The sequence below is a fragment of the Triticum aestivum genome, chromosome 4B (genome assembly GCF_018294505.1).
Source record: "Triticum aestivum cultivar Chinese Spring chromosome 4B, IWGSC CS RefSeq v2.1, whole genome shotgun sequence".
Classification (NCBI taxonomy): Eukaryota; Viridiplantae; Streptophyta; class Magnoliopsida; order Poales; family Poaceae; genus Triticum; species Triticum aestivum.
The window spans coordinates 509014465-509086553 of NC_057804.1; the positions used below are offsets into that span (position 1 = coordinate 509014465).

Below are 72089 nucleotides of genomic sequence, written 5' to 3' on the forward strand. Positions count from 1 at the left end.
AGTCATGGCCGGACTTCTGACATCCCACTCCTTCATCACTTGGTTCACCACCAAATCTGAGTCGCCATAGACCATGAGGCGACGGACGCCGAGTAAAATGGCCATACGCAACCCATACAAAAGTCCTTCGTATTCTGCTTCATTATTGGAGGAATCAAAGTGAATTTGGAGCACATATATGAGCTTATCTCCTTGGGGGGACACCAACACTACCCCAGCACCGGAACCATTCAGCATCTTAGATCCATCAAAGAACATGGTCTAGTGCTTCGAGTGAACTTGAGTCGGAAATTGCTGTTCCATCCACTCGGCGATGAAATCTGCTATTGCTTGGGAATTGATGGCTTTCTTTGCCTCAAACTTGATATCTAGGGGAAGGAGTTCAATCGCCCATTTTGCCACTCGACCAGTTGCATCTATGTTGTGCATAATCTCTTACAATGGAGTGCCGCTGACGACTGTAATGGAATGGTCAAAGAAGTAATGAGCAACCTTCTTCGTGGTCATATAAATCCCATATACAAGTTTCTGATAATGAGGGTATCTTTGCTTTGATGGGGTCAAAACTTCAGAAATATAATATGCTGGGCGCTGAACTTTAAAGGCTTTTCCTTCTTCTTCCCGCTCGACTGTAAGTACTATACTGACGACTTGTCCCGTGGCTGCAATGTAAAGCAGCAAAGGCTCTTTGCTGATCGGGGTAGCAAGCATCAGCTGGGTGGAGAGCAGGTGACGGTGTCCTGGACTAGGGGGTACTCACCACGTCGTCTCCCGATCAGTTGGATTGGGCCGAGGACCCCCATGGCCGTATACTCATGGGCCAGTCTGGACAGCTGCCGCATACAAGGAAGAATCAACAAGACTTGGCAATCAAGACAAGGACTCCTCCCCCACCAGCGTATTCGGCTAGGACTCTTGTTATCCTAGGCCTCTGGTGCATTATATAAACAGGGGGCCAGGCTAGTTGATAGACATATACAACAACTATCATACCATAGGCTAGCTTCTAGGGTTTAGCCTCTACGATTTCGTGGTAGATCTACTCTTGTACTACCCATATCATCAATATTAATCAAGTAGGACGTAGGGTTTTACCTCCATCGAGAGGGCCTGAACCTGGGTAAAACATCGTGTCCCTTGCCTCTTGTTACCATTGATCCTAAGAAGCACTGCTTGGGACCCCCTACCCGAGATCCGCCGGTTTTGACACCGACATTGGTGCTTTCATTGAGAGTTCCGCTGTGTGATCGGCGAAAGGATCAATGGCTCGACTGCAGGTCAACTGCAACGTCGGCTTCTTCGTCACCAGTTCGACTGGTCACCTTGGCTTGACCAAGGACTGCACCCTACCTCCGATCGTCATGTTCGGATGAGGGCATTCGTCAACACCAACTCCGATCCCTATCAAGATCATGGAGGAGTCATCCATGGAGCCCGGGGGCTCAACGTCAACATTGCCCTCAGGCGACCGTACTGTTTTCTGGACAGCAAACTTGCATCCGCCGTCACCGCCTCCTCGAGCGTCGCTTTGACGATTGCTTCAGTGGAATTGTACGGAATTAAGTTTACAACAACCCTGCAAAAATTTCGTCGAGTTCCGATGGAGGAATCTCCGGCGATCTCCGCTATACCGGAGCCCTGTTGAATCTGGACGAGAATCCGGACGAGTTTAGGGCGTGGTATCCAGCGTCTAGCTCGGATGTCCTTTGTAGGATCCAACCGTTGATTTGCTGCGGAATTCCCTTATCTACCACCTGCCAAAAATTCAGCTCGATCCGACCGTCCAAACTCCGGGAAACTTCCGATTAGTGCATCAATTTTTGGATCTGTTTTCTGCGCGAAAACGAATCCGACCCGAGTTTGTCTTTTTTATGAACGGGATTTCGGACATCCTTTTTGAAGGAAGTTTTGTATGGGGTATTGTGTTTGGTTCCCGAACACATCCCACTAACTTTAAGATCTTTTGAACATGATCTTCAACATCATGCCGGTATCAAACCAGTCCCGCAATATTGCTCCACGGCTGCCGACCTGCGCTAGACACGTCGTCACTTTGTTGAGCCAAACTCAACTTCTTCGGATCATCATCTTGGCAAGCCGAACAAGAGTCCGGCATCGCGAAGGATAAATCATCACCAACATCACCGCCCCACGGATTACACGGAGCAGGCATACCTGCATAGCCACGCGGTCGCTTCATCAAGCCGGCATCAACCGCGTCACGACCTGCATCGGCAGCGCCGCACTATTGCTTCTTCAAGCTGGTGTCCATCACGCCGACCTACTTCGACATCTCGGCTGGACCGGGGGCTTCGCCATCTCTTCATCAACCTACTCCGGACACTTCGGCGTCACTAGCCGACCAGGCAATGGGTGCGCGGATCGAGTCCCAATTTTGGGAATCACCTTCCTTCGGATTGCTACAACAAATAAACCAGGTACTACTAATCCTAGTATTTCTTTTTGCTTGTTTGGGTTAATTTTTCCCAAGGAATTATTACTCTGGGTTGTTCATCATATATACACAGGTCTATCAGATTGTGGCTGCATTATCGATGGTCGCATGATGGTTCGGCCAGTTTCCATACATAGTCCGGCGAACGCCGCATCCGGAACTCGAACCGACCTGTGAATCCAGGCTTTGCCATGCCTTTATTGCATTACGCCGACGACCTGCATCGACATCGACTTCGGCGCCAGGCCATATTTCTTTTATTACTCACTTTGCATAAATTATTTATTATGCAACGATTTTTTTTATTATCTCTGGTTTGCACAATTTTTTGTGCATAGGAGAATGATCCAGCCAGACTATATCCTTTGACCTCACCTCGGCTGGACGGGGGGCTTCGTCAACACTTCATTATCCCATGCCAGGGACTTCGGCATCACTCTGTTGTCCTGCATTGACCGTGCTATGTCACCACTTCGGAGTGCCGAGCTCTTTGCTCCGCCACCTCGGGACCGGCTTGGGGGATGTAAACTTGTCCCGCATCAAGCTCGGACCGCGTCGTCAATACCGAACACATTAACCAGCTAAGTTGCCTTCATGCTCAAAGTTTTAAATTTCTAACTTGTGTTCGGTTCGACCAAGCATTATACTTTTTTGGAAAAAAAAGTTGCTTGTAAAAATTTTCCTTGTCCAAACTTTGTTTGCACATACTTGGCGCGCTACCCGCGCTCATTATACCTGGGGGCTTCTTTAACAGAAGCTTATTAATTCGGGCGTTATGCCGAACACATGTGTCAAACTTCCGCATGTACCTTTTATTCACAATTATATGCATCGATATGACTTAAGTTTTGGCCAAGCTGGGTTGCCTGGCTCCTGTGCTTACCCCTACGTTCCCGATTGTTCGGCTAGGTGGTAAAGGGAGCACCTCTGCGATTGTTACTGCCGGGTCAACCGGATGTGTACCTCAGACTAGGTGAAGCCGAAAGCTAGCGTTCTTAAGGGAATACTCGGTCGGTGAACTAAAAGATGATTTCTTACCTATTTATTTACCTGCCCCCAGATGTTTTTCTGCTCTTTTCGCAGTCCGGACATGCTCTTTAGGGCATGCCTCCCAGGGAAAGGAACCCCTAACGGAACTATTCTCCCTGGAAGATGTTTCTTACTAACCATGTAATATAACATAACTAGTTGGGCACTTGTCTGATAAAGCACTAATGACCCCTACGCCTGGTCTCCACGCATGCCCCGGTTTATATAATCGCGAGGGAATTCGGACACACTCCGGACTATTGGGTCCAGAGGTTGAAGCGAAAAGGTCCGCTACGACAAACGATCTACAATCCGGCTAGAAGGCATTCTACATGTCACCTTACATTTTATAGTCAACTTTTACCCAAGTCGCTTGGGGGCTCTTATGTTTATTTGAGCCGTTTCATACTAAGTGTTTTTCTTCTTAGTCGTTGCAAAGTTAAAGCACATCAGAAGCACGTTTTTTTCTAAAGTACAATTTTCGGATTGGCACGAACACTTGATCTTGTTCGGACGTCATGTTTTTACTAACGTTTTTTGGTTTTCAAAGCTAATGGCACTTTTAACTATTTGTGTGTTTTCAGCACAAGTCTCACAGTGCAACGCCTGACACCTTTAGAGATTCGGCAAAAACATTCTCGTATATTCCTCTATATGCATCAGCTTCGAATTGTGTCTTCGGACAATAGTTGGGTTGCCCGGCTCCCGCGCTTGCCTCCTACGTTCCGCTTTGTTCGGCTAGGTGTGCAAAGGGAGAACCACTGCGATTGTGCTTCCAGCTCGCATGGTCAAGCACCTCAGTGGAGAAAGCCGAAAACTGACTGTCACAATAGGTGTAAACTGGTCAGTGATCTGATGACTATATTAAATGACGGGCCATTCATTGGCCGAAGTGTTTTCGGCCTGACCTCGACTGTCGCCGAACACTATCGGGGGCTATTAACTGGCCTCCCAAACTAAATCCTCGATATTTTTCTCTTACATTGGAGCAGAGGTTTCATGATCATGCTTAGCATGACAACCCAAAGAAAGGAACCGATAGCGGAACTATTTTCTCTGGAAGACATTTCTTCTGTTAAACAGTAATATAACATGTCTCTCCGCGTACCTTTGTTTATAAAACCATATGGCCAGATTGCTGTGTTTGTTGTAAATCTTTGCCCTCATAAAGGCTTTATAAAGTAGGACAAACACTCCTCGGCTATTGGCCGAGGTGGTGGAAGCCGATGGTCGGTCAACAAAGTTTTGTACAATGCGGATCCGAGCATTAATGACGTAAAGTACTTGGATACATAGAGTCATTACACATAATTTGTGATTTTACTATGGTTATCGATCCTTAATTCGGCCTCCCGTGCCCGCATTAAGGCTCGGGGGCTACTGGGCTTCGGGCTTATTATTTACAAATATTAAAGGGGCACATTGATCCCCTGATCTGGTGTTGCCACCCGACCAGTGTCTCGGGGGCTACTGCATTGCTTGTTCTATGCAGAAAATCTTAAGTGCAATACAGTTTCCGAGGAGATTTTGATCCTCAGGTTGGTCGGCCGCACCCAACCTGAGTCTCGAGGACTGAGCACGCCGCTTTTTGTGTCCCGAAGTATTCTGCCGAGCTAGGACTTGATGCTTAGACTGATTTTGCAAATCAACCTGAGTCTCAGCGGCTACGGGGATCAGCGGTCTTATGTCATCCTTCAGGTGCATCTCGGGTTTTAGACCGATACATACCTTGAGGGCTACTGGCTATATATCTCGTCAGAGAATAAATTACATCAATAAAAAACATTGACCAAAAATCAGCCCATGACCGAGGTACTTAACCACCTCGGAAGCAGTTCGGCATAAAGCTCGGGCGCTAGTGGCTGGCTCCATAGAGGGCATTTCCGGCATTAAGCTCGGCTAAACTCCTTCAAACTTCTTTGAACCAAGGTGATCTACGACACCTCGGATACAGTCCGGCATTGGAGCTCGGATACATAGTCCGGCGTTAGAGCTGGGAGGCAGTCCGGCATTGGTGCTCGGCTGCAAAAGATACCTCGAATGCAGTCCGGTGTTGGAGCTCGGACACAAGAGGATGTTGCCACCCGGGAACAACTTCAAACCCGAGGCATGGCATAAAAATAACAAGGCATTGATAATGGCCGTAAACTTAAAGGGGCTCCTCAGATACCCAACGTGTAAACTCGTCAAATGCATTTCGGCGATCCTCAAGATAGAAGATGAGAAGATTTGTTGAACCAGTTTTCAAGACCGGCGATCGAAGATGAAGAACAGTTCGGAAGAATCGAGGAGCGTCCCCAACTTGAAGACCGGTTCAGGGGGCTACTGACAGTGTCCTGGACTAGGGGGTACTCACCACGTCGTCTCCCGATCAGTTGGATTGGGCCGAGGACCCCCATGGCCGTATACTCATGGGCCAGTCCGGACAGCTGCCGCATACAAGGAAGAATCAACAAGACTTGGCGATCAAGACAAGGACTCCTCCCCCACCGGCGTATTCGGCTAGGACTCTTGTTATCCTAGGCCTCTAGTGCATTACATAAACAGGGGGCCAGGCTAGTCGATAGACATATACAACAACAATCATACCATAGGCTAGCTTCTAGGGTTTAGCCTCTACGATCTCGTGGTAGATCTACTCTTGTACTACCCATATCATCAATATTAATCAAGCAGGACGTAGGGTTTTACCTCCATCGAGAGGGCCCGAACCTGGGTAAAACATCGTGTCCCTTGCCTCCTGTTACCATTGATCCTAAGACGCACTGCTTGGGACCCCCTACCTGAGATCCGCCTGTTTTGACACCGACAGCAGGGCTTTTAGCTCTGCAAACGCTGCATCAGCTTCAGGAGTCCACTCGAACTTGTCTGACTTCTTCATCAGTCAGTAAAGAGGCAATGCCTTTTCACCGAGACGAGAGATGAATCGAATTAAATAGGCCATGCAACCAGTAAGCTTCTGGACATCATGCACACGCACATGACGTTTCATTCGGAGTATAGTACCAACCTTTTCTGGATTGGCGTCGATTCCTCGTTCGGAAACTAGAAAACCGAGTAACTTTCCGCCAGGAATTCTGAATGTGCACTTTGATGGATTAAGCTGGATATCATACCTCCTGGGGTTGGCAAATGTCTCTGCAAGATCAGTCAGCAGGTCGGAACCTTTCCGTGACTTGACCACAATATCATCCATCCATGCTTCCACATTCCGACTGATTTGAGTGAGCAAGCACTTCTGAATCATCCTCATGAACGTGGCTCTGGCATTCTTGATGCTGAATGGCATGGTGACATAACAGAAGCACCCGAATGGAGTGATGAAAGTTGTTTTGATTTCATCGGGTCCATACAGACGGATCTGATGGTAACCAGAATAGGCGTCTAAAAAAGACAGGCGCTCACATCCCGCGGTCGAGTCGACTATTTGGTCGATGCGGGGGAGAGGAAAATGATCTTTCGGGCAAGCCCGATTGATATGTTTGAAGTCGATGCACATACGAAGTGACTTGTCCTTCTTGGGGACCATGACAACATTGGTGAGCCACTCGGAGTGGTAAATCTCTTGGATAAACTCCGCTGCTAAGAGCCAAGCCACCTCCTCGCCAATGGCCTTTCTTTTCTGGACGGCGGACCGTCGAAGATGTTCTTTGACAGGTTTCACTTTTGAGTCGACTCATAGACAGTGCTCAGCCAGCCCCCTGGGAACACTTGGCATGTCTAAAGGCTTCCATGCGAAGATGTCCCAGTTCTCACTGAGGAACTGGATGAGCGCTTCTTCCTATTTGGAGTCGAGTGTTGTAGAGATATGATTTGGAGCAGCACTAGGGTCGGTCGGGTGAATGTGAATTGGTTTCGTCTCACCGAATGACTGAAACACTAATTTCGTAGCGGGCTTCTTGGCTCGCAACAAATCACTCGGGTCTGTAGTTTTCTGGTATTCCTGCAGCTCTACCACTACCATTTGAGCATCGGCGATCTTTGAGCCTTTCTGAAAGCACTCTTCCGCCTTCTTCCAATTGCCAGTAATAGTGATCACACCTTTGGGACCGGGCATCTTCAATTTGAGGTACACATAACATGGTCAAGCCATGAAACGTGCATAAGCCGGCCTACCCAAAATAGCGTGATAAGCACTCTGGAAATCCACAACTTCAAACGCCAACTTTTCTTTGCAGTAATTCTTGGAATCGCCGAAAACCACATCAAGAGCGATTTGTCTGAGTGACTCAGCCTTCTTTCCAGGAATGACTTCATGGAAACTCATGTTGCTGGTACTGAGTTTGGACATCGGAATACCCATCCCTTTCAACATCTCTGGATATACTATATTCAGGCCACTGTCACCATCCATCAAAACTTTAGTCAGTCGAGTGCCTTCGATGACTGGGTCGACCACAAAAGCTTGCCTCCCTGGGGTGGCTATGTGTGTCGGATGATCGGATTGGTCGAATGTGATGGCAGTCTGAGACCATTTCAGATAACTGGGTGTCGCCAGAGCAACCATATTCACTTCTCAGTTGATAAGTTTCAATCGACTTTTTCTTTCAACGTCAACAAAAATCATCAGGGTGGAATTGATCTAGGGATATCCATCATCACTATCTTCTTTGTCCTCAACTTTGTCCGACTCCTTTTCGTTATCTTTGGGTTGTTTCCCCTGGAATTGCTGGATCAAGAGCCGGCACTGTCGAGTGGTATGTTTCGGGTAAATGAGCTTACCCTCCTCATCTTTATTTGTGTGGATGTGGCATGGCAAATCCAACACGTCATTCCCCTCCTTTTCCTTCACCTTCTTAGGGTTCCAAGGCCCTTTGGGCTTCCCTTCAAACTTTCCTTGAGTCACGGCCAAGGCTTCTCCAGGAGCAGCTGGCTCGGCTTTCCGCTTCTGCTTCCGACCGGAGTTCCCTCCTCCGGTTTCGTGGGCGACTGACTTGTGCTTGCCACTCCGGAGCCAATCCTCTTCTTCACCTTTGGCATACTTGGTGGCAATCTCCATCATTCGACTCAGAGACATGTCACCGGTTCGACCGAATTTCAGGTTTAGCTCTCTGTACTTAACGCCTTCCTTGAAGGCATAGACTTCCTGGTGATCAGATACATTCTCTATCGTGTGATGCATCATGATCCATCTCTGGAAGTAATCCATCAAAGTTTCATTCGACTTCTGCACACAAGACTGCAGCTCTGTCAACCCTGCTGGTCGCTTGCAAGTTCCTTCAAATGTTCTGACAAACACTCGAGCCAGATCTTCCCAAGTGTAAATGCTGCTGGGTGCTAACTGATTCAACCATGCTCTGGCCGAGCCCTCCAACATAAGAGGCAGGTGTTTCATGGCTACTTCATCGTTGCCGCCGCCAATCTGAACAGCCACTTGGTAGTCTTCAAGCCAAGTATCAGGCTTAGACTCACTAGTGAACTTACTGACTTCAGTCGCCAACCTGAAGTTGGGAGGAATGACCGCAGCCCTGATGGCTCTGCTGAAACACTCTGGTCCTAAGACGTGTACTCTGCTGCTGGTGAGTACATCTCTGTCATGACCTTCTCGGTGAGCTCTGTTCCTGTCGACCAAACCTTGAACGATAATGGATCTCGCATCAAAGCCTGGTTCCCTGGGGTCGACTGGAATCCTTCGCCCAACACCGTGATGGCGTCTGTCATCTTGCTGTCGAGGCGCGTACGATCCACTCCTTGGGGGATGGGTGGGCACTCGATGTTGATCATCGCGATCGAGTCAGTGATCGTACTGCGCACGGTTCTGGTACTGATCACGCCGGTCTCCACGTCCCTCATGCCTCGGGGGCGATCTTAGGCTATGGTCCGACTGGATTGTATTTGCAGCGATGGATCTGCTGTGAATCCTAGTCCGTGATTGCGATATAGCTGAATTTTGATCTCCTGCTGCCCAGAGTAATGCTTTGATCTATAACAAGCCTCTACCAGCCTCTGATTGGGAAGGCTGAATCGACTCTGCTATACGGGCTGCAGCTGCTAAGTTTTGAATCGGAGTTCGATATACCTGAGTCGGTGGTAGAAAGAGTTGACGTCGACTGGATTCTAGAACCCGTTGCCGCGCACGCTAGTCGAGTGCTCGCTGCAGGTTCTCCAGTCGAGTGCGCTAAGCCAAGTTGGCCAAGCGCGCATCCTCTAACGCACAAGCCTCAGGGGTTTCTCCAACAATAGGAGTGTGCAGTGCATCCATGTTCCGGCGGTGAAGTTCTTCCCTCTGCAGCGAAGTGAGGGGCTCGGGGAGATACTCTTCATGGGCATGCGACGGATCGCCTCCACCATCACCTCCGTTGGTGCGGGGAAAACCGGGAGGACTGCGTGGTCCATCGACCATCAGAACCTCCGCCGCTGTATCACTAGTGTCGCACTCGGATGCAGTCTCTGCGGAGCCAGTCGACGGGTCGAACAGGCCGTAGAGAGATTCGTCGGGCTCGATCCCCGCGACTTGTGGGTGGCCGACTGGCAAGCCACCATGTGTCTCACCCACCATTGAAGCCTCGACCGACCGGAGCGCTTGCGCCGGCGGGAAACGGGGAGGGAAGACGACACAGGAGCCGACCGATACTGGGTCGACGGTTGCCGCAGGAGGACGCCACAGACGCACGCGCGAAAGTGCGTCTCCCCGTGGATAGGGAGCACGTCGATGTCGAGTGGAGCCTCCTGAAGCCAAGCGGAGTCATCGGCGATGAACGTGAGTGCGCCGAGATGGATCTCGCGGCCCTCAACCAGAGCTCCACCTGAAACCATGATGAAGGAGGTCAGAAAAATCCCAACTTCTCCAATAAGTCGCTAAGACACCGGCCCCACGGTGGGCGCCAACTATCGTGGTTCTATGTCTGACAGTTGTGTAGAGGGGTAGGAATGGAGAGGCAAGATCCTAGCTATGGAGTAGTTGTATACGCAAGGGATTTACGAGTTCAGGCCCTTCTCGGAGGAAGTAACAGCCCTACGTCTCGGAGCCCGGAGGCGGTCGACTGGATTATGTGTGTATGAGTTACTAGGGTGCAAACCCTTTACACTGAGGGGGGGGTGGCTTATATAGAGTTCGCCACACCCCTCCGGCCCTCAGTTATGTAGGGTTTAAGGTACATTAAGATCAGGCATTACTGATAACACCACAAATAAAGTGCTATGATGACCATAAAAGCTACTTAACGACCAACTGTTTGCATACAGAGTGACTTTAGATCTTCTGGATGTCGAGTGGTTGGCTTCATGGTTGAGTGTCTTCGAGTCCGTCGAGTGGAACACTTCTGAGTCGATTGACAGGTGGTTTCTTCTAGAGATGTCCTCAGGGAGGGTAGTTTGGACAGGTCCATGACCCTACCCTAGATACATGGCTTCATCAACTGCTATAGGTTTCTAGCAAGAACGTTTCTTACCTATGCCAAAACCAAAACTTGATATGCCAATTGCTATTTACCCTTCATAAGGACACTTTTCATCAAATCCGATCCGACTAAAGTGGGAGAGACTGGCACCCACTAGCCACCTTATGCAACAAGTGCATGTCAGTCGGTGGAACCTGTCTCATGTAAGTGTACGTGTAAGGTCGGTCCGGGCTGCTTCATCCCACAATACCATCAAAACAAGATAGGACTAGTAACGGTAAGCATATTGAAAAAAATCAACACCCACAACAACTTGTGTTCTACTCGTGCATAGAATCTACGCAATAGACCTAGCTCATGATGCCACTGTTGGGGAACGTAGCAGAAATTCAAAATTTTCTATGCATAACCAAGATCAATCTATGGAGATACTAGCAACGTGAGAGAGAGGGAGTGCATCTTCATACCCTTGAAGATCGCTAAGCGGAAGCGTTGCAAGAACGCGGTCGGTGGAGTCGTACATGAAGCAATTCAGATCGCGACCGAATCGGATCTAAGCACCGAACAACGGTGCCTCCATGTTCAACACATGTACAGCTCGGGGACGTCTCCTCCTTCTTGATCCAGCACGACGGCATGGTGGTGATGGAGCTCGTGGTTCTCCGGCAGGGCTTCGCCAAGCACTACGGAGGAGGAGGAGGTGTTGGAGGAGGGAGAGGGCGGCGCCAGGGGAAGGGTGCGGCTTCCCTCTCTCTCCCTCACTATATATAGGGGGAAGGGAGGAGGGGGAGGCGTCCTAGGGTTCCCTAGGGGAGGGGCAGCGGCCATAGGGGAAACCCTAGATGGGTTTTGGCGCCCCCACCCCCTAGGAAACTTGCCCCCCAAGCCGGGAGGGGCGGCTGCCCTAGGGGTGGCGCCCCCACATCTCCTAGTTATGTGAGATGGGGTGGGAGGGGAGCTCAGCCCCTTAGTGGGCTGATGTGCCCTCTCCCCTTGGCCCATAAGGCCCCCCAACGCTTGCCGGGGCCTCTGAAACCCCTTTCGGACACGCTAGTCATCACCTGGTACCCCCGAAACAATTCCGGACTCCAATACCCTTCGTCCAATATACCGATCTTCACCTCCGGACCATTCCGGAGCTCGTCATCATGTCCGGGATCTCATCTGGGACTCTGAACAACCTTTGTTAACCACATACTCTTTCCCATAACAACTCTAGCGTCACCGAACCTTAAGTGTGTGGACCCTACGGGTTCGGGAACCATGCAGACATGACCGAGACGTTCTCCGGTCAATAACCAACAGCGGGATCTGGATACCCATGTTGGCTCCCACGACGATCTCATCGAATGAACCACGATGTCAAGGATTCAAGCAATCCCGTATGCAATTCCCTTTGTCAATCGGTATGTTACTTGCCCGAGATTCGATTGTCGGTATCCCAATACCTCGTTCAATCTTGTTACCGGCAAGTCACTTTACTCGTTCCATAATGCATGATCCCGTGACTAACTACTTAGTCACATTGAGCTCATAATGATGATGCATTACCGAGTGGGCCCAGAGATACCTCTCCGTCTCACGGAGTGACAAATCCCAGTCTCGATTCGTGCCAACCCAATAGACACTTTCGGAGATACTCGTAGTGCACCTTTATAGCCACACAGTTACGTTGTGATGTTTGGCACACCCAAAGAATTTCTATGGTATCCGGGAGTTGCACAATCTCATGGTCTAAGGAAATGATACTTGACATTAGAAAAACTTTTAGCAAACGAACTACACGATCTTGTGCTATGCTTAGGATTGGGTCTTGTCCATCACATCATTCTCCTAATGATGTGATCCCGTTATCAATGACATCCAATGTCCATGGTCAGGAAACCATGACCATCTGTTGATCAACGAGCTAGTCAACTAGAGGCTCACTAGGAACATGTTGTGGTCTATGTATTCACACATGTATTGCGGTTTCCGGTCAATACAATTATAGCATGAATAATAGACAATTATCATGAACAAGGAATGCAATAATAACCATTTTATTATTGCCTCTAGGGCATATTTCCAACAGGCTAGGCCCAAAGCAATGCGCGGGGATGCGTGGCAGAAACTTAACTTCCATGATCTCTTCGCCAGTTGCGCTTCCAAATGATCCGCGTTGAGGGCGTGACATGGGGGTCGTGCATGGGATGGCCGCAGCATGCTTGCCTCATGTCGCAATGGATAGTAAAGAGGTGGCCCGTGTTTCCCTCAGAAAAAAGAGGAATTCGCAGGGGCGCTACTCATTTACTAAGTGGACTGGGGTCATGGCCTGCATGGCACCGCCCCCCCCCCCCCAACCATGGGGTGGAAAATGGTCGCCCCACTTGTCTTCCTGCCCCTGGCTTATTTGCCACGTGTCCTCCAGGCCTTAGAGAGGTCTGGCGGTTTATGCGGAGGGCATGGGTATTAATACCAAGGCGGGACACCAGGCGTCGTTGGTTGGGGCAGCGGGTCTGTCCTGATTCCCTGCGCCTCAGGAGGCCGCATTGGTCGAGCGGGGCGGGGAAGCCAGGCTCCAGTCCTGCCCTTCTATAAGAATGGGGAGGAACGGTGCCTCTCAGCATTCACCTTCTTCTTCTTCCTCTGCTTAGTTTCTTTCTAACATTCGCCATGGCAAGAGGGCGTGTTGGTGCTTCGTTGGCGGCGACGAGGGCTTCTGCTTGACAGCATGTTCCTCCTCCTCCAGAACTCCAAGCAGCAGAGCCCGCCACAAGGGCAAGAGGAAGGGGACGAGGCCGAGGTCACCGTGGTTCCCGGGGAAGAGGAGGACGTGGCGGCGCATCGGCCGCGCTTTCACTGGCAGCCCCTCCTCCAATGGACGGCCATGTCGGAGATGAGCCCCGCAAATTCTTCATCAGGCTATACAAGCGCATTCGCGGCCATCTCCGCCTCCCTACCCCGTTCGCTCGGGTGATGGAGCAGGACCCGCCTCAGGCCTTGAGGCTGCACATGAGGGGCTGCGGGAATGGCAGCATGTGGGTCGACTTTGACTTCCCCGCCCCTCACATCATGTATCTTCGCTGTGGGTGGAAAACTTTCGCACACGCTGATAGCTTGTCGGAGGGGCACGTTCTCCAGTTCAAGTTAATGGAGAACGGTCTTCTCTCTGTCAAGGTCTTCGGGAGATCAGGAATCTGCTTAGGGTGTTGCACGGAGAGTTCCACTGACGGCGAAAGCTCCTTCTCGAGCGAAAGTGACGAGGAGGACAGTGCCAGCAATGACGACGGCAGCAGGTGGGAGGACGATGACTCCGAGTCTAGCTGACCATCAGTGGCAGCACCATCATCTGCTCCTCCTCCTCCCCCGGCAACATGCCTTGCCGGGGGTTACGTCCTGTTGGCTCTGGCAACGGTGGTCGACGAGCTTCCCCGTCAAGCTCTCCATCAACGCATTCCCCATGCCCATCCCTGTCTTCACCTGCTTTGCTTGGGAGGAAAGGAGCAAGGATGGGGATTACAGGGCACTTCTATTTTTTCCAATTTGTAGGCACTTGCCAAGTCTTAATTTTAAATAATGTAATCTCTTGAGTCCATGCTTATGTTCGATAATATTTGTACTGGTATCAGCATGTCAATGAAAAAGATGAACTTTGCCGGTATCCCATGCACGTATGCATCCGCGTAGAGGCGAAATGCCTCTTTAATAAAATTAAATGAGTTTTCCAGGCAAGCTACCTTTCCGGTGCCCTCTATGCCTGCCGGAGAGTCACATCTGCTACGTTGCAGACACAGGGTCTAGCCCCCTGCCAATGTCTTTTTACCAAAGGTTACTGAGACCATTTCGACCGCAGCAGCGTTCGGGTAGGGGAGCACCTAAGTCCAAAAAGAGTGGCGAGGTTTTCTAACGCACAAGTCACAAATTATGAACATGGATGGACAAGAGGTGAACTTTATCTGTTTGATTCGCCGGGGATCGCCATGCCAGGTAGTCTTCTCGACCTCTTGCCGGAGCGTCGTCACTGTGGCTGAAAGGAGGAGAAGGACGGAGCATAGAACCTTGGTGGTTCGTCAGTACCTGCTAGGATCTAAGATGGCCCAATATCCTGGACAAGCATGCATGCATATATGCTTATACATAAACATGGAAACTAGCAGGAAACTATACATACTAAAAGTTATTTAGACTGCGCACAGGGTCTACGCCTGGCTCTGTACATAGGTTTACATGCCTTGCCGGCAAAGCTAGTACAAAAGGGGGTTGTCGGGGCTCCCGACAACCGCGCCTTACGGGTAAACCTTGCGAATATGTTCGATATTCCACGAATTGCTCACTAGAATGCCATCTTTGGTCTCCAGGCGGACTGCGCCAGGACTGGTGACTCGTATTACCCGATAAGGGCATTCCCACTTTGGCGTCAACTTGTTTGAATTCTTGGCATACTGAACACGCCGAAGAATAAGGTCACCTTCCTCAAGGCTTCGGGCATGAACCTTGCGGCTATGGTAGCGGCGGAAGGCTTGCTGGTAGCGAGCGGCTTGCACAGCAGCCCGAAGACGATCTTCCTCAAGGAGTGTTGCATCATCTTGGCGCAACTGCTCTTGATGAAGCTCATCATAAGAGAGCACTGGAGGTGACCCGTATATGAGTTTCATGGGGAGAACTGCTTCTGCCCCGTATACTAGGGCAAAGGGTGTCTGGCTAGTGGCTCGATTTGGAGTCGTTCTGATTGACCAAAGAACTGTTGGCAATTCATCAATCCAGCGCCTTCCACACTTGTGTAGCCTATCGAAAGTCTTTGTTTTGAGGCCTCGCAACACTTCAACATTTGCCCTGTCTGCCTGGCCGTTGCTTCTTGGGTGAGCAACAGAACCAAAGCAAACTTTGCTGCCAAGATCTTGGATATACTTCATGAAGGTGCGGCTCGTGAACTATGTGCTGTTGTCGGTGATGACTCTGTTCGGCACATCAAAATGGCAAATGAGTCCTTTGAAGAACTTGGCGGCCGATTGCACTGTCACCTTTCTCACTGGCTCCACTTCTGGCCACTTTGTGAACTTGTCAATTGCAACGTACAAGTACTCAAAGCCCCGACGGCATGGGGAAAGGGGCCCAGTATGTCGAGCCCCCAGACTGAGAATGGCCAGGAAAGAGGAATTCTTTGAAGAGCCTGGGCTGGTTGGTGAAGCTTTTTTGAATGGAACTGGCACACTTCACACTTGGTTATTAGTGCAGTTGCATCCTGGAGGGCGGTGGGCCAGAAGAAACCTTGTCAGAATGCTTTGTCGGCAAGGGCTCTTGACCCTATGTGGGAGTCACATATGCCTCCGTGTATCTCTGCCAACAGCTCCAGTCCGTCCTCCTGAGGAAGACACTTTAATTTCACGCCGTTCGGTCTCCTTCTGTATAGGACATCATCCACAAACTGGCACATGTTGGACCGATGGGCTACTTTTTTTGCTTCTTCCTGCTCCTCGGGAAGCTCCCCTGTTTGGAGGAAACGAACATTATGATATGCCCATGCTGGAGCCTGAGGCTCGACGACAAGGACTAAAGGCATGTCTTCTGCCGCAGGGGCAGTTGTTTCTATGGTAAGGGCTTGGGGCCATGCTGGAGGCTGCTGCTCCCCGGCGAGCTTGGGGTACCCAGCAACTTCCTTGCCGACGGCTCCTAGGAGCTCAGCGGGAAAGTACTTGTCAGGGCCTGCTTTCGTTTTCTTGCTCTCTCCTGATGATGGTTCCACGGATGGATGGGTTAATTGAAGCACAAAGTACCTGGTTCCACAAGCAACTTGAGAGCAGCGCGTTTCGACAAGTCATCTGCAATGCTATTCTCTGCTCGAGGGACATGCTCTACTCGCAGACCATCAAAGCGTTCGTCCAAGTTCCTCACTTCATCCACGTAGGCCTCCATCAGCAGGCTCTGATAATCTTTGTTCACTTGTTTGATGACAAGCTGTGAATCACCTATGATGATGAGCTTTCTGATTCTGAGGTCTGCCGCGATCCTGAGACCGGCAAGCAGCCCCTCATACTCTGTGATATTGTTTGTTGACCTTTCCTGGGGGAAATGCATCTGGACCACATAATTGAGGTTCCCTCCGGTGGGAGCGACGAGTAGCATGCCGGCACCAGAACCTTGCAGCGAGAAGGCCCCATCAAAGTACATAATCCAATTACTACTTGCCTCTTTGCCGGGGAGAGTGGTCTGTTGACTTCTTCATCGGGTGTGGAGGTCCATTCGTCTATGAACTCTGCCAAGGCTCTGCTCTTGATCGTCGAAGTACTTTCAAACTTGAGGCCAAAGCTTGACAGTTCCAAGTCCCACTCCACAATCCTCCCAGTTGCATCCGGATTGTGCAAGATTCGTTGCAACGGGAGGCGAGTGGCGACGGTAATCTCATGTGCTTGAAAATAGTGACACAACTTTCTCGAGGCCATAAGGAGGCCGAAAAGCAGCTTCTGCATACCAGAATACTTCGATCTAGCCCCCTGCAAGAGGGAGCTAACAAATAGACTGGGTGCTGCATCACCTTCTTCTTCTGTCTTACTTCGCTCACTTGTGCAGATTCTGTCTTGCCGTGACCCGACTCCGACGGGGGCTCTGCCTTGCCGGCATCGATCCCTGGCGGCTCTAGCTCCTCATCTAACGGCCTCGCTGCGGCTATTGCCTCTTCATCAACTTCTCTCTGCACCACTAGCGCAGCACTGACCACTTGAATCGTTGCTGCTAAATATAACATCAATGGCTCTTGCGGTTTGGGCGCGACTAGTATTGGCATAGAGGAGAGGTACCTCTTCAAATCTTGCAGCGCTGCCTCTGCCTTCGGGGTCCATTTTCATTGAACCCGCCTTTTTCAAAATCTTGAAAAAGGTGAGGGCGCGCTTAGCAGATTTAGAGATGAACCTACTCAGGATGGCATCGCAGCTGGCAAGCCTAGGGACATCCTTGACTCGTCTGGGTGCCTCAACCTGCTCAATTGCTTTGATCTTGTCGGGATTCGCTTTGATCCCGCGTTGAGACACAAAGAACCCAAGAAGTTTGCCGGATGGGACGCCGAACGCACACTTCTATGGGTTGAGCTTGAGGTTGATCTTGCACAAATTTTCAAAGGTTTCCTCCAGATCCTGCAGGAGTGTGGCCTTGTCCTTGGTTTTGATCACTATGTCATCCATCTAGGCTTCCATATTTCTATGGAGCTGGGGCTCAAAACCAATTTGGACTGCTTGGGAAAACGTTGAACCAGCGCTTTTTCAACCCAAAAGGCATTCATACAAAACAGTACGTACCACATGGGGTGATGAATGCGGTCTTTTGTTTATCTTCCTTCTTCATGAAGATCTGATGGTATCCTAAGTAGGCGTCGAGGAACGACAGCAGGTCGCACCCGGCAGTGGAGTCCACTATCTGGTCGATGCATGGCAAAGGGAAAGGATCCTTTGGACATGCTTTATTAATATCAGTATAGTCAATACACAGCCTCCATTTCCCATTCGCCTTACGCACTACCACTAGGTTGGCCAACCACGTCGGCTGGAGTACTCCCTTGACCAAGCCTGCCGATTATAACTTCCTGATCTCTTCAATGAACTCTTGTCGCTCCAAAGCTTGCTTTCTGACCTTCTGCTTGACGGGCCGTGCATGGGGACAGACAGCAGGAGGTGCACAACCACCTCCTTGGGAACGCTGGGGATGTCGGATGCTTGCCATGCAAACACATCAACATTCACCCACAGGAAGGCAACGAGCGCGCTTTCCTATTTGCTGTCAAGGGTGGAGCATATGGTTAAAGCTCCTCCCGTGCCATCCTCCTTGACGGGTACCTTCTTTGTTTCTGGTGGGGCCACCTTGGACTTCTTGCTCTTGCCGGTAGAGCTTTGTGGAACGTCCTCAGCGGGAACGTAGCACTCCGAAGCGGCACATTTCCGGGGTGAGTGCAGGAGCCCTTGCCGGAGCCAAGAGCCTTGTCGGTGGCCGAAGCCTTGCCTGTCTTCTTCTCGGTGGCCGGAGCAAGTACCTTGGCAGCGGACGCTACAACTGCCTCTCGATAGAGTTGATCGGCACAAATGAGCGCATCCCTCTTGTCGCAACTGACGGTGATGATGCTCGTTGGGCCGGGCATCTTCAGCTTGTTATATGCATAGTGCAACGCCGCCATGAACTTGGCTAGTGCCAGATGGCCAAGGATCCCATTATATGGCAGCGGGATCTCAGTGATAACGAAAACGATCCTCTATGTCCTGTAGTTTAGGCTGCCACCAAATATAACTGGCGGCATGACCTTTCCCTTGGGTTGGCTTCTCCCTGGATTGATCCCTTAGAACGTACCTGTCCCCTCGAGATCTTCATCGGGGATCTGCAGCCTCTTGATCAAGTTGGGCGAGATCAAGTTCAGACCGGCCCCACCGTCAACTAACATTTTTGTCACCTTGAGGTTGCGTATCGTTGGTGACACCAACAAGAGCAAACACCCGACCGCAGTTGTGCGATCAGGGTGATCCTCGGTGTCGAAAATGATAGGCGTGTGGGACCACTTTAGTGGCTTCTAGGCGTCGACCATCGGTTCTGTCGCATTAATTTCACGCGCCCACTGCTTAAGTTGGCGGTGGGGGGAATGCAATGAGGCACCTCCATCAACGCACATTTCCTCTGTCGCCTTCTGAAACTCATGCTCGGTGGACTCGTCATCATCATCACGATCGTCATCCTCATCCTTGTCGCGGCCTCGGGCTGGCCTCTCTTGTTGCTTCTCCTTGTCGACGCGACCTCCTCGGCCACCGTGCTTCTTGCCAGATCCCTCAGCGCTACCTTGGCCCTTCTCTTTGTCTCGTCTCTCGTACTCAGCCCTCTGCTTCTCCATCAGCTGCTTGACTTGGTGGCAGTTTTGGAGGTCATGGCCCTTGGTACGGTGTATTTTGCAATACTGCTTGTCGGAGCCCTTTGACTTGCCGGCAGCCGCTAAGGCCCGGAAGGCATTGCACCCGGCAATCTCCTTGCCGGGGTCGTCAACCTTAGCCTTCTTAGTGGTGCCGGGGTTGCCGGATTCCTTGACGGCAAGCACAGTCTTGCCTTGCGCTTCCTGTTGCATCGTCAACCCTTCTTTGTCGGGGCGATGATGTCTTCATCTTCAGAGTCACTTCCAGCATCCGCATCTTCGCCAGGGTACTTTCTTCCTTCCTCAGCTCGGGTACATCTGTTAGCCAGAACATATAGTTCGGCAACGTCTGCAACCTTTTTCATCACCAGCTCTTCATGCATCTTACGATTGCGCACATTCTGATGGAACACGCTAATGACAGTGGCAGGATGAACATCGGGGATGTTTTACTGCACATGGCTGAATCTCTATATGTACTTGCGCAAGCATTTGTTCTCCCTCTGAGGGATCATATGCAAATCGCTTGCCTGGCCAGGAGCTACGTGGCCGCCCGTGAAGGCACCAACAAACTCGTGGCACAAACCGGACCAAGAGGAGATGGAATCTATCGGCAATTGCATCAACCATGACCTGGTATTGGGCTTGAGCACCAACAGGAAATAGTTGGTGAGTACCTTGTCCTCTCGTGCTCCGGCAGGTTGCATCGTGATGGTGTAAACGCTCAGGAACTCAGACGAATGGGTCTTGCCGTCATACTTCTCTGGGACCTCCGGTTTGAACGTGCGGGTGGTGGGCCACTAGAACTACCATAGCTCACGGGTGAACGCTGAACAAGTTATTGCATAGGGCAAGTCGCCAGTATCCCCCGGCGCGGGCCTGTAAGCAGTAGGCCCAGCACGCCTATCACATTGGTGACGCGCCTCTCGTCGCCACTCGATAGTGGTTCGGGCGTCTTCATTGAGCCACTCCCTAAGAACTTGACATTGGTTGCAATGCGCTCATGGGTGAGACGACACCGTGGGCACATTATCATGGGCGTCAACCTGACAGGCGGACTCTGGTGGAGGGGAGTACACCATGGTTGCGGCGCCTCCGACCCTTCCATTGTCAATGCACACCAGCTCGTTGTTCCGGCGCCAGGAGGGACATGCTTCCCAGTGGCCATCCATGTTGGTGTGGCCAATGAGGCTTTGGATGGCAGCCCTCCACTCTTATTGCTTCTCCATAGCAGGAGGAAAGTCGAGGAGTAGCTGCACTCGCGCCAATGCTTCTGCTCGTGTCGGTCGCAGTGATAGGCACGAGGAATGGGAGGAACTCGGACTTCTAACTATGTTAGAAGGGGTTACATCACGTTTCCGTGGCCGCGCACCTTTTTCACCAGCATCATGGCGTGCAAGTCGGCCCTACGCGTCTTGAGAGTGACGATGAGGGCTCTTGCCATGGCGACGCCCAGGGTCCTCAACATCACGGCGCTGTTCGTCGTGCACGAGCTGATAGGACCACGACGCGTGTGCTGGCGGGGTTGTCTTTCTGCCCTTCGAGGTCCCTGTGCCACCCGTAGGTAGCACAGCTCCTTCCTTGGGCACGGCGGCATGCTGACCGTCGTCGCTGTTGTGGACGATGCCGCTTGCCTGGCTTCTCGTATCAGGGTGGCATGGAGGATCTTGATCTCCTCCTCCACTGGCACCTGCCATGTTGCCCATCTCTGCTGGCATGAGGGGAGCGGCTCCAGACGAACCGACCGCTGCGATTGTCTTCTTCTTTGGAGCCATGGCGATGAAGAAATTGTTGCACTAACTAATAGACCGGATTCTCACAACTAACTCCCCCCTACATAGAGCACCAAAGATGTGAGGGAAACGAACACCTATGGGATCACACGAATCCCTTCTACGGTTGGCGGGGAGAGGAGATGCATGAAGAGCAGGTCTAGCAGTTAGCACAAGGGGATTTTACCCAGGATCGGGCCTCAAAGATGCGTAATAACCTAGTCCTGCATGTCTGTACATTCGTGTTCTGGGTTTCTTGAACTAGTTGCGGTGCATGGCTAGCTCAAAAAGTCTGAATCCTCTCTCAGCATGCCTCGGGTCTCCTTTTATACGTAAAAGGGGTCGCCACAATGGCACACAGGAGGTGGAAAGCAAGGTACAGTGTATGAGCTTATAGCTTGGCAACGTAGGACAAACACATTTATTGCTCTGCCTACGTGCCCTCTTACTTTATCGGGGAAGGCAATGGAAGCCATCCCATCCATTGTCGCCCCTCCTTGCTTTGACACGCGTCTAGGATGACGAGGCATGCAGTGCCACGCTGGCTAGCTAACTGCTGTGTTGGCGCTGTGGTAGAGCCTCTACGAAGATCTGCATGCCACCATGCAGGCGCTTGCTTAGTTGGCACGCTGGTCATCGCACTGGAGTCGTGGTGATGTGGCAAATCCTTTTCGGGCGCGGGCCTGGCCGCGGCCCAACAATCGTCCCCGGCAAGGCTTGCCGGGGGCCTCGCAATCATCCCCGACAAGGGTCTTGTCGGGGGTCTTCGCCTTCTGGTCCCACGTGGACCCACAGGCTATCAATCTTCACAGAGATCTGCATGCTACTTTGCCCGCACCCCTTGAGCCTTGGTCTTGATGTTGTTGAAGGTGTCAAAGCTCCTAGTCTTCAATGGTGATGGCCTTGCTGATGTTTTGCATGTCATCCCGGCAAGGAGCTTGCCGGGGCTACGCAAGCCATCCAGGCAAGGATGTTTCCGGGGGAGGTCTAGCTTTTCTCTTGCTCCTTGTCTATTATATTGAATATCTGTCGTGGTAGTCTTGTGTTTTGCCTTATGCTATCCTGCCAGGCCCGGCCACAGGCATCGCTACAACTACCTGTGCACAAGTAAGGGGTACACAAGAGCCCATAATTTTGTACACCGACAAGAGAAGAACCAAATAATATTCATAGATAATCTGATCATAAATCCACAATTCATCAGATCTCAGCAAACACACCGCAAAAGAATATTACATCGAATAGATCTACAAGAACATCAAGGAGAACATATTATTGATAATCAAAGAGAGAGAAGAAGCCATATAGCTACTATCTATGGACCTGAAGGTCTATGGTAAACTACTCACGCTTCATCGGAGAGGCAATGGTGTTGATGAAGAAGCCCTCCGGCAGGAAGCCGGAAAAGGCCCCTGGATGGGATCTCATGGGTATAGAAGGTTGTGGCGGTGGAAAAGTGGTTTGGTGGCTCTCCTAGATGTCTTTAGTGTATAACAGTATATATAGGCGAAGGAACTAGGCCAGGGGAGCTACGAGGGGCCCATGAGGTAGGGGGAGCACCCTCCTGCCTCGTGGCCGCCTCGTCGCATCTTCGACTTCATCTCCATGTCTTCTGGTTTCCTTGCGGTCCAAGAAAGATCGTCGCAAAAGTTTCATCCCGTTTGGACTCCATTTGGTATTCCTTTTCCGCGAAACTCTAAAATAGGCAAAAAAACAGAAACTGGCACTGGGCTCTTGATTAATAGGTTAGTCCCAAAAATAATATAAAATAACATATAAATGCCTATTAAACATCCTAAACAGATAATATAATAGCATGGAACAATCAAAAATTATAGATACATTGAAGACGTATCAAGCATCCCCAAGCTTAATTGTTTCTCGTCCTCGAGTAGGTAAATGATAAAAACAGAATTTATGATATGGAATGCTACCTAATATATTTCTCAATGTAATTTTCTTTATTGTGTAATGAATGTTCAAATCCTAAAGATTCAAAACAAAAGTTTAATATTGACATAAAAACAATAATACTTCAAGCATACTAACAAAGCAATCATGTCCTCTCAAAATAACATGGCCAAAGAAAGATATCCCTATAAATCATATACTCAAGCTATGCTCTATCTTCATCACACAAAATATGTAAATCATGCACAACCCCGGTTTCAAGCAAGCAATTGTTTCATACTTTAGTATTCTCAAACTTTTTCAACTTTCACGCAATACATGAGCGTGAGCCATGGACATATCACTATAGATGGAATAGAATGGTGGTTGTGGAGAAGACAAAAGGGGGAAGATAGTCTCACATCAACTAGGCGTATCAACAGGCTATGGAGATGCCATCAATAGATATCAATGTGAGTGAGTAGGGATTGCCATGCAATGGATGCACTAGAGCTACAAGTGTATGAAAGCTCAAAAAGAAACTAAGTGGGTGTGCATCCAACTCCTTGCTCACGAACACCTAGGGCACTTTGATGGAGCCCATCATTGGAATATACAAGCCAAGTTCTATAATGAAAAATTCCCACTAGTAAATGAAAGTGACAAAGTAGGAGACTCTCCATCATGAAGATCATGGTGCTACTTTGAAGCACAAGTGTGGAAAAGGATAGTAACATTGTCCCTTTTCTCTTTTTCTCTCATTGTTATAATTTTTATTTGGGCCTTCTCTTTTTTTATGCCCTCTTTTTTTCTTTTCTTTTTTTTCCGTCCAGAGTCTCATCCCGACTTCTGGGGGAATCATAGTCGCCATCATCCTTTCCTCACATGGGACAATGCTCTAATAATAAAGATCCTCACAGTTTATTTACTTACAACTCAAGAATTACAACTCAATACTTAGAACAAAATATGACTCTATATGAATGCCTCCGGCGGTGTACTGGGATGATTCAATAGTGACATGTATGAAAGAATTATGAACGGTGGTTTTGCCACAAATACGATGTCAACTACATGATCATGCAAAGCAATATGACAACGATGGAGAGTTTCATAATAAATGGAACGGTGGAAAGTTGAATGGCAATATATCTCAGAATGGCTATGGAAATGCCATAGTAGGTAGGTATGGTGGCTGTTTTGAGGAAGGTATATGGTGGATGTATGGTATCGGCGAAAGTTGCATGGCACAAGAGAGGCTAGCAATGGTGGAAGGGTGATAGTGCGTATAATCCATGGACTCAACATTAGTCATAAAGAAATGACATACTTATTGCAAAAATCTACAAGTTATCGAAACAAAGTACTATGCGCATGCTCCTAGGGGAAGTGTTGGTAGGAGTTAACCATCGCGTGATCCCGACCTCCACTCATAAGGAAGACAATCAATAAATAAATCATGCTCCAACTTCATCACATAACGGTTCACCATACGTGCATGCCACGGGAATCACAAACTTTAACACGGGTATCTCTCAAATTCACAACTACTCCACTAGCATGACTCTAATATCACCATCTTTATATCTCAAAACACTCATAAAGAATCAAACTTCTCATAGTATTCGACGCACTTTATATGAAAGTTTTTATTATATCCATCTTGGATGCCCATCATATTAGGACTAGTTTTATAACCCAAGCAAAATACCATGCTGTTCTAAAAGACTCTCAAAATAATATAAGTGAAGCATGAGAGTTCAACAATTTCTATAAAATAAATCCATCGTCATGCTCTAAAAAGATATAAGTGAAGCACTAGAGCAATATTGCCTAGCTCAAAACATATAAGTGAAGCACATAGAGTATTCTAATAAATCACGATTCATGTGTGTCTCGCCCAAAAGGTGTGTACAACAAGGATGATTGTGGTAAACTAAAAAGCAAAGACTCGAATCATACAAGACGCTCCAAGCAAAACACATATCATGTGGTGAATAAAAATATAGCCTCAAGTAAAGTTACCGATAGACAAAGACGAAAGAGGGGATGCCTTCCAGGGCATCCCCAAGCTTAGGCTTTTGGTTGTCCTTGAATATTACCTTGGTGTGTCTTGGGAATCCCCAATCCTGGACTCTTGCCACTCCTTATTTCATAGTCCATCAAATCCTTACCCAAAACTTGAAAACTTCACAACACAAAACTCGACAAAAAATCTCATGAGCTTCGTTAGTATAAGAAAATAAATCACCACTTTAAGTTACTGTTTAAAACTCATTATTTATTTATATTGGTATAATATCTACTGTATTCCAACTTCTCCATGGTTCATACACCCTGATACTACCCATAGATTCATCAAAATAAGCAAACAACACGCGAAAAACAGAATCTGTCAAAAACAGAACAGTCTGTAGTAATATGTAACTCTCTAATACTTCTCTAACTCCAAAAAGACATCCAATTTAGGAAACCCTGCGAAATTTGTGTACAAACCCATAGCAAAACGAATTAGACCAAAAGCACGTTTCTATGAATTTTCATAACTAATTTACTAAGAGCAAAAGTTTCTGATTTTCAGCGGGATCAACACAAGTATCACCGTAAGCTATCCTAAAGGTTCTACTTGGCACAAACACTAACTAAAACATAAAACCACATCTAACCAGAGGCTAGTTCAATTATTTATTACTAAACAAGAACAAAAATAAACAACAAAAACAAAATTGGGTTGCCTCCCAACAAGCGCTATCATTTAACGCCCTTAGCTAGGCATAAAAACACGAATAGATCTAGGTATTGCCATCTTTGGTATGTAATCCATAAGTGGCTCTCATAATAGATTCATAAGGCAATTTAATCTTATTCCTAGGAAAGTGTTCCATGCCTTTCCTTAACGGAAATTGGAATCTAATGTTTCCTTCTTTCAAATCAATAATTGCACCAATCGTTCCATGGAAAGGTCTACCAAGAATAATAGGACATGTAGGATTGCAATCTATATCAAGAACAATGAAATCGACAGGCACATAATTCCTATTTGCAACAATAAGAACATCATTAATCCTTCCCATAGGTTTCTTAATAGTGGAATCCGCAAGATGCAAATTTAAAGAACACTCATCAAATTCACGGAAACCTAACACATCACACAAAGTTTTTGGGATCGTGGAAACACTAGCGCCAAATCATACAAAGCATAGCATTCATAATATTTAATCTTAATCTTAATAGTAGGTTCCCACCCATCACAATTTTTTCTAGGGATAGAAACTTCTAATTCAAGCTTTTATTCAAAAGATTGCATCATAGCATCAACGATATGTTTAGTAAAAGCTTTATTGTTATTATAAGTATGAGGAGAATTTAACACGGATTGCAACAAAGAAATACAATCTAATAAAGAACAATTATCATAATTAAATTCCTTGAAGTCCAAAAGAGTGGGTTCATTGCTACTTAAAGTCTTGACCTCTCCAATCCCACTTTTATCACTTTTGCATCTAGATCTAAAAACTCTAAATCATTCAGACGCCTTTTAACTAAAGTTGAATCTGTTGGAAATATGCCCTAGAGGAAATAATAAAATGGTTATTATTATATTTCCTTGCTCATGATAATTGTCTATTGTTCATGCTATAATTGTATTAACTGGAAACCGTAATACATGTGTGAATACATAGACCACAACTTGTCCCTAGTGAGCCTCTAGTTGACTAGCTCGTTGATCAATAGATTGTTATGGTTTCCTGACCATGGACATAGGATGTCATTGATAACAGGATCACATCATTAGGAGAATGATGTGATGGACAAGACCCAATCCTAAGCATAGCACAAGATCGTGTAGTTCGTTTTGCTAGAGCTTTTATAATGTCAAGTATCATTTCCTTAGACCATGAGATTGTGCAAACTCCCGGATACCGTAGGAATTCTTTGGGTGTACCAAATGTCATAACATAACTGGGTGGATATAAAGATGCACTACAGGTATCTCCGAAAGTGTCTGTTGGGTTGGCACGAATCGAGACAAGGATTTGTCACTCCGTATGACAGAGAGGTGTCTCTGGGCCCACTCAGTAATGCATCATCATAATGAGCTCAATGTGACTAAGGAGTTAGTCACGGGATCATGTGTTACGGAACGAGTAAAAAGACTTGCCGGTAACGAGATTGAACGAGGTATTGGGATACCGACAATCGAATCTCAGGCAAGTAACATACCGACGGACAAAGCGAATTGTATATGTGATTGATTGAATCCCCGACATCGTGGTTCATCCGATGAGATCATCGCTGCATGATTCCTGAACCCGTAGGGTCTACACACTTAAGGTTCGGTGATCCTAGAGTGGCTATGGGCAATAGTATGTGGTTATAGAATGTTGTTAGGAGTCCCGGATGAGAACCCGGATGTCACGAGGAGTTCCGGAATGGTCCGGAGATGAATATTTATATATGGGAAGTCCTTATTTGGTAACCGGAAGTATTCAGGGGGTTACCAGTATTGTACCGGGACCACCGAAGGGTTTCCGGGGGTCCGTCGGGAGGGTCCACCTGCCCTGGAGGGCCCTATGGGCTGAATATGGAGGGGAACCATCCCCTAGGTTGGCTTGGCGCCAACTCCCCCTAGGGCCCATGTGCCTAGGGTTGGGGGAAACCCTAAGGTGGGCACCCCCACCTAGCTTGGGGGGCATGACTCCCCCCTGCCCCCCCCCCCTAGATAGGATCTAAGGGGGCCGGACCCCTCTCCCTTGCCCCTATAAATAGTAGGGGTTGGAGGGCTGCTGCACCCTTTCCCTGGCGCAGCCCCTCCTCCTCGAACTCTTCCTCCTCCTCCGTAGTGCTTGGCGAAGCCCTGCAGAAATACCAGAAGCTCCACCACCATGCCGTCATGCTGCTGGAGCTCTCCCTCAACATCTCCTCTCCCCTTGCTGGATCAAGAAGGAGGAGACATCCCCGGGATGTACGTGTGTTGAACGCGGAGGCGCCATCCATTCGGTGCTAGATCGGATCTTCCATTGAATCGCCGCGAGTACGACTCCATCAACCGCGTTCTTGTAACACTTCCATTTAGTGATCTTCAAGGGTATGAAGATGCACTCCCTCTCTCTCTTGTTGCTAGCATCTCCTAGATTGATCTTGCTGAAGCGTAGGAAAATTTTGAATTCTTGCTATGTTCCCCAACAGTGGCATCATGAGCTAGGTCTATGCGTAGATTCTATGCACGAGTAGAACACAAGTAGTTGTGGGCGATGGTTTGTTCAATTTGCTTACCATTACTAGTCCTATCTTAGTCCGGCAACATTGTGCGATGAAGCGGCCCGGACCGACCTTACACATACGCTTACGTGAGATAGGTTCCACCGACTGACATGCACTTGTTGCATAAGGTGGCTAGCGGGTGTCTGTCTCTCCCACTTTAGTCGAATCGGATTCGATGAAAAGGGTCCTTATGAAGGGTAAATAGCAATTGGCATATCACCGTTCTGGTTTTTGCGTAGGTAAGAAATGTTCTTGCTAGAAACCCATAGCAGCCACATAAAACATTAAACAACAATTAGAGGACGTCTAACTTGTTTTTGCAGGGTATGCTATGTGACGTGATATGGCCAAAAGGATGTGATGAATGATATATGTGATGTATGAGATTGATCATGTTCTTGTAATAGGAATCACGACTTGCATGTCGATGAGTATGACAACTGGCAGGAGCCATAGGAGTTGTCTTAATTTTACTGTATGACCTGTGTGTCATTGAAAACGCCATGTAATTACTTTACTTTATTGCTAACCGTTAGCCATAGTAGTAGAAGTAATAGTTGGCGAGACAACTTCATGAAGAAACGATGATGGAGATCATGATGATGGAGATCATGGTGTCATGCCGGTGACGAAGGTGATCATGCAGTGCCTCAAAGATGGAGATCAAAGGCGCATGATTTGCATGTGATCTTTGTCATGTTTAGATCTTATTTGCTTAGAACGACGGTAGCATAAATAAGATGATCCTTCACTAAAATTTCAAGAAAGTGTTCCCCCTAACTGTGCACCGTTGCGTAAGTTCGTTGTTTCGAAGCACCACGTGATGATCAGGTGTGATAGATTCTAACGTCCGCATACAACGGGTATAAGCCAGATTTACACATGCAAAACACTTAGGTTCGCTTGACGAGCCTAGCATGTAAAGACATGGCCTCGGAACACAAGAGACCGAAAGGTTGAACATGAGTTGTATACTATATACGATCAACATGAAGATGTTCACCGATGATGACTAGTCCGTCTCACGTGATGATCGGACACGGCCTAGTTGACTCAGATCATGTGTCACTTAGATGACTAGAGGGATGTCTATCTGAGTGGGAGTTCATTATATAATTTGATTAGATGAACTTAAATATCATGAACATAGTAAAAAGGTCTTTGCAAATTATGGAGTAGCTTATGCTGTAGTTCTACTATTTTAGATATCTTCCTAGAGAAAATTTAGTTGAATGTTGATAGTAGCAATTGTGCGGGCTATGTCCGTAAACTGAGGATTGTCCTCATTGCTGCGTACAAGGCTTATGTCCTTAATGCACCGCTCGGTGTGCTATACCCCGAGCGTCATCTGTGGATGTTGCGAACATCTGACATACACGTTTTGATGACTATGTGATAGTTGAGTGCGTAATGTTAAATGGTTTAGAATTAAGGCACTGAAGACATTTTTGAAACGTTGCGGGACATATGAGATGTTCGGAGAGCTGAAATTGTGATTTCAGGCTCGTGCCCACGTCAAGAGGTATGAGACCTCCGAAAGGTTTCTTAGCCTGCAAACAAAGGGAGAAAAGCTCAATCATTGAGCATGTGCTCGGATTGTCTGAGTACTACAATTGCTTTAATCGAGTGGGAGTTAATCTTCCAGATGAGATAGTGATGGTTCTCCAAAGTCACTGCCACCAAGCTACTAGAGCTTCGTGATGAACTATAACATATCAGGGGTAGATATGTTGATCCTTGAGCTATTCGTGACATTTGATATCGTGAAAGTAGAAATGAAGTACGAGCATCAATTGTTGATGGTTTGTAAAACCACTAGTTTCAAGAAGGGCAAGGGCAAGAAGGGATACTTCATCAAACGGCAAATCAGTTGCTCCTCTAGTGAAGAAACCCAAGGTTGAACCCAAACCCGAGACTAAGTGCTTCTGTAATGAGGGGAACGGTAACTGAAGCAAAACTACCCTAGATACTTGGTAGATGAGAAGGCTAGCAAGGTCGACAGAAGTATATTGGATATACATTATATTAATGTGTACTTTACTAGTACTCCTAGTAGCATCAGGGTATTAGATATCGGTTCAGTTGCTAAGTGTTAGTAAGTCGAAATAAAAAGCTACGGAATAAACGGAGACTAGCTAAAGGTAAGATGACGATATGTGTTGGAAGTGTTTCCAAGGTTGATCTGATCAAACATTGCACGCTCCCTCTACCATCGGGATTTGTGTCAAACCTAAATAATTGTTATTTGGTGTTGGCGTTGAGCATAGACATTATTGGATTATGTTTACTGCAATATGGTTATTCATTTAAGGAGAATAATGGTTACTCTGTTTATTTGAATAATACCTTCAATGGTCTCGCACCTAAAATGAATGGTTTATTGAATCTCGATCGTAGTGATACACATGTTCATGCCAAAAGATATAAGATAGTAATGATAGTACCACCTACTAGTGGCACTGCCATTTGAGTCATATTGGTATAAAACGCATGAAGAACCTCCATACAGATGGATCGTTTGGACTCACTTGATTTTGAATCACTTGATACATGCAAATCATACCACATGGGCAAGATGACTGAAATGCCTCGTTTTCAGTGAGATGGAATAAGAAAGCAACTTGTTGGAAGTAATACATTTTGATGTGTGCAGTCCAATGAGTGTTGAGGTACGTAGTCGATATCGTTATGCTCTTACTTCACAAATGATTTAAGTAGATGCTAAGTATATTTACTTGATGAAACACAAGTCTGAATTATTGAAAGGTTCAAGTAAGTTCAGAGTGAAGTTGAAGATCTTCGTGACAAGAGGATAAAATGTCTATGATATGATCATAGAGATGAATATCTGAGTTGCAAGTTTGCTACACAATTAAAACATTGTGGAAATTGTTTCACAACTAATATCGCTTGGAACACCATAGTGTGATGGTGTGTTCGAACATCATAGATGCACCCTATTGTATATGGGGCATACCATGATGTCTCTTACTGAATTACCACTATCGCTTATGGGTTAGGCATTAGAGACAACCACATTCACTTTAAATAGGGCACCACGTAATTCCGTTGAGATAACACCGTATGAACTATGGTTTAGAGAAACCTAAGCTGTCGTTTCTTAAAAGTTTGGGGCTCCGGCGCTTATGTGAAAAACTTTTAGCCTAATAAGCTCGAACCCAAAGCGGATAAATGCATATAGGACACCCAAAATAGTTGGGTATACCTCCTATTTCAGATCCAGAAGCAAAATTGATTGTTTTTGGAAACATGTCCTTTCTAGAGGAAAAGTTTCTCTCGAAAGAATTGAGTGGGAGGATGGTGGAGACTTGATGAGGTTATTGAATTGTCACTTCAACTAGTGTGTAGCAGGGCACATGTAGCTGTTCCTATGGCGCCTACACCAATTGAAGTGGAAGTTGATGACAGTGATCATGAAACTTCAGATCAAGTCACTACCAAACCTCGTAGGTCGACAATGATGCATACTACTTCAGAGTAGTACGCAATCCTGTCTTGAAGGTCATGTTGCTAGACAACAATGAACCTACGAGCTATGGAGAAGCGATGGTGGGCCCGGATTCCAACGAATGGCTCGAGGCCATAAATTCCGAGAGAGGATCTATGTATGAAAACAAAGTGTAGACTTTGGAAGAACTACTTGATGGTCGTAAGTATGTTGGGTACAGATGAATTTTAAAAGGAAGACGGACGATGATGGTAAGTGTCACCATTAAGAAAGCTCGACTAGTCGCTAAGATGTTTTCCGACAAGTTCAAGAAGTTGACTACGATGAGACTGTCTCACTCGTAGTGACGCTAAAGTTTGTTGGAATTATATTAGCAATTATTGCATTATTTATGAAATCTTGCAGATAGGATGTCAAAAAATTGTTTCCTCAATGTTTTTCTTGAGGAAACGTTGTATATGATACAACCAGAAGCTTTTGTCAATCCTAAAAGATGCTAACAAGTATGCAAAGCCCCAGCTATCCTTCGAAGGACTTCAGTAAGCATCTCGGAGTTGGAATATACGCTTTGATGAGATGATCAAAGATTTTGGGTTTATACAAAGTTTATGAGAAACTTGTATTTCCAAAGAAGTGAGTGGGAGCACTATAGAATTTCCGATGAGCATATGTTGTTGACATATTGTTGATCGGAAATGATGTAGAATTTATGGAAAGCATATAGGGATGTTTGAAAGGTGTTTTTCAATGAAAAGCTGGATTAAGCTACTTGAACATTGAGCATCAATATCTATAAGGATAGATCAAAAATGCTTAATAGTACTTTCAAATGAATACATATCGTGACAAGATTTTGAAGGAGTTCAAAATATATCGGCAAAGAAGGAGTTCTTGGCTATGTTATAAGGTGTGAGTATTGAGTAAGACTCAGGACCTGACCATGGTAGAAGAGATAGAAAGGATGAAGGTCATCCCCTATGCTTTAGACATAGTGTCACATCCCAAATTTCAAATTTGGCATGTTATACATAGGTCATCTATGCATATCATATTTTATTGCCTTTTTCGTTTGCAATCCTCGAAATCCTAAGCAACTCAAGGACCTTCGGAGAGTGTTGGGGATTTTTCAATTCTCATATTTGATTTTATCAAATACTGAAGACGAGGATTTTAATTTTAATTATTTTTCTCTCCCGAAAATATTTCATTTTACAATAATAAATGAGGGGAGATAATATGACTTCTCCAAAATAATTGAAATATCGGAGGAAAAATGTTAAAATCATTATTTGGATTTTATTGGAGTTTATTCGGAATTTTATTTGCCCTAGAGAAAAATTGCATGTTTTAAAAATTGCATTTTAGGGGCCAAGAAAAGTTCATCGTGTTCTAAATATTCCATTTAGACGGAGAAAACTTATTTTGGAATTTTTAGATTTTTATTTTATTCTTTTAGGATTTTTCTTAGTCGGCGGAACCGTTTTTAAAAAAAAACCCCGCGCCTGACTGGGCCGAGGGCCCAGCCGAGCAGGCCGGCCCAGCCAGCCGCCGCCACCGCCTTGCGCGTGCGCGCCGCCGCCGCCGCACTCGCACCGGAGTCCGAGTGGGACTCCGCCTCCCGCGCCGCCTTGCCCCCTCCTCCAAGTCGCCGCCCCGCCCCTTTATATACGCCGCCACCCCCCCTCTAAGCCACCGCCGCCGCCGCCGCCCGCAGCCGCCGCCGCCCCGCGCAGCCGTCGCCGCCCGCAGCCGCCGCCGCCCGCGCCGAGCCGCCACCGCCTCGCCGTCTCGCCGAGCCGCCGCCGCCCCGCCGAGCCCCGCCGCCCCTCGCCGAGCCCCGCCGGAGCCGCCCGCCCTGCCGGACGACCTCGGCAGAGGTAGCCACCTCGCCGCCGGTTTTCTTTTCCGAATAAAACCCCTTCGTTTTTTTAGAAAAACCCTAGTTCGTTTTTTTAGATCGATTTTATTTCTCTGATTTATTTATTTAGCGAGCGTTCGCTCGTTCGTTCGTTTTAACGAACATGTTCATCGTTTAGTTTCTGCTAACGAACGAACGTTCGTCGTTTTTCTTTTCATCGGATTTATTCCGCGATTATTCTGATCGCGATTTCTGATCCGATGTTCAAACCTGTTTATCTTTTTGATTGTTTGTCGGAATCAGGCGATTCAAGCGCCTGGAGTTTCATCTCGAAACCCTCTTCCTGATTAATCAACTCAAACAAGTTTTATCTCTGTAAAATTCGACCTAGTTCAGATTAGTTAACGGATCTTGTTTCTCTCGCCGTTTGAGTTTCGTTGTTCCGTTTGATTTGATTCTTTTTGCAAACCGGAGTTCTTAAGTTGAATTCTCCGGTCAAACTCTTTTATTTGGAGTTCTACTTGTTTATCTTTGCTTGTTTCTTATGTATGTTATTGTTTGTTTGCGATAGAGTTCCCGGAGTGTGAAGCGTGTTACTGCGAGTCTCTAGGATTCACGGATCGTCAGCAAGGCAATTAACATATTGATCATACTCTTTTCATACCCAGTTTTTATCCATTAGTTTCAATCCTCAAACATTGCATGACTAGGATGTCTTTAATATGTGGGTTTTGGGAAGTAGTTTCTGAGGTAGAACCTATTGCGCTGTTTATCATCAAACCCTTGGGAGTTACTTCTACGCGTTACTTATTTTGCCATGCTATGCTCGTAGACATGGATTGGGTTTGAGTGATTTCCATGACAGATGTGAGATTGTTAAATTAATGGTTTACTTAAGGTGGCAACTTTAATACACATCTGGGTGGATTGAGGCACCTGGGGTATCCAGTGATTGCCTGTTTTTGTTTTGGAAATCCCGGGGTTACCGTGTGATTCTCCTATGGACCGCCACCCAGGCTCAAAGGGAACTGGGTCTATTCATGCTAGAAACTTCCGTGTGCAGCCGCAAGCTATTATGGGCTCTAGCATAGTTGAGTAAGTTACGTGAAGCTCTTGAAGAGGTGGATCAGCAGGTAGTGGGTTTGTAGGTTCGGTATGGTCTGCCCGGAGTAGAGAGTTAATGTTTCTGAAAGACTGTGTCTCGGTCATCCGTTTCTCAAACATCTTGTAGTGCGAGGAATCAACGGAGGCGATCGAGTCTTGCGGGGAAAAGTGGGCAAACCTCTGCAGAGTGTACAATCAAATCATGGTTAGCCGTGTCCCCGGTTATGGACAATTCTAAGTATCTAGTACTTGAGTATTCGCATGTATCTCAACACTTCTAATTAAACTTGCTGGGTTGTTAACTATTTTAATTGGGATCATTGAGTTGGGGTTACCTTCTCAAATGATGTTTCAACCACCATGATAGTTAAATTAAAATTTATTCCTTTGTAGTAGGGAAAAATTGGCTTTTCGCAAAACTGTAACCATAGAGCTTTCCACCGGCCAAATATGCATGTAGTGGTAGTATTATTCTGTCATTGCTCTTTTGTGTTACATTGCCAGCATATTCCATGTGTTGACCCGTTCTCGGGCTGCAACGTATTATGTTGCAGACTTTTCAGACGAGGAGTAAGGTTCGTAGGTCGTTGCCGTGCAGCTCAGCTATGCCATTGGAGTTGATGGACTCACTTTATCTTCCAAGCCTTCCGCTGTTATCGCATTAGATGGCCTTAAGCCATATTATTGTAATAAGTTCTCTTTTGAGACATTCGATGTAATAAGTGTGTGATTGCTACTCTGTTATAAATCCTTCGAGTACTGTGTGTGTCAGCATTACCGATCCAGGAATGGCACGGAAGCACAGAGACTTGACCATCTGAGGTCGGGTCGCTACACATAGGCACTACAGTATAATATGCTGTGTCCCGCACCTGAAGTGTGCCTTGCCATGAGTCAGTCAAGGGGTACAAGTGTGATCCAGGAATGGAGCACATGACAGCGGTCAAAGTTATCCTTAGTAACCAGTGGACTAAGGAATTTTCTCGATTATGGACGTGATAAAAGAGTTCGTCGTAAAGGGTTACGTCGATGCAAACTTTGACACTAATCTGGATGACTGTGAGTAGTAAACCGGATTCATATAGTAGAGTAGTTATTCGGAATAGCTCCAAATAGCGTGTGGTAGCTGCATCTACAAGATGACATAGAGATTTGTAAAGCACACACGGATCTGAAAGGTTCAGACCCGTTGGCTAATAACCACTCTCACAAGCGAGTTATGGTCAAACCCCATGGGTGTTGGATTCATTACAATCACATAGTGATGTGAACTAGATTATTGACTCTAGTGCAAGTGGGATACTGTTGGAAATATGCCCTAGAGGCAATAAAAAAATGGTTATTATTATATTTCCTAGCCCATGATAATTGTCTATTGTTCATGCTATAATTGTATTAACTGGAAACCGTAATACATGTGTGAATACATAGACCACAACATGTCCCTAGTGAGCCTCTAGTTGACTAGCTCGTTGATCAATAGATGGTTATGGTTTCCTGACCATGGATGTCATTGATAACGGGATCACATCATTAGGAGAGTGATGTGATGGACAGGACCCAATCCTAAGCATAGCACAAGATCGTGTCACTACAAGAAAATTAAGATACCGTGACGTAAATCCTTGTGACGATGGTGCACAATGTCACACAAATACCTAATGTGTGACATTTTACAGGCGGCATCACGGATCACCATGAATCAGTGACGGTTAACGTCACAAAATTGCCTCGGTGGTTGAGTACCACCGATCTGCTAATTTCCATGACAATTTGGTAATTTTCACGACGAACCTATTAGAGTCACCAAATATTATGAATGTGTGACGCTCATTTCTTCGTCATGTAACGTCAGAAGTGGGACCCACTATAGTTGCTTCACGGGTTATTGAATGGTAGGACCCACACATCAATGTTGACAATGAGAACCACCATTGTTTTTCACAGATTATAGCGATGTAATTATTTTGTTTTATCTAATATAAATAGTCAGTGGCAGGGAAAAAAGGTTATTACGGGTGTTCGTGAGGTGATGCATATGACGTTCTAGTTGTTTTGTTCTCTCTCAAAAGCAAAAATGGTAGGTAGTGGTAGGCGGAAAAATGTGTGTATCATGGATAATTACATAACAATAGGCACAATTTCTAGGATGATTGATTAGCGTGTTTGTGTCCGACCAAAGAAGTTGTGTACAGTCACCGAACGACCTCATGTCTATTCACATGCTACTGTGAGCAAGAGCTTGTGATCAAAAATAGTTTTATACATCTTAAAAAAAGGGTTTTATACATCCTAAAATAAAAGAGTTCCATACAGGGTTTGATGTCACGAGTTCAAGCTAGTCTGCTGAATTTTTGTTTACGTTTCTCCAAAAAACACTACATGAATAATACCACATCATAATGTGTATGTAAGATTAACTTCAGGAAAAATGTCTATGTAAGATTTACTTTTTCTAATAATCATTTGCTACATATTTTGAATTAGATAAATTACATAATATTATGTGGAAAATAAGTTCTGCAAATATACCATCTCCCCACCAAAAGACCCAGCCAAAATCTTTCCTTTTATTTCGCCCACGAAGAGGCACCGCTAAAAGCCACCGCTAACTCCAACAACAACAACGACAACAAAGCCTTTAGTCCCAAGCAAGTTGGGGTAGGCTAGAGGTGAAACCCATAAGATCTCGCAACTAACTCATGGCTCTGGCACATGGATAGCAAGCTTCCACGCACCCCTGTCCATAGCTAGCTCTTTGTCGATACTCCAATCCTTCAGGTCTCTCTTAACGGACTCCTCCCATGTCAAAATCGGTCGACCCCGCCCTCTCTTGACATTCTAATCTTATAAATTTGGGTTTCATTTCCATAAGAGTGGCTGAGTTTTTACGTTGGCTCGCCAAGCCTATCACAACCCTCCTCCTTTACCCGGGCTTGGGACCGGCTATGTTGAGACAACATAGGCGGAGTTAAAAGCCACCGCTAACTCCCCTGAAAAAAAAACCCACCGCTAACCCGGCATTTTCTCGTCAGATTCAACCGTCTCTCATCTGTCATATCCCACGACTGTAGCAATCAGCGCCGGCAGATTGGGGAAGGCCGCCCCGCCGGCCGAGCTCGGATCCCCCTCATCAAGCAGCCCCATGAGCACTCTGCTCTATCTCCCCCTGATTGCAGCGACCGACGACGACGGATTAGAGGAGGCCGCCCCACCGGCCAAGCTCGGATCCACCGCATCAACCCTCCCCACGAGCACCCTGCTCTCTTTCCCCACCAGTTGCAGGCAACGGCGAAGGCTCATGGTAATTTTCTCATCACGCCCTCCTAATCCCGCAAGCCCTTAGTGTTCAGTGATTAGGATTCATGCATACCACTAATCATCCTGCCCTTCTCGTTATTTAGGATGCCACAACCCGCGATGGTTAAAGGGCCTGAACCTCTGGCTCTTGCTTTCTTTCCCCAAAGTAAAAAATTCATAGGAAGGTCTCTGTGGTGTCCCAGCTCTAAAGCTAAGGGATCACCAAGATACAGTGAAGGGATTTGGGTGAGAAAAGCACCAATGTCAGGTAGATGATAGAGAGTAGGTGAGATCCAGAGTGGTAATGGAGACGAATTCAGAGTTTCAGTTTTACAAGTTACATAAACCATCAACTTGGAGCTTACTCCTTCTCTTTACGTCCCTAACAGGTGGATGCTGCTAGGCTCACAGGTCCACCATCCCCTGTCCCACGGGCCTGTGATTGGTTGTCCGCATCCGGACATGGCGCGACAATCTTTTGCTCATTGAAGGTCCTAATTGACGGTTTAGGTCCAACCCGATGGTGAGCTATATCTTTTTGGAAATATTTTAAACTTGCAAATTGACATCCTATGATAGGTGTGCAAAAATGCAGTACTGAACATGGTTTTGCATTTGCTACAGCCTGCAATGCTAAATGGGCAGAACCTGAATATATGCTACTACTGAGAGATTTCTTTTGCAGCCACATGCTTGTATGGCTACTCTTGCATATAGAAGAAAATTATATGATAACCATCTGATGGCTGTACCATGCTGTAATGAAAAAAACTAGATCCTCTTGATTTCTGTATGGTGTCATAATCAGACAAACCTAAACACATGAACTAAACTATAAAAGGAGAACTAAGTACAAGCAGGAAGCAACACATTCTTGTATCCTTGTATCCACATGCCTGAATAAACTAGCTTCTATATGCAAGTACTTTATCTATGCTAAAACCTGAATCCTATAGCCTGCTTGTGGTTCTGCTGCCCCATAAATGGTCCTTAACTAGTATTGTCAAAACCGAATAAAAACTGAAACTACACTGTATAGCCCTGTACGAATGTACTTTTCCCTCTACTGCCAGATAAAATAGAACTAAACTTAATATGAAGCCCACAAGTATTTTCAGTAGGCCCAGGACTTGATAAAAGCTAATACATGGGAAACTTCACTTTTTGACTATATTCTAACATGCTCAACTGTGTAAAACCGCTGCTCCTACTTCACAAACATACAACACCATCTACCAAGCCTTAATCTTGAAACAGTATGCTAAACTTTTTGGTTTTGTAAACTATGCCAGCAGCTACAACAATTGTATACTTTTTGCTATTTCTCTGAACATTTTGGTCCAACTGCCTCTAGTGCGCAACCGACACAAATGCTCGAGGTGTCGATGATCGCAGTGACTTGGAGTATGAACCAGATGCTGAAGAGGAGGCCCATGTACAGGAAGAGGTTTTGAGAGATGAAGAGTAGGTCGCTCTTACTGTGTCCAAATTAATGGTAATATATCATGCACACCTACATCTTAAATAATATGTACAATGTGCATTCATTGGATCTAATTTCGCCTTGCTTGTATCATGTGTGTCACTGTGCACCATACGTATCACAAACAATTGAGTAAAATTGATTCACATTTTCTGTCCTCCACTCTTTAACTCTCCTAATTAGTCTAGATGATGATTTCTCTATGCACTATGTTCCTATTTAAACTAGTGCTAGCATTGCATAAGTTAGTGGAGATTCACTTCCTTGTTTTACTCGACTTGTTTGACCCAGACACCTCAAGAAAGAATTGAACAGAAGGATAGAGAGGCAAAAGTTGCAAACGACAGGTATTTGTCTTGTTTCTCTTTGTGTTATTGTTGTTCCTTTTAGCCTGCTTCGGTGTGCACAGTGCACTCATGACAGCGAAACTGAAAACACAAATGTGTGTGTGTGTGTGGGGGGGGGGGATAAGACTTCATCCTCAATTCTTGTAACGAACGTTGCACCTAAGGAGTTCTTGATCCAAATCCAGTCATCCAAAGTAAGATAAAAGGAAATAACTTGTTTGTTGAGTGGTTGTTGTTGCTGCAACACAGAGGCATGGGAATAGCATGGTATTGTATGGTTTTTAATCTTGAAATCCAGTATCTGCTTGCTTTTTAGCAGAATGATATAGGCGAGTGAATCCACATTGTTATCTTGTATGCTTGAGTTATAGGGCAGTATAGTACGAGTTATTCTTACGTTTACTGTTTCATTGGCACATAGATTCATATTTTTGTAGATTGTAAGCTTGTTAGTGGTACTCTTATACCTTGTTATCTTCTATGTTTTTCATCTCATTAAGATTAAACACGTTGTGCTTTGTCAATTTATAGGCAGTGGGAGGAGTTAGCAGAGAGATTTGAAGCACGAGATAGAGCATTTGAAGAGATGTAGAGGAAGCATCAAGAAGAATTGAAAGCTATGAAGAAGAGCCAACAAAAGAAGAATGAAGACTGTGAAAAGAAGCAACAGGGGATGGATAACCTGATTGGTTTCTCTTAAGGGCTCAAGCAAACTCAACAAACAAATCTATCAACATGATCGTGCATGAAGGCCATCGTTTTGTGATAGACAAATAGTTGCTGAGTCATATACATTGCAATCATGAGGACAACACATGTCTTCTTTTAGTTATCTAAATATTACTCCCTCTGTCCCATAATATAAGAGCGTTTTTTGCCACGCTCTTATATTATCGGACGGAGGGAGTACTTCTCGTCTTGTCTATTGTCGTGTCAAAATTGATTTTGTGTTATTTTATTGTTATTTCTATTTAGAGGATGATTCGGCTGAGATTATTGAATATATAATATGATTTGTCTTTCATTTCAATTTATAATGTGATTTGGCTCTTATCTTATTTATATAATATGATGTGAATTAAATACTTATGGAGATATGCATTTGCAATTAGTGGATTTGATAATTAATTGTAAATTATTTGAAGTAAAGTAAATATATTTTGATGGCATCATCTTCATCAATAATGAAAGTAGTGAAGCTAGTATTGGGATAATCTAGGGTGTTGATGTGGCATAAAGTCAGTGACGTTGCTCCGTCATTGAATATGGTACAATACCGCATCCTTGCCCCTAACATGTGACATTTATCAGCCGTCACAGAAATAGCAACTTCTTGACGTTCTAGAAAATGTCATTGAAGATCCCATTTTCAGTGACATTTTTCTGTGCGCGCGTCACTAAGAGTAATCTGTGACGGGGATTCTGTGATGATGCTCGTGACGCCCATAAAACGTCACTCAGGGGTAATGTGTGACGTTATTAGCTACTTGATGACATTTTTTGGCTCGTCACTGTAGGTCTCATCTCTTGTAGTGTGTAGTTCGTTTTGATAGAGCTTTTCTAATGTCAAGTACCATTTCCTTAGACCATGAGATTGTGCAAACTCTCGGATACTGTAGGAATGCTTTGGGTGTACCAAACGTCACAACGTAACTGGGTGGCTATAAAGGTGCACTACAGGTATCTCCGAAAGTGTCTGTTGGGCTGGCACGAATCGAGATTGGGATTTGTCACTCCGTATGGCGGAGAGGTGTCTCTAGGCCCACTCGATAATGCATCATCATAATGAGCTCAATGTGACTAAGGAGTTAGTCACGGGATCATGCGTTTCGGATCGAGTAAACAGACTTGCCGGTAACGAGATTGAACGAGGTATTGGGATACCGACGATCGAATCTCGGGCAAGTAACATACCCATGGACAAAGGGAATTCTATACGGGATTGATTGAATCCCGACATCGTGGTTCATCCGATGAGATCATTGTGGAACATGTGGGAGCCAACATGGGTATCCAGATACCGCTGTTGGTTATTAGGTGGAGAGCTATCTCAGTCATGTCTGCATGATTCCTGAACCCGTAGGGTCTACACACTTAAGGTTCGGTGACGCTACAGTTGTTATGGGAAATAGTATGTGGTTACTGAATGTTGTTCGGGGTCCTGGATGAGATCCTGGACGTCACGAAGAGTTCCAGAATGGTCCGGAGATGAAGATTTACATATGGGAAGTCCTTATTCGGTCACAGGAAGTATTGAGGGGGTTACCGGTATTGTACCGGGACCACCAAAGGGGTTCCGGGGGTCCACCGGAAGGGTCCACCTGCCCCGGAGGGCCCTATGGGCTGAATATGGAGGGGAACCAGCCCCTAGGTGGGCTGGGCGCCAACTCCCCCTAGGGCCCATGCGCCCAGGGTTGGGGGAAACCCTAAATGGGGCACCCCCACCTAACTTGGGGGGCAAGACTCCCCCTGCCCCCCCTAGATAGGATCTAAGGGGGCCAGCCCCCTCTACCTTGCCCCTATAAATAGTGGGGGGTGGCAGGGCTCCTGCACCCCTTCCCTGGTGCAACCCCTCCCTCGTCCAACTCTTCCTCCTCCTCCGTAGTGCTTGGCAAAGCCCTACAGGAATACCACAAGCTCCACCACCACGCCATCGTGCTGCCAGAGCTGTCCCTCAACTTATCCTCTCCCCTTGCTAGATCAAGAAGGAGGAGACATCCCCGGGCTGTACGTGTGTTGAACGCGGAGGCACCGTCCGTTCGGTGCTAGATCAGATCTTCTGCGATTTGAATCGCCGTGAGTACGACTCCATCAGCCGAGTTCTTGTAACGCTTCGATTTTGCGATATTCAAGGGTATGAAGATGCACTCCCTCTCTCTCTCGTTGCTAGCATCTCCTAGATTGATCTTGGTGACGCGTAGGAAAATTTTGAATTATTGCTACGTTCCCCAATAGAATCATATCCAGTCCCATCTTTATAAAGATTCAGATCGTAAAACAAAGATATAATAGGAGTCGCATCAATCACTTTTAGATCTTCATCATTATTGTCATGAAAACTAGAAGAATAAGCTTTTACAAACCAATCTTTTTTAGCACACATCTTAGCGGTTGTTTCTTTACACTCATCAATGGAAATTCTCATGGATTTGAGAGACTCATTGATATCATGCTTAGGTGGGATAGATTTAAGTTTCAAAGAATCAACATCAAGAGAAATTCTATCCACTTTCCTAGCCAAATCACCAATCTTGAGAAATTTTTCTTCAATCAAAGCATTGAAAATCTTTTGCGAACTCGTAAATTCTTTAACACTATTCTCAAAATCAGAGGTCATCTTATTAAAATTGCAATAAGAATTGTTGTAGGAATTAACATAATTATTAGAGGAATTACTAGGACATGGCCTAGGATTAAAATTTCCTCTATACGTGTTATTACCAAAATTGTTGCTGTTGGGGAACGTAGCAGAAATTCAAAAAATTTCCTACATAACACCAAGATCTATCTATGGAGAGACCAGCAACGAGTAGAAAGGAGAGTGCATCTATATACCCTTGTAGATCGCTAAGCGGAAGCGTTCAAGTGAACAGGGTTGATGAAGTCGTACTCGTCGTGATTCAAATCACCGATGATCAAGTGCCGAACGGACGGCACCTCCGCGTTCAACACACGTACAGCCCGGTGACGTCTCCCACGCCTTGATCCAGCAAGGAGAGAGGGAGAGTTTGAGGAAGACTCCATCCAACAGCAGCACAACGGTGTGGTGGTGGTGGAGGAGCGTGTCAATCCCGCAGGGCTTCGCCAAGCACCATGGGAGAAGAGGAGGAGGGAGAGGGGCAGGGCTGCACCAACGAGAGATCAAATCGCGTGTTATGGGCAGCCCCATGCCTCAATATATATAGGGGGGAAGGGGGCTGCGCCCCCTTTAGGGTTTTCCCACCCCCTAGGGGCGGCGGCCAGCCCTAGATGGGTTTTGGGGTGCGGCCAAGAGGGGGGGGGGAGGAGTCCATCCTCCCCAAGGCACCTCGGAGGTGCCTTCCCCCTTGAGGACTCTTCCCTCTAGGGTTCCCTAGGCGCATGGGCCTCTTGGGGCTGGTGCCCTTGGCCCATGTAGGCCAAGGCGCACCCCCTACAGCCCATGTGGCCCCCCGGGGCAGGTGGCCCCACCAGGTGGGCCCCCGGGACCCTTCCGGTGGTCCCGGTACAATACCGATGACCCCGAAACTTGTCCCGATGGCCGAAACAGGACTTCCTATATATAAATCTTTACCTCCGGACCATTCTGGAACTCCTCGTGACGTCCGGGATCTCATCCGGGACTCCGAACAACATTCGGTAACCACATACAAGCTTCCTTTATAACCCTAGCGTCATCGAACCTTAAGTGTGTAGACCCTACGGGTTCGGGAGACATGCAGACATGACCGAGACGTTCTCCAGTCAATAACCAACAGCGGGATCTGGATACCCATGTTGGCCCCCACATGTTCCACGATGATATCATCGGATGAACCACGATGTCAAGGACTTAATCGATCCCGTATACAATTCCCTTTGTCTAGCGGTATTTTACTTGCCCGAGATTCGATCGTCGGTATCCAATACCTTATTCAATCTCGTTACCGGCAAGTCACTTTACTCGTTCCATAACACATCATCCCGTGATCAACTCCTTGGTCACATTGCGCATATGATGATGTCCTACCGAGTGGGCCCAGAGATACCTCTCCGTTTACACGGAGTGACAAATCCCAGTCTCGATCCGCATAAAACAATAGATACTTTCGGAGATACCTGTAGTGCACCTTTATAGTCACCCAGTTACGTTGTGACGTTTGATACACCCAAAGCACTCCTACGGTATCCAGGAGTTACACGATCTCATGGTCAAAGGAAGAGATACTTGACATTGGCAAAGCTCTAGCAAATGAACTACACGATCTTTTGTGCTAGTCTTAGGATTGGGTCTTGTCCATCACATCATTCTCCTAATGATGTGATCCCGTTATCAACGACATCCAATGTCCATAGCCAGGAAACCATGACTATCTGTTGATCACAACGAGCTAGTCAACTAGAGGCTCACTAGGGACATATTGAGGTCTATGTATTCACACGTGTATTACGATTTCCGGATAATACAGTTATAGCTTGAATAAAAGACAATTATCATGAACAAGGAAATATAATAATAATACTTTTATTATTGCCTCTAGGGCATATTTCCAACAGTCTCCCACTTGCACTAGAGTCAATAATCTAGTTCACATCGCCATGTGATTAACACTCACAGGTCACATCGCCATGTGACTAATACCCAAGAGTTTACTAGAGTCAGTAGTCTAGTTCACATCACTATGTGATTAACACTCAATGAGTTTTATGTTTGATCATGTTGCTTGTGAGAGAGGTTTTAGTCAACGGGTCTGAACCTTTCAGATCCGTGTGTGCTTTACAAATCTCTATGTCATCTCCTAGATGCAGCTACCACGCTCTATTTGGAGCTATTCCAAACAACTGTTCTACTTGGAGCTATTCTAAATTATTGCTCCATTATATGTATCCGGTCTCTCTACTCAGAGCTATCTGGATAGGTGTCAAGCTTGCATCGTGGTAACCTTTACGACGAACTCTTTTACCACCTCCATAATCGAGAAAATTCCTTAGTCCACTAGTTACTAAGGATAACTTTGACCGCTGTCCTGTGATCCATTCATGGATCACTCTTGTACCCCTTGACTAACTCATGGCAAGGCACACTTCAGGTGCGGTACACAGCATAGCATACTGTAGAGCCTACGTCTAAAGCATAGGGGACGACCTTCGTCCTTTCTCTCTTTTCTGCCGAGGTCGAGCTTTAAGTCTTAACTTCGTACCTTACAATTCAGGCAAGAACTTCTTCTTTGACTGATACATCTTGAACACCTTCAAGATCATGTCAAGGTATGTGCTCATTTGAAAGTATTATTAAGCATTTTGATCTATCTTATAGATCTTGATGCTTATTGTTCAAGTAGCCTAATCCAGGTTTTCCATTGAAAAACACTTTTCAAACAACCCTATATGCTTTACAGAAATTCTACAGTGCTCCCACTCACTTCTTTGGAAATACAAGTTTCTCATAAACTTTGTATACACCAAAATCTTTGATCATCTCATCAAAGCGCACATTCCAACTCCGAGATGCTTACTCCAGTCCTTAGAAGGATTGCTGGAGCTAGCATACCTTTTAGCATCCTTAGGATTGACAAAACCTTTCTGATTGTATCACATACAACCTTTCCTTACGAAAGTTGGTAAGGAAACTCGTTTTGACATCCATCTGCCAGATTTCATAAATGCAGCTTATGCTAACATGATTCCGACGGACTTTAAGCATCGCTACGGATGAGAAAATCTCATCGTAGTCAACTCCTTGAACTTGTGAAAACTCTTTGCCACAAGTCAAGCTTCATAGATGGTGACATTACCATCCACGTCCATCTTCTTCTTAAAGATCCATTTATCTCAATGGCTTGCCGATCATCGGGCAAGTCCACCAAAGTCCATGGATCCGTTCTCGGATTTTATGGCCTCGAGCCATTTATCGGAATCCGGGCCCACCATCGCTTCTCCATAGCTCGTAGGTTTATTGTTGTCCAGCAACATGACTTCCAAGACAGGATCACCTTACCACTCCGAAGTAGTACGTGTCCTTGTCGTCCTACGAGGTTCGGTAGTGACTTGATCCGAAGTTTCATGATCAATATCATAAGCTTCCACTTCAATTGGTGTAGGTGCCACAGGAACAACTCCCTGTGCCCTGTCACACACTAGTTGAAGAGACGGTTCAATAACCTCATCAAGTCTCCACCATCCTCCCACTCAATTCTTTCGAGAGAAACCTTTCCTCGAGAAAGGACCCGATTCTAGAAACAATTCATATTGCTTTCGGATCTGAATTAGGAGGTATACCCAACTGTTTTGGGTTTCCTATGAAGATGCATTTTATCCGCTTTGGGTTCGAGCTTAATCCTGAAACTTTTTCACATAAGCGTCGCAGCCCCAAACCTTTAAGAAACGACAACTTAGGTTTCTCTAAACCATAATTCATACGGTGTCATCTCAACGGAATTACGTGGTGCCCTATTTAAAGTGAATGTGGTTGTCTCTAATGCCTAACCCATGAACAATAGTGGTAATTCGATAAGAGACATCATGGTACGCACCATATTCAATAGGGTGCAACTATGATGTTCGGACACACCATCACATTATGGTGTTCCAGGCGGTATTAATTGCGAAACAATTTCCACAATGTCTTAATTGTGTGCCAAAACTCGTAACTCAGATATTCATATCTATGATCATATCATAGACATTTTATCCTCTTGTCACAATGATCTGCTACTTCACTCTGAAATTACTTGAACCATTCAATAATTCAGACTTGTGTTTCATCAAGTAAATATATTCAACATCTACTCGAATCATCTGTGAAGTAAGAACATAACGATATTCACTGCATGCCTCAGCACTCATTGGACTACACACATCAAAATGTGTTACTTCCAAAAAGTTGCTATCTTGTTCCATCTTATTGAAAAACGAGGCTTTTCAGTCATCTTGCCTATGTGGTATGATTTGCATATCTCAAGTGATTCAAAATCAAGTGAGTCCAAACGGTCCATTTGCATGGAGTTTCTTCATGCACATACACCAATAGACATGGTTCGCATGTCTCAAACCTTTCAAAAACGAGTGAGTCCAAAGATCCATCAACATGGAGCTTCTTCATGCGTTTTATACCAATATGACTTACATGGCAGTGCCACAAGCAAGTGGTACTATCATTACTATCTTATATCTTTTGGCATGAAAATGTGTATCACTACGATCAAGATTCAATAAACCATTCCTATAGGTGCAAGAGCACTTATTCAGGTTTAATACTAATCTTGATGGTAGAGGGAGCATGCGATGTTAGATCACATCAAACTTGGAAACACTTCCAACACATATCGTCAGCTCACCTTTAGCTAGTCTCCGTTTCATTCCGTAGCTTTTATTTCGAGTTACTAACACTTAGCAACCGAACCGGTATCTAATACCCTGGTGCTACTAGGAGTACTAGTAAAGTACACATTAACATAATGTATATCCAATATACTTCTATCGACCTTGCCAGCCTTCTCATCCACCAAGTATCTAGGGTAATCTTGCTCCAGTGGTTGTTCCCCTTATTACAGAAGCACTTAGTCTCGGGTTTGGGTTCAACCTTGGGTTTCTTCACTAGAGCAGCAGCTGAATTGCCGTTTCATGAAGTATCCCTTTGTTCCCTTGCCCTTCTTGAAACTAGTGGTTTCACCAACCATCAACAATTGATGCTCCTTCTTGATTTCTACTTTCGCGGTGTCAAACATCATGAATATTTCAAGGATCATCATATCTATCCCTGATATGTTATAGTTAATCACGAAGCTCTAGCAGCTTGGTGGCAATGACTTTGGGGAAACATCACTATCTCATCTGGAGGATCAACTCCCACTCGATTCAAGTGATTGTTGTGCTTAGACAATCTAAGCACAAGCTCAACGATTGAGCTTTTCTCCCTTAGTTTGCAGGCTAAGAAAATCGTCGGAGGTCTTATACCTCTTGACATGGGCACGAGCCTGAAATCCCAATTTCAGCCTTCAAAACATCTCATATGTTTCGCGATGTTTCAAAAAACGTCTTTGGTGCCTCTACTTAAACCATTTAATTGAACTATCATGTAGTTATCAAAACGTGTATGTCCGATGTTCGCAACATCGACAAACGGCGTTGGGGTTCAGCACACTGAGCGGTGCATTAAGGACATAAGCTTTCTACTGATCGCATAATTGCTACTGTCAACTTTCAACTATATTTTCTCTAGGAACATAACTAAAACAGTAGAACTATAGCGTGAACTACGACATAATTTGCAAAAGGTCTTTTGACTATGTTCAGGATAATTAAGTTCATCTTATGAACTCCCACTTAGATAGACATCCCTCTAGTCATCTAAGTGATTACATGATCCGAGTCAACTAGGCCGTGTCCGATCATCACGTGAGACGGACTAGTCATCATCGGTGAACATCTTCATGTTGATCGTATCTACTATACGACTCATGCTCGACCTTTCGGTCTCCGTGTTCCGAGGCCATGTCTGCACATGCTAGGCTCGTCAAGTTAACCCTAAGTGTTTTCGCTGTGTAAAACTGTCGTACACCCGTTGTATGTGAACGTAAGAATCCATCACACCCGATCATCACGTGGTGCTTAGAAGCGACGAACTGTAGCAACGGTGCACAGTTAGGGGAGAACACTTCTTGAAATTGTTGTAAGGGATCATCTTATTTACTACCATCGTCCTAAGTAAACAAGATGCATAAACATAATAAACATCACATGCAATTATATAGTTGTGACATGATATGGCCAATATCATATAGCTCCATTGATCTCCATCTTCGGGGCTCCATGATCATCTTGTCACCGGCATGACACCATGATCTCCATCATCGTGTCTTCATGAAGTTGTCACGCCAACGACTACTTCTACTTCTATGGCTAACGCGTTTAGCAATAAAGTAAAGTAAGTTACATGGCGTTCTTCAATGACACGCAGGTCATACAAAAAATAAAGACAACTCCTATGGCTCCTGCCGGTTGTCATACTCATCGACATGCAAGTCGTGAATCCTATTACAAGAACATGATCAATCTCATACATCACATATCATTCATCACATTCTTCTGGCCATATCACATCACAAAGCATACCCTGCAAAAACAAGTTAGACGTCCTCTAATTGTTGTTTGCATGTTTTACGTGGCTGCTATGGGTTTCTAGCAAGAACGTTTCTTACCTACGCAAGACCACAACGTGATATGCCAATTGCTATTTACCCTTCATAAGGACCCTTTTCATCAAATCCGTTCCGACTAAAGTGGGAGAGACTGGCACCCGCTAGCCACCTTATGCACCAAGTGCATGTCAATCGGTGGAACCTGTCTCACGTAAGAGTACGTGTAAGGTCGGTCCGGGCCGCTTCATCCCACAATACCGTCGAAACAAGATTGGACTAGTAACGGTAAGCATATTGAACAATATCAACGCCCACAACTACTTTGTGTTCTACTCGTGCAAAGAATCTACGCAATAGACCTAGCTCATGATGCCACTGTTGGGGAACGTAGCAGAAATTCAAAAATTTTCCTACGTAACACCAAGATCTATCTATGGAGAGACCAGCAACGAGTAGAAAGGAGAGTGCATCTACATACCCTTGTAGATCGCTAAGCGGAAGCGTTCAAGTGAACGGGGTTGATGGAGTCGTACTCGTCGTGATTCAAATCACCGATGATCAAGTGCCGAACGGACAACACCTCCGCGTTCAACACACGTACAGCCCGGTGACGTCTCCCACGCCTTGATCCAGCAAGGAGAGAGGGAGAGTTTGAGGAAGACTCCATCCAACAGCAGCACAACGGCGTGGTGGTGGTGGAGGAGCGTGTCAATCCCGCAGGGCTTCGCCAAGCACCATGGGAGAAGAGGAGGAGGGAGAGGGGCAGGGCTGCACCAACGAGAGATCAAATCGCGTGTTATGGGCAGCCCCATGCCTCAATATATATAGGGGGGAAGGGGGCTGCGCCCCCTTTAGGGTTTTCCCACCCCCTAGGGGCGGCGGCCAGCCCTAGATGGGTTTTGGGGTGCGGCCAAGAGGGGGGGGGGAGGAGTCCATCCTCCCCAAGGCACCTCGGAGGTGCCTTCCCCCTTGAGGACTCTTCCCTCTAGGGTTCCCTAGGCGCATAGGCCTCTTGGGGCTGGTGCCCTTGGCCCATGTAGGCCAAGGCGCACCCCCTACAGCCCATGTGGCCCCCCGGGGCAGGTGGCCCCACCAGGTGGGCCCCCGGGACCCTTCCGGTGGTCCCGGTACAATACCGATGACCACGAAACTTGTCCCGATGGCCGAAACAGGACTTCCTATATATAAATCTTTACCTCCGGACCATTCCGGAACTCCTCTGACGTCCGGGATCTCATCCGGGACTCCGAAAAACATTCGGTAACCACATACAAGCTTCCTTTATAACCCTAGCGTCATCGAACCTTAAGTGTGTAGACCCTACGGGTTCGGGAGACATGCAGACATGACCGAGACGTTCTCCAGTCAATAACCAACAGCGGGATCTGGATACCCATATTGGCTCCCACATGTTCCACGATGATCTCATTGGATGAACCACGATGTCAAGGACTTAATCGATCCCGTATACAATTCCCTTTGTCTAGCGGTATTTTACTTGCCCGAGATTCGATCGTCGGTATCCAATACCTTGTTCAATCTCGTTACCGGCAAGTCACTTTACTCGTTCCATAACACATCATCCCGTGATCAACTCCTTGGTCACATTGCGCATATGATGATGTCCTACCGAGTGGGCCCAGAGATACCTCTCCGTTTGCACGGAGTGACAAATCCCAGTCTCGATCCGCATAAAACAATAGATACTTTCGGAGATACCTGTAGTGCACCTTTATAGTCACCCAGTTACGTTGTGACGTTTGATACACCCAAAGCACTCCTACGGTATCCAGGAGTTACACGATCTCATGGTCAAAGGAAGAGATACTTGACATTGGCAAAGCTCTAGCAAATGAACTACACGATCTTTTGTGCTAGTCTTAGGATTGGGTCTTGTCCATCACATCATTCTCCTAATGATGTGATCCCGTTATCAACGACATCCAATGTCCATAGCCAGGAAACCATGACTATCTGTTGATCACAACGAGCTAGTCAACTAGAGGCTCACTAGGGACATATTGAGGTCTATGTATTCACACGTGTATTACGATTTCCGGATAATACAGTTATAGCATGAATAAAAGACAATTATCATGAACAAGGAAATATAATAATAATACTTTTATTATTGCCTCTAGGGCATATTTCCAACAGTTGCTACCAACAAAATTTACATCCATAGATTCATTATTATTTTCATTATTAGTTTCTTAGTGTAGCTTTTATTTCTCTATGTTGTTTACACTAGATTACCTCTTGTAATCCATGTACTTTCATTCACTCTACTAATAAATTCTTAATCCTATGGGGGGTTTTCCCTACAGTCACTAGTCAAAAAAAAGTGGACAAAGGCATATCATTAGGATCAGAGACAAACTTTTATTGGCAAATAATTTCATAAGTTCATCCATCTTTCCAGTCAAAACATTAATCTCTTCAATCACATGAACTTTTCTACTATTGGATCTTTCAGTGTACCATTGAGAATAATTAACCATAATATTATCTAGGATCTTAGTAGTCCCTCCTAAAGTGATTTCCATAAAAGTGCCTCCCGCGGCCGAATATAAAAGATTTCTAGAAGAAAAATTCAATCCGGCATAAACTTTTTGTATAATCATCCACAAATTCAGTCCATGTGTAGCGAAATTACGTATCATCAATTTCATCCTCTCCTAAGATTGCGCAACATGCTCATGATCAAGTTGCTTAAAATTCATAATATCGTTCCTAAGGGAGATGATCATAGCGGGAGGAAAATACTTAGAGATGAAAGCATCTTTACACTGATTCCACGAATCTATACTATTTTTAGGCAAAGATGAAAATCAAGTTTTAGCACAATCTCTAAGCAAAAACGGAAATAGCTTATATTTAACAATATCATTATCCACATCTTTCTTCTTTTGCGGCTTTTCCAAGCAAAAATTGATCTTTCCGCTTGCTTAGTAGTAGGAGAAATCGAAGTGCGAATAAAATAATTGTTGTTGGTATTGGAAAAGCCACACAATTTGGTATTATCTTGAGCCATCGTGAGAAAGCAAGCAATCCAACACACAAGCACACAAGAAGCAAGCGAAAAGAGACGAACTGAAGAGGGGCGAAGAAAATGCAATGGTTCTCGAAAAAAAATTAGAAGTGGGGGAGAGGAAAACGAGAGGCAAACGGCGAATAATGTAATGCAAGGGAGAAGAGTTTATGATGGGTACTTGGTATGGCTTGACTTGACGTTAGATCTCCCCAGCAACGGCACTAGAAATCCTTCTTGCTACCTCTTGAGCTTGCGTTGGTTTTCCCTTGAAGAGGAAACGGTGATGCAGCAAAGTAGCGTAAGTATTTCCCTTCGTTTGAGAACCAAGGTATCAATCCAGTAAGAGACAACGCATAAGTCACCGAATACCCGCACAAACAATCAACAACTTGCACCCAACGCGATAAAGGGCTTGTTAATCCCTTCAAGGTCACTTACAAAAGTGAGATCTGATAGAGATAGATAAGCGGTAATGTAAATATTTTTGGTATTTTTAGTTTATAGATCGGAAAGTAAAAGATTGCAAAATAGTATATTGGAAACTAGTAAGATGTAAAAGAGATTCAATATAATGGAAAAGAGACCCGTGGGCCATAGGTTTCACTAGTGGCTTCTCTCAAGATAGCAAATATTGCGGTGGGTGAACAAATTAATGTCGAGCAACTGATAGAAAAGCGCATAGTTATGATGATAGCTACGGCAATGATCATGAACATACGCATCACGTCCGTGTCATGTAGACCGAAACGATTTTGCATCTACTACTATTACTCCACACATCAACCGACTCCTGCCTGCATCTAGAGTATTAAGTTCATAAAGAATAGAGTAATGCATTAAGTAAGATGAAATGATGTACAGGAATTAACTTAAGCAATATGATGAAATCCCCATCTTTTTATCCTCGATGGCAACAATACAATACGTGCCTTGCTGCCCCTACTGTCACTGGGAAAGGACACCGCAAGATTTAACCCAAAGGTAAGTACTTCTAACATTGCAAGAAAGATCAATCTAGTAGGCCAAACTAAACCGATAATTCCAAGAAACTTGCAAAGATATCAAATCATGCATATAAGAATTTAGAGAAGAACCAAATAATATTCATAGATAATCTGATCATAAATCCACATTTCATCGGATCTCGGCAAACACACTGCAAAAGAATATTACATAGAATAGATCTCCAAGAACATCGAGGAGAACATGGTATTGAGAATCAAAGAGAGAGAAGAAGCCATCTAGCTACTAGCTATGGACCCGAAGGTCTGTGGTAAACTACTCACATGTCATCGGAGAGGCATTGGTGTTCATGAAGAAGCCCTCCGTGATCGAATCCCCCTCCGACAAGACGCCGGAAAAGGCCCCTAGATGGGATCTCACGGGTATAGAAGGTTGCAGCAGTGGAAAGTGGTTTCCTAGCTCTCCTGGATGTTTTTAGGGTATAAGAGAGCATATAGGCTAAGGAACTAGGTCGGGGGGCTACAAGGGGCACACGAGGTAGGGGGCGCGCCCTCCTACCTCGCGGTCGCCTCGTTGCATCTCCGACTTCATCTCCAAGTCTTCTGGTTTTCTTTCGGTCCAAGAAAGATCATCGCGAAAGTTTCATTCATTTGGACTCTGTTTGGTATTCCTTTTCTACAAAACTCTAAAACAGGAAAAAAAAACAAAAACTGGCACTGGGCTCTCGTTTATTAGGTTAGTCCCAAAAATAATATAAAGTAGCATATAAATGCATATTAAACATCCAAAACCGATAATATAATAGCATGGAACAATAAAAAATTATAGAAGCATTGGAGACGTATCAAATACTTTCACCAACAAGTATGCACTTGAAGCCTAATTGATATATATATATATATATATATATATATATATATCCTTCATCATTATCAGTACATCCTACGCAGGTGAGTTAGGATGCACTTGATCTCAGAAAGGTATCTATCCTTCAAACCAGAGGAGTGCTTCAAACTAACAACAATATATAATATCCAACAATAGAGGGACATGCTACAATAGCAGGATACATGGTTTTTAGTAGTTGGGTAGGGCTGTTCTAGTCTGGACCTGGATTCGTGGTGGTTTCGTTAATGAAATCGGAGGGGGACCCCCCCCTCTTTTGCTCAAAAAATGGCTCAGTCTAGATATCAGTAAGAATCAAGTTGTGCACATTTGCTGTTGGCATGAAACACATCGCCGCATGTCGAGTTTGCAAAATCCATCCATCGCATGGAAGCTTGATGCCTTTCACACACTAAAGATTATTTGGCAACAAGATGTGTCGACAAATCTCTAGATATGGTGAAACCTATGGTATGATGTGTAAACACAGTTCCCCTGGAGAATGGAAGTTGCATAGCACGGTAATCATCACCGGTGATATGATCGATGATTGGTTGGATGATCGAATGATTGAGCCCGAGGAACATGGAGTGGTTACGGAGGCTGTAAACCCGCCTCCAGTTGAATACGCCTGGCCCAACGGATCTGGGGTCTTTCTCGAACACGAAGCAGCCATAGCCATCACAGTCATGAACGCCCCAGGCATTGTACTGCATGTGGTTTGATGTAATGGTTTGGTCAATTTGGTACATGCGAATGAGCATCAAATGACCGCCGTTAGTTGAACGAGCGATAAACTACCACCCATCGACTGGTATGATTCCAGGTCCTGGAATCATGAATGCCAGCGCATTTGCATCTGCTGCAACAAATCAAATTGGGGAGCAAAAGGACAAAAATATACAATCATGTTCAGAGTAGTGTGGAATTAAGATTATATAACAGTGACACATATCATAGACAGAGAATTGCAATGTCGTGGTCATAATCATACCCCAAGTTAAAAAAATAAGCCAATGGCTTTCATATTCTGGCAATATGTCATGGTTCAAACATCATGTAACAATGAGAGGAAAACAGCTATGATAGGGCCTACTCATATTCTACAATAGCACTTACTATTGTTCTCATATCAACTCTAAGCAATACCGTGCGTTGTTATAAAAATCTTGGAAATGAGAGTAAATTATAGCAATCATGAGGTTATACTCATAATATCTATTCTAACAATCATTAGATGCCAATTGTTATCATATCAACTCTAACAATAACATGTGTGGTCATAAAAATCTAGGAAATGAGAGGAACATATAGTAATGATGTGGCTATAGACATACTATCTATTCTAAATTTGTAACAATCAACAGGCAGTCGTATTCATAAGGTAAAGATGAGATGAGATGGAACAATTACACGACGATAGATTCCACCAATATAAGCAGCCAATCTGTGCATCGACCGCGTAAATGATGCCATCGTGCACTATACCTTAGCTATCTAGTATGACAACAATACCCATATGCCGCTGAGAATTAGGTACTATTATCCAACGGTCGGCGCCTACGGTCACTTTATTAGCATAAGCACATCACCTTTGAATTTCTTCAGGGCATCATTCAATTTTTCATGAGACGTGTTATTCTGCTTGCACCTGTAGGGCCATACTTCTGGCAGTGAACATGTTACATGTGCTAAATTACAAACTAGTGCACATATAGTTACAAAGCTTTAGTTTTGTCCTAAGTGTTACTATACTTCCTAGATATCATTGCCTACTATTTTACTTCTTGCAAGCTATACTTATGATAATGGTGTTGTTCTGATGCCACATATTGGTTCCATCAGACTACTTCATGGTCTCTATGCTTAATTACACATCAGCAAACTAACATGTGGTTCCGCTGCTTTTTGTTTGTTTTACCCTACATTTTCTGATGCTAGCTATTACATCACTACTCTGAGCCTCTGTTCATTACTTTTTTGTGTGTTCTTGGTCTTTCGAAGTTGCATGACTAATTTTATGCTTCTATTAATTATGGAGCTGCCAACCCCATGAAACAAAATATTTGTTCTTTTGGGGCTGGCACCTCGAACAAGCATAAAATAAAGTGACGCACATATATTGTCGTGTAAGCACACACCCTTCTTTCATTAGTTTAGATGAACCATTTGATGATCAATTCGAACCAGTGCATGCGATTAAAATTAATTTTACCTAAATAGAGGGTGCAGAATAAACTACAACCACGGGATGCTGACGATATCTGCAAAGAACATTGCAACAGCAGTGAGGCTTCATAACAACATATGGTAAGCCAGTGTGTTTTAGTACATGTGAAATGTAATGCGTGTGTGGGATGCTTTCTTGGCTTGTGCCCTCAACCTGTAATCCTACAGAACTACAAATAGTTCAGTTGCATTCTTTGTTGTATTGCTTGATTTGATTGCTTGTTTGTTACTTGTTAGACTATACCTGAGTTGGCCAATATGTCAGCAGTGCCTGTTGTACTATCGTAAAGAAATGCATGCCTGGTTCATTTGATTCCTTAACTTTTCTATGAACTTCATCACAAGACTGTCTTTCTAGTTTATATGAGGCCACACTATTAAGTGCTTTCTCAGATTATTTCAACTGCTTAGATGCCTTGGCAACTTAAATATAGCAGTGGTACACTCCCTTTCAACTAGGGATGTCAACTGGGTCCTATTTAATCCCGATTAAAGTACACTAGGGGTATGATAGTTCAAAAGAGTTTTTTGTTTTTTGAGGAAGATGAAGTAGGGGGCTAGCAAAAACTAACTAGATGGGACTGCGGATATCTTTTATTTGCCACTTACATCCCTAGTTTCATCTTACCATTTTAATTTCTTTTTGGCTGATGCTACTTCGAACCATTTAAATATAGCTTGCCATGCTTGGCAATAATTCATTTGTCATTTACCATGTAAGCTTACTGCATGTATCATGCGATAAATATCTCTTACTTATGTCCAGCAAAACCCTTTCAGGATGACATTCACACTAGGACACAATGTAACCCCAGAATCTATTTGTGGAAGCAGTGCGCCATCCATGTTACCATATGGTAGCAGTTCATAGGCAATACCGCCAGAGAGAAGTTTGAACATAGATGTTATAGTTCGTGAGGCTCTACTAGAGGCAGAAAGAGATGGTGTGGCTGCCATGAATGAGGTAATCTGGATCTTAAGGCTGTAAATTATGCAATTAGCTGCACGCATTATGCAAGCAACCCAAGAATAGGAGGAAGTAAGAATGTTGCATTTGAAGACGGCGGAGGTCATGTTGTTTCTGCTATCTTAAGCCTAGGATAATCCCAGTTCTTACTTAGATACTAGTTGAAATTTTCATTAGATTATTGTACTTGCATGTTGTGTCATGTCTGTGAATGGATTATGTTGTAAGACCCCCTATGTTGTCCATGTGTTGTAATGATCCAAATTTTTTAGGCGAGGTAATCCTCAGTACTTGTATGATTGACATAAGGTGAACTATTTTTCATGTGAGCACATTGTATTGGATGAAATAACTGTTTGACACAAAGAGTATCCAACCTACTGAATTCGAAGATCACGACATTTCTAAATCATAATCATATATAAAGGTGGAATAAATCTTTGTTGTGGTTATGAAGAAATAAATAAATAAACGTAGAATTATCTATGGATATTCGTAATCGAATACAAATTGGATTTGAATTTAGCTGCCACGGCCCAGGGTAAACGTGAATGCTAATTCTCCCAAGTTTTGAACAAAGCGCCTAAACACCCACTATCATTTGTGGGCTTCCCGAAGCAAGTGTTTGCAAGATGGAAATTAATGTCTACCCCTGACACTTCACATCCTAATCAACCTGATTTACACTACTGTCTATAGGGATAGACTAGTAACTTCAATCAGACGTGGCACGACCGCCTCTGAGCCCATTCAGACACGGTGGGAGCCAAACGTGGACGGAAAAACACATTTGATTCCAGCTTGTCCGAAAGACATTTGTCTCTCCCTCCATTTCCCCATTCATACACGATGGGCGGAAAAACAAACTCTCCTCGTCCAAAATCGATGTAGGCAAATATTTTAAATAGGGTCAGATGTCTAACTTCCCTTAGACGTGACACATCCTCCCTACCTGTCAGGCCCATTCATACACCATGGGTGCCAACCGTGGGCGGCAAAACACCCTCTCCTCGCCTAAAATCGCTACCGGCAAGAGATGCGAGATTACCGTCCTATCCCCAACCAACGTGATGTCTGAAATTTTAAATGGGGGATAAGTTTGTAACTTTCCCACATTTCAGACAAGCGCGTCCCAAAGTTTAAGATCCCCCCTCCCCCTCCATTTCCCCATTCATACACCATCGACGCCACAACAACCTCCCCATTGCGACCAGCCTCCTCCGTCCGCCACCCCATCCTCCACCTTGCCGGAGCAGCTACCCTACCCCGTCGTCCACTTCAAGAGATGGACGTCTCTCATCCATGGCGCTGGACCAGGATCCTTTCATCGCATCCTCTCGCTTCATCGGCGCCATCGTCCACCTTGTCGTTGCCGCTCCTACGGCTGCCTCGTCCATGGCAACAGGACTTATCCCCTGACCCGGCCGTGTCATCTAAAGTCTTCTTCCGGGCCCCGACAACCATCGCACCTGCAACACCCTCAACATATCAGTAGGGGCATACACGGCGTCGCAAGAGAGGTGGTACTCTTTCATATCTGCTTAACTTATTGATCTCACCCGGAGTTAGATCTAACTTGTTTACTGTACTTTTCTTGTCCGTACAAATTCGTTGTGACTAGTTGAAGCAAACCTTGGTTGTGAAGTAGAATTTGTCCGATTTGCACCTTCATATCCGCCATGGCACGGTCACTATACTCCTAAATCTTATGGTCCCCCCTCATATTCAGTACCATCATCGTAGGTGCTTCGCGTCATGGTAGCACTGCTCCTCAAGACCTCAACCCATCAAGTGAAACAACATGCCACTCATAATTCCAAAGCTTAGTTGTTGATATACGAATCTGATATGAAGCTCATATATTACCAAAACATAGAACGTTTAATTGGTCACCTAATGTTCCTATATTCGTTTCGAAAAGCATGTGCGCCACACGCCGGCGAAGCTACAGTTAAAATATTGGGCGGCCCAGATGGCTTAGACTATAGGGGATCCCAAATTTTTGTACAAATTTACCTTCACTCCTTTGTATATTGGACTAGAACTGGGCGGGCCATGGCTTTGTTTTGTTCTTATGTAGCTCTTTCTTGTCGTACCAGCAATACAAGCCCATATGGTCCAGCTAGTTCCACTTTCCTGATTTTACTCTTGATGCTTAGGGTTTTCCCCTTTTATCTACTCTACTACGTAGGTGCTTTCTATCGTACTAGCAATACTCCACCCTTCAATCTAAACAACACAGCACTCATAATTCCAAAGTTTAGTTGTTCAAATATGATTGTGATATGATACTAATATTAGTTAACAGACACATTTAATTGGTTAGCTAGAGGTGCCACTTGAGTTTCCAAATGCATGTCACGACATATAGAGAGACAGCAGAATTGCATTTCTTTGTCACTTGTTGACTATGCTTTCTTCTTCATACCAAATCTTAGTTTTTATTTCAAAGCAAACATCGGTTGCTAACTACCCTTTGCACGGTTTGCAGCATCAGATATGCCATCCCACTGCCATGGTCAACAATATACTCTTCATGCTTACGGTTTTCCCATTTTATGATGACCCCAATCAGCCTACATGGTTTGTGACGTCATAGCATGCTCCACCCATCAAGCTAAACAAGCTTAGTTGTACAAATTCTAATATGATATTATGCTCATATTAGTAAAATTGAGACATGTTTAATTGGTCGGCTAATGTTCCTACTTCAGTTTTGAAATGCATGTGAGCCACATATGGAGAGACCGGAACGAATAGTATTTCTCTGTGTGCTCTGGTTCATCATGGGTGGGCAACAAACATTGTATAGAAATCCTTGTAATATCTTCAATCTGCTTGCTCTTCTTGTCTTCTTTAACATGATCCTCTTCTCTTGTTTAATAAGTATGTTCCTTGTTGGGAAGAGTAGCAGAGACATTTGCGGTCTACTGGTCAGGTCGAGTTGTTCCCCCTTAGTATATTTTGAACCTGTCAGGCCAGGTCAACTTGTTCTTCTTAACTATATGTTGAAGTTGTCATCTGCGAAGTATCATCACTTCTGGAGCTCTTATATTTTGAGTAGTAGGCCACATTATATTAATGCACACCCCAAATTACAGCATGCATGGCATCTCTTAGTAGAATTGCAAAGATAGCACAAAGGGGTTTGTAGGGAGGCAGTATTGGATTAGAATCACTTCTGCATTACAAAGATAATATCACTTGTTTTTATGTTTTCATGCATGTTAGGTATTGAACATGATCAAAATGAATATGAGAATGGGCGCATGAGAGGAATATTGCAGAAGAATCCACTAGCTAACAAACTTGGCATGGTGGAGGGTGGCCTATCTTATTCACCCATCAAGGTGCTTGCTCTAACTTGGCAAGGTTGTATTGGTCCCACATATTTTGCATATGACCTCTTGCATTACTTCTACTTTGTTACACCACCATCTTCTTAGTTTAAGCATCATATATGAGTTTTTACCATACCTATCCATTTTCTGTACCTATTCCATGTGTCATCATATTACTTTTTTCCAGTCAAATGTTGTTCTTCTGTAATAGATGTCCAAAAGGAAGAGGGTGAGTGCAGATCCTCAAGGACTAAAAACTAGGTATTTGGAAAAGGTAGTGATACCTGTTAAATCAGATAGATCAGCAGCCACAGAAAACACAGGCCCGACTGTACCATACTTTACCCCTATCCACTAGCCAAACCGCTATTAGAACTGTTGAGAGCCCAACGTTAGGTATTGTCTATGATATCAATTCAAAATTTGAAATCCTACATTTCTGCATGTGCCTTACCTTCTCTCTTGTATGAAAACTAATTTCAGACGAACCTCCTTGCTCAAAGGATCATAGGATCTCACAAAAATACTAGGCACTGCATTGCTCTTGTCAGTACCTCTTGCCCATTGTCAGCATACTTACACTCATTGTTGTCTGATTATTTAGCATCACTATAAATGTTCGATTCTTTATCCTCCCTTTGCTCGAAATTATAAGATATATATTTACTCTTAGATAAGTGTAGAACTAACACAATGGTTATGAAGTTTTGGATTGCTCATGTAAGTACATGTTGTCATGTACTCCCTCTGTATAGAATTAAATGTTGATCAATTGGATGTATTTAGAACTTAATAGTGTTAGATACATCCATTTGAGCGACAAGTAATAATGGACGGTGGTGGTATTACTTTACTTGCATCGCGAGATAGTTGATTGTCTAGCATTACTCTGCATCTTATCTGCCCTCCCCTCCACTTCCTCCAAATTATCATATCTACATTTACTCTTACCAAAATGTTGAATAAAAACAATGCCACTTCACATGTTGATGTCTGCATTCCTCTTGTCAGTACCTTTTGCCTTGTAACGCTGGACTTAATTAATTGCTATTTGATTATGTATCATCAGTCTGCACCTGAGCTTCATTATGTCAGGACCCCGACTAGATGCCACATCGATCTAGCCGGTAACACCTCATATCACTTTGCGGCCTCACGCACGGTATCCCCACGGGTGTCGCCTTACCTTTGCCCGGGACCGTTTGCGCCTTTTGGCTCACGTATATGATAGTGTCGCTAGCATCCATATGATAAAGAGCCCGGGCTGACATGACTAGTCGTAAACCCAAAGTGGCACAGACTTACAGGGACAGGCATCCATGACCCAGCTTCGAACGTGTCGGTCATCAGCAAGTGGGTCCGGGCTGTAGCACTGGGCTAGCAGGACTCCGGTAAACCGGGCTGTAGCGGGCTAACAGGACTCCGGTACTCAAAGCGTGACATTTCCCCAAAGGGACAGACACAGGAACGAAGAAGGACACATGCCGGCCAGCCTAAGTGTTCCGGAGCAGTAGCAAGCTACCATGGCTCAGCGGTAACACTAGGAGACATTTCCCGGTAAGAGAGGCTACTAAATATAAACAACTAGATGGTCAGATCCCACACATACCAAGCATTTCAATCATACACACAATATGCTCGATATGTGCAAATACAACGAAGCATCACAACATGACTCTACGACACAAGTACTTTATTTAAGGCTCAGTGAGCCATACATAACATACACAAAGGTACGGGTCTCACGACCCAACATACAAGTCATACAGTCATACAAACCAGCAGCGGAAGTAACTTGTCTGAGTACAGACAACTAGTAAAATAAAAGAGGCTTGGAAAGCCTAGCTATACTACGTGGTCCTCCACAAGCTCAGGGTCACCACCTGGGTCTTTAGCCTACTCGTTGATGTCAACGTCTACATAGAACCCATCAGAAGGGGTTGCAGCGTCTTCTGTAAAATTGTAGATTATAGCAACATGAGTACAAAGGTACTCAGCAAGACTTACATCAGATCCTACATACATGCATATTATCAAGAAGGGTTGGTGGAGTTATTGCAGCAAGCCAGCTTTGACTCTTGGCTAGGCTATCCTATGATACTCCAACTTGAAATGGCTTTGCGCACACGAGTCCACTACTCACCACTTCAATACACTACCGAGGATCCGCCTCCGTCTTCCTACGGAAGAGCCATCCTCGGCACTCACACTTATCTTGAGAATTTTAGTAGTTTCCATTTACTTGTCTATGAACTGTATAGGCAACCAAGTAGTCCTTTACCGCGGACGCGGCTATTCGAATAGATCATGTTAACCCTGCAGGGGTGTACTTCTTCATACATGTTTCCACCACTTAGCGTCTGCACACGATATGTGCTCGGCAGACTTCAAGCGAAAGCCGACGTGGGTGTAGACCACGACCTACCTAAACACTTAAGCCTCTAGTCCAGGTTTATCGCCTATTCAGGTTCCATCCGCAGGGAGTCTGGCCGAGGTTTCCCATACGGCCCTGAACGATGTGAACAGGGTTCCCGAGATACCTAACGGGTATTCGGTACACCCGGCCACGTACCTACCGCATCACAGCCCACCCCTACGGTCAGCGCTGTCCACGGCCTCCAGTAGACTACAAACACCAGAAACTACTTGCAACTCCTGGACAGAGAGCTAGGGTGAATAAGAAGTCGAGCGGGGTCATATTTCAGGGCCCAATGCATGGTAGTAGCTGTATCTTAAATCACACATACAGATCTCAGTGCTTAAGGTCGGCTTCAATGAAACAACCCACCATGTACTCCTACATGGCCTCTCATCGATACCTTTACCAAATCGTGTTCACCACACCACTCTCATTACCGACATAATCATTTCACTCTAGCCCATCACCCAGATGAACCAGACCTGACACGACTCTAAGCATAGCAGGCATAGCAAGGTAGGAACAACACATACACATGGCTCAATCAACTCCTACACATGCTAGTGGGTTTCATCTAGTTACTGTGGCAATGACAGGTCATGCAGAGGAAATGGGTTCAACTACCGTAGCACACAGCAGTTTGAATCGCGTTGTCTTAATGCAGTAAAAGAGAGCAGGAGCGAGAACATGGGATTGTATCGATATGATCAAATGGTTGGTTGCTTGCCTGATGGTTCGATGCACTGATATGGTTCTTCGTTAGGGTAATCACGGTATTCCTCGGGGGCAGAACCTGTCGCAAAGGACATCGATACACAAGCATCACCAAACAATGTGCAACAATATGATGCATGCATGAAACATGGCAATATGAGTGTGTTGGGCTAATGCAACTAAAACCAGAAGGGTTTGAACAAATTTGAATCAAAGATTCAAATTTCAAACTCAAACATGGCCTCTTTAAAGTGCTTTTCCTTGTTCTGCTTAAAACATCAATTTAACTTGTTTGATCATGCATGAAAATAGTACAGATGGATAGATTGGATTTTTCTGATCATTTTTCATATATAATTTGTCCAATTTGGAGTTACAGAATAAAAGTTATGAATTTTTGAAGTTTAAATAATATTCTGGAATTTCCTGATTTAAATTTAAATCCAGAAAATCAATTTCTACGTCAGCCTGACGTCAGTGTGACGTCAGCAGGTCAACGGAACAGGTCTGGGTCAAACCTGACAGTGGGTCCCGCATGTTAGGGTGATTATTTTAATTAAGATTTAATTAAAACTAATCCTGTATAATTAGCAGGGCTAGGCCCCACCTGTCATTGACTCAGGGGAGTCAACCAGGGCCCACCCGGGTCAAAGTCAAAGTCGGCTGCCGGCGTTTAGCCGCCGGCGAGCCCGACGCGGCGGCGGAAGTGGTTTTTGCCATTTCGGCCACCAAATGGACCGCGGAGACCACCGGAGTGGAGCTGAGGACAACCCGCAGCTCTTGGCGGAGTCCGTTGGGGTCGGGGTGGCCGGAGTCGACGGCGGCGAGCTCGGCTGCGGCCGCCGGGGTTCGGTCGTGCACGGGAACAGGGTTGGAGCTCGAAGTCGAGCGAAGCGAGGCGCTAGGGATGCTCTACGGGGTCTTGCGAACTCGTTGGACTCGCCGGGGTGACCAAATGGTCACCGGAGCTGCGTCGACGGCGAGCTCGGCGACGGCGGAGGTTCGGCCGTGGTGGGGAGGAGGCTACGGTGGGGGAACGAGGGGGAGGAGAGGGGGAAACGGTGGCGTAGCTCACCGCGGTTGCAGTGGGCGTCGAAGCGGGCTCGGGGACGCGCCGGAGACGACGAATTCGACGGCGACGATGGTCGGAGCCCGAAGAGGGGAATGGCGACGTGGCGGCGATGCAGGGCTTCCGGGGAGCTGTGGAGCGGTGGGGAGGAAGAGGGGGTCGTGGCAGAGCTTCTGAGCTAGTCGGGGGAGCGAGGGGTGGCCGGAGATGGCTGCTACGGCGAACGGCGGCGACGGTGGTGTTCGGCCGTGTGAGAGAGATAGCGAGGGAGAGGAAGGAAGAGCCGGGGGAGAGTGAGAGAGAGCAGGGGGGAGGCGTGGCGTTGTCCGGGGCATCGAGCGAGGAGGGGAGGGCAGGCAGGCAGCCGAGCAGGTGGCGTGGCGCGGTGGCGCGCGCGCGCGCCGGCCACACTCCCCTCCCTCTGTCGAGGACGAAGACGACAGAGGAGGGAGGCGGGCTGGGCCGCCTGCTGGCTGGGCCGGCCAGCTGGCTGGGCTGCACAGTGGAGGAGCCCAGGTAAGCTCCTCCTGTTATTTATTTCTGTTTTTCTAATTTCTGACATTTGTTTTGATTTAGAAAAAAATATTAAATCATTTATTTAACTTATGCCAATTTTTGCAGGAGCTATATATATTATTCCAGAGCTCTTTTATAAATGGCATAATATTTGGGCATATATTAATATATATAATTAATATATTTCCAATGCAAATATTTATGCATTAATTCCAAATGCCCAAAATAAATGTCCATGAGCCACTAAAAATATTGGTTTGATTTTTATCTCTGTCCAATATTTTCAGAGAGCAACATGAGCATTTTCTTGCACCCTTTTGGAGAAATTTTTATTTGGGTCATTTTCAAAATGATTCTGAGGGTTTCACAGATCCCCCTTTCAAGTTTCTGATGAAAGAGTAAACATGATGCAACACTCTAATGCATGACTAGCTAGGGTGTGACAACTCACCCCCACTCAAAAGAATCTCGTCCCGAGATTTGGGTTCCTCCGGGAAGAAGGCGGGATACTCGAGTCGAAGACGATCCTCCCTTTCCCAAGTTGCTTCATCCTCAGAATGGTGCGACCATTGAACCTTGAGAAACTTGATATTATGACGCCGCGTGGTACGTTCGGCTTGATCGAGGATACGAATGGGGTACTCTCGATATGTAAGATCATCTTGGAGATCAAGCGTTTCGTGGTCCACTTCACGGATAGGATCCGAGAAGCAACGCCTGAGTTGAGAAACGTGGAAGACATCGTGAACTCTGGAGAGGAGCGGAGGTAGTTCCAACTGGTAGGCAACTTCTCCTCGTTTGGCAAGAATGCGAAAAGGTCCAATGTAACGAGGAGCCAATTTGCCTTTGATACCGAAACGATGGGTTCCCTTCAGAGGGGTGACCCGAAGATAAGCCTTCTCGTCAACCTCGAAAGTCATAGCCTATGTTTTCGGTCATATTGACTCTTTTGACGAGATTGGGCTGTTTTCAACTTTTCACGAACGATACGAACTTGTTCTTCTGCTTCCTGAATCATGTCCGGGCCAAAGAATTGTCTTTCCCCGGTCTCTGACCAGTTAAGGGGTGTTCGACATCGTCGTCCATAGAGAACTTCAAAAGGGGCTTTACCCAAGCTAGATTGATAGCTGTTGTTGTAAGCGAATTCGGCAAATGGAAGGCACTTCTCCCAGTCCATTCCGAATGAGATGGCAGAGGCTCGAAGCATGTCTTCTAGAATTTGGTTGACGCGTTCCACTTGACCACTCGACTGAGGGTGGAAAGCGGTGCTAAAGGAGAGACGAGTTCCCATAGCATTTTGGAAACTTTCCCAAAATCGAGAGGTGAAAAGACTTCCTCGATCCGAGTTAATTTCCAAAGTAACACCATGGAGGGACACTATTCGGGAGATGTATAAGTCTGCCAGCTGACTAGCGGTTATACTCTCACGAACAGGTAAGAAATGGGCTACTTTGGAGAGACGATCGACAACGACGAAAATAGCATTATTCCCTCTCTTGGTCCTGGGAAAACCGGTAATGAAATCCATACCAATTTTATCCCATTTCCATTCAGGAATAGCTAAGGGTTGAAGGGTGCCAGCAGGCCGTTGATGCTCTGCTTTTACACGACGACAGACGTCGCAATTTGCAATATACTGAGCGATTTCTCTCTTCATCCTAGTCCACCAGAACCTCTGGCGTAGGTCCTGATACATTTTAGTGCTACCGGGATGAATGGTGAGAGGAGATTCATGAGCCTCCTTAAGGATCAACTGCCGTAGATGCTGGTTCTTGGGAACCACTAGACGGTTCTCGAAGTACACAACACCATGATCATTTGTGGAGAAACAACTAGCACCTCCGCTAGCAATGTTCTCTTTGATTTTAGATATTCCCTTATCTCGCTTTTGGGCAGCGATGATTTGATCCGTAAGAGTAGGTTTTGCTACCAAGGTGGAAAGAAAACCTTGAGGTACAATGTGAAGGTTAAGCTTCCGAAATTCCTCATGGAGAAGCGGTTGACTTTGTTGTAACATCAGGTTGTTACAATAAGATTTACGACTTAGCGCATCAGCCATGACGTTGGCTTTCCCTGGGGTGTAGGTTATTCCTAAGTCGAAGTCTGTGATCAATTCAACCCAACGTCTTTGCCTGAGATTCAAATCCGGTTGGGTGAAAATGTACTTCAGACTTTGGTGATCAGTGAATATTTCGCAACGATTGCCAAGGAGGTAATGCCGCCAGGTCTTAAGTGCATAGACTACGGCTGCAAGCTCTAGATCATGAGTAGGATAATTCTCCTCATGTGGGTGTAATTGCCGTGAAGCGTAAGCAATTACGTGTCGATCTTGCATAAGAATGCAACCTAGTCCTTGTCGCGAGGCATCGCAGTAGATAACAAAGTCCTTGGTGAAGTCTGGCGGTACCAGTACGGGAGCAGAGGTCAGGCGTCTTTTCAGTTCCTGAAAGCTGTGTTCACATTGTGGAGTCCATTCGAACTTCTTATCTTTCTTGAGGAGTTCAGTTAGAGGTTTAGCAACTTTGGAGAAGTTCTCGACAAAGCGACGGCAATAGCTCGCTAAGCCTAGAAAACTCCGAACTTGCTTGACCGATTCAGGTGGAGTCCAATTAAGGACGGCTTGAACTCGCTCAGGGTTAACAGCAATACCTTTACCAGATATTACATGACCCAGATAGGTCACTTCTGACAACCAGAATTCACATTTAGAGAATTTGGCATAAAGGCGATGCTCTCGAAGTTTCTTCAACACTAGCCTTAGATGTTCGGCATGTTCTTCCTCGTTCTTGGAGTAGATGAGTATATCATCGAGATAAACTACGACGAATTTATCCAAATACTCCATGAAGATTGAGTTCATTAACCGAGAAAAGGTGGCTGGAGCGTTGGTTAAACCGAAGGACATGACGGTGTACTCGTATTGGCCATAACGAGTAACAAAGGCCGTTTTAGGAATGTCTCCGTTTCTGATTTTATTTGATGGTAGCCCAACCTCAAATCCATCTTGGAGAAGACTGAGGATCCAGCGAGCTGATCGTACAGGTCGTTGATCCTGGGAAGTGGATATTTGTTCTTGATTGTGACCAAATTGACAGGTCGGTAATCTACAACCATCCGATCCGTACCATCCTTTTTCTTGACGAATAGGACGGGGCAAGCCCACGGAGATGAGCTAGGTCGGATGAAACCCTTTTTCAAGGACTCATCGAGTTGTTTCTTAAGCTCGGCTAGTTCTAGGGGTGCCATCTTATAAGGTCTTCTAGCAATCGGAACAGTTCCGGGGATGAGGTCGATTACGAACTCAACATCCCTGTCAGGTGGAACACCTGGCAATTCCTCTGGAAAGACATCCGGGAAGTCACGGACTACCGGAATGTCCTCAAGGTCTGGCAAAGGGCTGGCGTTAAGAGAATATAATTGTCGCTTGGCTATTCGGGTTAAGACATTGACTATCTTCCCCGAAGGATGGGTGAGTTGAACAGTCCTAGAGAAGCAATCAATTTTGGCTTGATGAGCTGACATCCAGTCCATACCCAAAATGATATTAATATCTGAAGATTTAAGGGCTATCAAGGATGCAAGAAAAACAAGTCTGTCGACTTGGATTTCATTTCCATAACTTACCCTAGAGGTCTGCCATCTAGACCCGGGAGTAGAAATTTCCATAGTGCATGGCATGTCACAGAATGCGACGTTATGCAAGCGAGCATAGTTTTCAGATATAAAAGAATGAGAGGCTCCTGTATCGAAAAGAACAGATGCCGGGTGGCAATTAACAAGAAGCGTACCGAGAACGACGTTGGGATCCTCTTGAGCTTCTTCGGCAGAGATACAGTTGACATGGCCACGTGAAGCGGTGACCGGCTTGGCGTGGAATATTTTTCCTGTTGGCTTGCCACGGCCAACAGCTTTAGCAGACTGGTTGGGGTTGGTCTGGGGACACTCACGCATATAGTGGCCAGATTCCCCACACTTGAAACAAGTCATGGAACTGGTACGTGGAGGAGCGTTGTTAGATGGACCCCCATAGGGCTTGGCCGGTGCAGACTGTTGAACGGGGCGAGGCGCCTGGAAAGATGGCCTCGGTGTGAACCTGGGTGGCAGGGCGGTGTTGGGTACCCACACGCGGCGCTTCTGAGGACCAGCACCGGATGAGGAACCCATGTCACGTCCATGCTTGCGTGTTGCGTCATAGTCAGTCTGACCAGTTTCAGCACTGATGGCTTTGTTGACAAGTTTCGAAAAAGATGTGCACTCATGCAGACGGAGGTCGCGGCGAAGCTCAGGACTAAGGCCCTTACGGAACCTTGCTTGCTTCTTGGCGTCAGTAGACACTTCCTCAGTTGCATATCGTGCGAGATTACCAAACTCCCTGCTGTAAGCATCCACAGAAAGTCGGCCTTGAATGAAACTGCAAAATTCTTCACGTTTACGGTCCATGAGACCCTCCGGAATGTGATGTTCACGGAAAGCCTCGCTGAATTCAGCCCAAGTAGTGACATGGCCCGCTGGGCGCATAGCTCCATAATTATCCCACCATAGACTGGCGGGGCCTTCAAGATGATATGCAGCAAAGGTGACCTTGTCAGCCTCCGCTACCAGCGCGGAACGCAGTTTGTGAGAGATACTGCGAAGCCAGTCATCAGCGTCGAGAGGCTCGGCGGAGTGGTGGAACGTGGGTGGATGCAATTTGATAAAATCACTGAGTGACACCACGTTAGCCCTCTGATGGTGTGCTGTATTCTGTTCAATACGCTCCAACAAACGGTTTGACTCCCGCTTGTTTCTCTCAGCTTCCATCATAACCTCGGCTAGTGAAGGAGGATGAGGCAGATTTTCATTCCTGCCCTCACTGCCTTCAGCCTGCTCTTGAGAAGCAGGGTTAGCGCGCGTGTTGACCATCCTAGGTAACAAGACAATGATTTAGTCAGAACGATAAAATTCCGACATAGGATACAGAATGTAAGGAATAATTCGGAATGCAAGATGATCATCCGTATGACATGGTAAATACAGAAACAGCTTCTTTATTCCATCGTCATACACACCATACAGGGTTTAGTACAAGACCAAACAAAGTGCTATTATGGTGAAAAAGGATTACATCTCATCGGAGGCATTCCAAGCTCCTATACATTATTTTTCTACACCTCCGGAAGGAGTACAAACTAGGTCATATCCCACGAGTCACGCGGAACGATAGAAGACACAGCTAGTGCGAACTAGTGATACTACCACTAGCTCAGACCGATCCGTAGTAGTCCTCGTAGAAGTCACCTCCATAGCCTGGAAGCTCAACATGATCATCCGGAAACAGACGGTCTCGCGGAGCTTGTGGACCATAGGGGCTAGGATGAGGCCTTGGACCAACAAACGGTGGCCTGCGGGGACCGCGAGGTGGGGTGATGCCTCCTACATCACGCCAAACCATCACGTCCGGCAGAGCAGATCTCACAGGATAGAGATCGCGCATATCTGAATATCTAGCTTGCACCGCCGGTGCGAACCGAGTCAAAGTGGCCCAGTGGTCAGCACGGGTATTGAAGAGCTCTAACCTCAAGGCCCGATTTTCACGGTCCTTATCCTCGAGCATCTCAGCAGTGGTGCGAGTCCGTGAATCCTCCTGAGTGGGGTCAGCATAGATAGCCTGGAGATACCCTTGTGCTCCCGGAAGTGATCCTGGCATATACCGGAAATCAGAGTCCCGAAATAGACCAGATCTGACTCGCATAATGGTCATCATAGAGTAGGCGGCGTCCTGCACAGCCATCTCAATAGTAACCCCGAGTCCATAGGAGCAGTGAAGAGGCTCGGTGGATCCAGGATAAGATGGAAATATCCTGACAGCGCAGAGATACTGGCTTTGATTAAAGTCTCGGAATTGCTCTTCGACCGTGTACTCAGGATACCAACGGTATCCAGCCTCAGTCATTACCCTGACCAACTTGGCAGTATGGCCGGGTAC

General features: G+C 45.7%; 1 long non-coding RNA gene across 1 annotated transcript; it reads left to right on the forward strand.

Moving 5' to 3' along the window:
- The first annotated feature begins 38035 nt into the window (after positions 1–38035).
- LOC123092971 (uncharacterized) lies at positions 38036–41203 on the forward strand. The gene is made up of 6 exons (XR_006444964.1): positions 38036–38343; positions 38444–38625; positions 38729–38862; positions 39694–39834; positions 40114–40169; positions 40701–41203. It is a non-coding gene; the product is annotated as an uncharacterized lncRNA (long non-coding RNA).
- Positions 41204–72089: the final 30886 nt, after the last annotated feature.